The sequence below is a fragment of the Oncorhynchus clarkii genome, chromosome 10 (assembly GCF_045791955.1).
Source record: "Oncorhynchus clarkii lewisi isolate Uvic-CL-2024 chromosome 10, UVic_Ocla_1.0, whole genome shotgun sequence".
Classification (NCBI taxonomy): domain Eukaryota; kingdom Metazoa; phylum Chordata; class Actinopteri; order Salmoniformes; family Salmonidae; genus Oncorhynchus; species Oncorhynchus clarkii.
The window spans coordinates 70,731,537-70,803,625 of NC_092156.1; the positions used below are offsets into that span (position 1 = coordinate 70,731,537).

Consider the following 72,089-nt stretch of genomic DNA (forward strand, 5'->3'; position numbering starts at 1 on the left):
AGCACTGAATGGGGCCATTAAACCCACCATCAAAGAGGTGTGGCTCTCATCCATCACTGTTTTCTCTCCTTCTTTTGTTTTCTTTTGTGGTTTGTTTAATGCTCAACAAAATGCACCTGGGCTTCGTATTAACAAGGGGGAAATTCTAGGAAATACGGTGTAACGCTCAAATATGACATGTGTTGTAAAGTGTTGACAGTTATTATTTTAGGAATTACATTTCAGTAGCCATATGTCTGAGTTCGGTCTTTGCTGAGTCATGTGTTACTGGGTTTGTGGTAACAGAGAGGTCCCAATTAAAATTTTAATTGCATTTGTTGCTAATAACAGCAGGTGCGTTGGATTGACTTGGAACAAACTTTCCATTTCTAATGGCAACATTTCTACTTTTGCCAAATGTCCACCTGAAGTGAGTTTGTGTTTATACTGTGTGAAACAATATGTCCTCTGTATGAAATGAATTACTGTGGGAAGTTCATTACAATGAATTTGAATGCTTCAGCTCAGTGTTTGAGATCAACATTCTGTATGTAGTAACACTGGTAGTACACTAGTAACAACATGCTGTATGTAGTAACACTGGTATTACACTAGTAACAACATGCTGTATGTATTAACACTGGTAGTACACTAGTAACAACATGCTATATGTAGTAACACTGGTATTACACTAGTAACAACATGCTGTATATAGTAACACTGGTAGTACACTAGTAACAACATGCTGTATGTAGTAACACTGGTATTACACTAGTAACAACATGCTGTATGTAGTAACACTGGTAGTACACTAGTAACAACATGCTGTATGTATTAACACTGGTAGTACACTAGTAACAACATGCTATATGTAGTAACACTGGTATTACACTAGTAACAACATGCTGTATGTAGTAACACTGGTATTACACTCGTAACAACATGCTGTATATAGTAACACTGGTAGTACACTAGTAACAACATGCTGTATGTAGTAACACTGGTATTACACTAGTAACAACATGCTGTATGTAGTAACACTGGTATTACACTCGTAACAACATGCTGTATATAGTAACACTGGTAGTACACTAGTAACAACATGCTGTATATAGTAACACTGGTATTACACTAGTAACAACATGCTGTATATAGTAACACTGGTATTACACTCGTAACAACATGCTGTATGTAGTAACACTGGTATTACACTAGTAACAACATGCTGTATGTAGTAACACTGGTATTACACTCGTAACAACATGCTGTATATAGTAACACTGGTAGTACACTAGTAACAACATGCTGTATGTAGTAACACTGGTATTACACTCGTAACAACATGCTGTATGTAGTAACACTGGTATTACACTAGTAACAACATGCTGTATGTAGTAACACTGGTATTACACTAGTAACAACATGCTGTATGTAGTAACACTGGTATTACACTAGTAACAACATGCTGTATATAGTAACACTGGTATTACACTAGTAACAACATGCTGTATGTAGTAACACTGGTATTACACTAGTAACAACATGCTGTATGTAGTCTGTATGTAGTAACACTGGTATTACACTAGTAACAACATGCTGTATGTAGTAACACTGGTAGTACACTAGTAACAACATGCTGTATATAGTAACACTGGTATTACACTAGTAACAGCATGCTGTATGTAGTAACACTGGTATTACACTCGTAACAACATGCTGTATATAGTAACACTGGTAGTACACTAGTAACAACATGCTGTATGTAGTAACACTGGTATTACACTAGTAACAACATGCTGTATGTAGTAACACTGGTATTACACTAGTAACAACATGCTGTATGTAGTAACACTGGTATTACACTAGTAACAACATGCTGTATATAGTAACACTGGTATTACACTAGTAACAACATGCTGTATGTAGTAACACTGGTATTACACTAGTAACAACATGCTGTATGTACTAACACTGGTATTACACTAGTAACAACATGCTGCATTGTATGAGTCAATTGCATTTCCATTGCTTGGGAATAGAGTTGAGTGCTTTTTGCAGTTACACAAGGAATAGGAACTGCTCCCGAATCCTGTTGTGTAGGAATTAGTAATGTGTCAACACGCCACCAGAGGGCAATGTGTCCAATGTATTCAACCTGATGTCACGTACCGAGAGGTTTTTTAAGGGTCGTCCATGAAACTCAACCACGCAGGAAAAATGTGTGCGTGTGTGTTCCTTAATAGCGTATTACATCTCCATTACAGTTTTCAAATCCAATATCCAGCCTCATATCCACCGTCATCTAATAGTCTGTTCCTGTAGTTTCATAAGCAGCCCAGAACCACTAATACACAACCACCAGGACCTTCTCTCCGTGTCCAAAGGAGAGTATAATGACAGGGTGTCCTAATGTCTTACTGTATCTCTAGGACCTTCTCTCCGTGTCCAAAGGAGAGTATAATGACAGGGTGTCCTAATGTCTTACTGTATCTCTAGGACCTTCTCTCCGTGTCCAAAGGAGAGTATAATGACAGGGTGTCCTAATGTCTTATACTGTATCTCTAGGACCTTCTCTCCGTGTCCAAAGGAGAGTATAATGACAGGGTGTCCTAATGTCTTATACTGTATCTCTAGGACCTTCTCTCCGTGTCCATAGGAGAGTATAATGACAGGGTGTCCTAATGTCTTATACTGTATCTCTAGGACCTTCTCTCCATGTCCAAAGGAGAGTATAATGACAGGGTGTCCTAATGTCTTATACTGTATCTCTAGGACCTTCTCTCCGTGTCCAAAGGAGAGTATAATGACAGGGTGTCCTAATGTCTTATACTGTATCTCTAGGACCTTCTCTCCGTGTCCAAAGGAGAATATAATGACAGGGTGTCCTAATGTCTTATACTGTATCTCTAGGACCTTCTCTCCGTGTCCAAAGGAGAGTATAATGACAGGGTGTCCTAATGTCTTATACTGTATCTCTAGGACCTTCTCTCCGTGTCCAAAGGAGAGTATAATGACAGGGTGTCCTAATGTCTTATACTGTATCTCTAGGACCTTCTCTCCGTGTCCAAAGGAGAGTATAATGACAGGGTGTCCTAATGTCTTATACTGTATCTCTAGGACCTTCTCTCCATGTCCAAAGGAGAGTATAATGACAGGGTGTCCTAATGTCTTATACTGTATCTCTAGGACCTTCTCTCCGTGTCCAAAGGAGAGTATAATGACAGGGTGTCCTAATGTCTTATACTGTATCTCTAGGACCTTCTCTCTGTGTCCAAAGGAGAGTATAATGACAGGGTGTCCTAATGTCTTATATTGTATCTCTAGGACCTTCTCTCCGTGTCCAAAGGAGAGTATAATGACAGGGTGTCGTAATGTCTTATACTGTATCTCTAGGACCTTCTCTCCGTGTCCAAAGGAGAGTATAATGACAGGGTGTCCTAATTTCTTATACTGTATCTCTAGGACCTTCTCTCCGTGTCCAAAGGAGAGTATAATGACAGGGTGTCCTAATGTCTTATACTGTATCTCTAGGACCTTCTCTCCGTGTCCAAAGGAGAGTATAATGACAGGGTGTCCTAATGTCTTATACTGTATCTCTAGGACCTTCTCTCCGTGTCCAAAGGAGAGTATAATGGTTTAACTATTCACTTCTTCATTGCAACATTGAAGAAGTTTAGCATCCATTTACCCTCACATAGAGGAGAGAGCTTACCTCCTCGTCTCGCTCTCTCTATCTACACTGAACAAAAATATAAAACGCAACATGTAAAGTGTTGGTCCCATGTTTCATGAGATTATATAAAATATCGCAGAAATGTTCCATATGCACAAAAAAAGCGTATTTATCTCAAGTGATGTGCATATATATGTTTAAATCCCTGTTAGTGAGCATGACTCCCTTGCCAAGACAACTCATCCACCTGACATGTGTGGTATATCAAGAAGCTGACTAAACAGCATGATCATGACAAAGGTGCACCTTGTGCTGGGAAAAATACAATAAAAGGCGATTCTAAAATGTGCAGTTTTGTCCCACAACACAATGCCACAGATGTCTCAAGTTTTGAGGGAGTGTGCAATTGGCATGCTGACTGCATGAATGTCCATGAGAGCTATTGCCAGAGAATTGAATTTCAATTTCTCTACCATAAGCTGTTTTAGAGAATTTGTCAGTACGTCCAACCGGCCTCACAACCACAGACCACATGTAACCACACCCCCAGGACCTCCACATCCGGCTTCTTCACCTGCGGGATCATCTGAGACCAGCCACTCGGACAGCTGATGAAACTGTGGGTTTGCACAACCAAATCATTTCTGCACAAAACAAACTGTCAGAAACGTCTCAGGGAAGCTCATCTGCGTTTCTGTCATCCTCACCAGGGTCTTCACCTGACTGCAGTTCGGCGTTGTAACCGACTTCAGTTGGCAAATGCTCACCTTCGTTGGCCACTGGCACGCTGTGTGCTCTTCACGGATGAATCCCGGTTTCAACTGTACCTGACAGATGTCAGACAGCGTGTATGGTATCGTGTGGGCAAGCGGTTTTCTGATGTCAACGTTGTGAACAGTGCCCAATGGTTGCAGTGGGGTTATGGTATGGACAAGCTTAAGCTATGGACAATGAACATAATTGCATCTCATTGATGGTCATTTGAAAGCACAGAGATACTGTGACGAGATCCAGAGGCCCATTGTAGTGCCATACATCCACTGCCATCACCTCATGTTTCAGCATGATAATGCATGGCCCCATGTCGCAAGGATCTGTACACAAAACTGAAAATGGCCCTGTTCTTCCATGGCTTGCATACTCACCCATTGAGCATGTTTGGGATGCTCTTGATCGACGTGTACGACAGTGTATTCCAGTTCCCTCCAAAATATCCAGCAACTTCGCACAGCCGCTGAAGAGGAGTGGGATAACATTCCACGGGCCACAATCAACAGCCTGATCAACTCTATGTGAAGGAGATGTGTCGTGCTGCATGAGATAAATGGTGGTTACACCTGATACTGAATGGTTTGCTGATCCACGCCCCTACCTTTTCTTAAAGGTATCTGTGACCAACAAACGCATATCTGTATTCCCAGTCATCTGAAATCCGTAGATTAGGGCCTAATTTTTTTATTTCAATTGACTGATTTCCTTACATGAATTGTAACTCAGAAAAACCTTTCAAATTGTTGTGTGTTGCTTTTATATTCTTGTTCAGTATATTTCTCTCTCTGTTTCCCTTCCCCCCTTCTCCCCCCCCCCCTCCCTCTCTCTCCCCCTATCCTATCCCTCCTGTAGAATCATGGGAATTGTGTGCTCTGCCCGCGGCGCTCCGGTAGGAGGCGTGTGGTAATGATCTGCTCCTCGCTTGCCAGCATCGCCCCTCACAATTAATTCCCGCTTCTCCTCGCACATCTCTCGGCGCTCTCCAAAGAGGGGAAAGGGAGGCCCTCTCATTAGAGAACTGTGACATGTGGCAGTGTGCGTGAGCAGCAAGCAAGTCTCTCCTCCATTTTGCCCATGTTTGTTTTATGGGCTGCCGACATGTCTGCTTCAGAGATGCTTCATCCATCCATGATTTTTAGGGGAGAACTGTGTGTGCATATGTGTATGTACTATGACAGGGTGGTGTGTGTGTGTGTGTGTGTGTGTGTGTGTTTGTGTGTGTGTGTATCATCAACTCTCCCCAATGCAGATGGACTGACTGACACCTCAGAGCCAGAGGTGCAGTTTCCACCCAGCTGGCCTAGTTGAGATGTTTCTACTTAGCTTGTGTTTTTGAACTTTTTGATGCGTGGAGATGATTACTTATTCACTGTTGATAGCTAGCTACCTGTTTGATGTTGTTCTTTACTGCTAGCCCCAGGCCAAAACCCCCAATACACACACCCACTGGTGTTTTTACAATTAGACTAGGCTTCTACACTTTTGCTACAAACTCCATCCAACAATTAGTGCAAAAACAAAATGATAAGAAATTGTTCTCTTTTAAATAATTTTGACGCTGTCCTCTCTAGTTCTACATGGGATTCTCCATCAACCACAAACCACGAGGAAATGATGTTTGGCTGTGCTCTGGTGTGTAGGCCTACCTGCATTCACTTCCTAAGTAAAAAATGGGACAATATCACAAAGTCTCCAACCTCAAACTCCCAGATGCATCTGAATCCAAATAAAACGGAAGCTGACAACGTGCAGAGATACACTGCATCTCAGAGAACACTGCTGCTCAGACATGCTATGGAGGTTACAGCGGTGGCAGTAAACTGCGTCTCACGAAGTCCACTCGTTGTAGGAGCGGTGCTTTTAGACTGTTTTCCTCTATTACATCGATTTTCTTTTCTCTCACCATTGTGCTCGGTACCGTTTTATACTGAGTCTGCCATTGTCGACTTTGTCTGTCCGAGTCTTCAATGCCGGGATCCAGTCAGATAAATAGAAGCTAGTTATGGTTGAACGTTCTGACGGAGAGGAATCAAAAGTTGTGTTCATGTTGCTTGATGTTGATGTAAGATGATGATTCATTGTATTTGTGTGTGTGTGTGTGTGTGTGTGTGTGTGTGTGTGTGTCTATGTGTGTGTGTGTGTGTGTGTGTGTGTGTGCGTGTGTGTTTGGGCGTGCAGGTATGCACGTGTCTGTGAAAGTGTGTGTGTTCGTGTGCTACATTTTTCAACTGATCCAGAATGTTTGTGGCTCAGCTCCTGCAGCCCGTAGAGCACTCATGACGTTTTATGTGTACATTTCCAACCTTCTCTTTGAACCTCTTCCTGATCTAGCTGGCAGGCTTTTTATGATGATCTGTTTTCTCCATTTTATGGAGGACACCGTTGACCCTCCGTCTAGTGGGGGACAGCATGATGGAATATTGCTAGCCTGTCTATGACATAAAAGGAGGCACAGACACAGATGTACGTCAAATGTGTTGACAGTACTGTCTTTTTACCTAAGATCAGGTTCAAAACATTGCCAGGTTTTGGACAGAATGAGATGACCTGCTCTTTTCAATGAACATTTATTTCCCTTTACAGATAGGCCAGTGTTTAGGTAGTGCCTTTCCTGTCTTAAACTACCTATAGCAGAACTTCAGGTTAAATCATCAGATATTACACTACACCACAGCTTCTCCATCACTCCACATCTCTGACAGAGCACAGAAAGACGGTTCTGTACGGATGTGAAACATAACATAGTGGTGGATAGACAGAAAATACCTTCTAAGAGCAAAAGCACTGTGTGTAAAGACTTCCTGCGAGCAGAAGGTGTGTAAAATATACACGTTTGAAGCTTTGTCCTCCTGAGCAACATTCTGAGTGTGACTGGTTGGCTTAGCGTCGCGTCTCCAATGTCTTTGTATTTGCCAAGGCTGCTTTCTCACCTGCTTCCTCAGATGAGCACGACACCTCAGTGTTTGCTGATATTGGCACGGAGGCAAAGCGAGAGCACTCTCCCATTCTCCTGTGGTGTGTTCACTAGGAACCAAACAGAACCAAATGGAACGAAACGGGGAGGGACCTAGAAGAATTTGTCAAATAGAAACTCTCATTTCCATTGTAAAATGTTTCTGACTAATGATTGCGCCCCTGTTCTATTGCAAACGGGAACACTTTGGCCGTTACACGTGGCAGTCACTTATTTAATGGTGCGTGCTAGCCGGGATCCTTGGGAGGTCCCTACCCCATTGAAGTTGAAATGTAAAATGGTACGGTTATGTTTAGGGTAAGGGTTTAGGGTAAGGAGGTCCCAAGGAACCCAGATAGCACTGATCCTTGTTTAATGAAGTCAGACGTTGTTGTTTGAGAGAGCGTCTTGGTTTGAGGTGGATGTCTATACAACGCCAAATGCCAACAGCTGGCACATGTAAGAAAATGATTAGGTAAAATGATAACTCAACTCCAAGAATGATGACATTTTAATACACTGATGTTAGTAAAGGAGACAGGTAAACTGTTGCGTAATACTAGTTTAGTGATAATTACGACATCTCTTGTGAATGTTAAATCATGGTCAGGTTGTATACTGGTTGTAAAAGGATGTTTTTAGATTCATATTTCACTGATTGTATGACCAGATAACAACTAAAATATGACTTTCAACGCTGGCTTTATGACATCATCAAGAAATAGGAAGTCTTCACCTGGTTGTAATATGGTTCACGTCTTTACAATCCCAAACCAGTTTTGAACCCGATGATGACGTCATTATGACGTCTCATGCCAAATTCTGCCCGCTGTGTAATGTGCCGTGTAGTTTCCAAACCTGGCATTGGTCTGGACTCTCTCACCCTTCTTCATACAAACACATCCAACCCTTTCTACCACAATAAGCTTCCTGTTTGTTATCTTTGGTCAGGTTAATCACCTTCTGGCGTCTAAGGAAGCTCTTCGTTGTTGCATTGTCCTATTGTTTACATCTGTGTGGCGGGTCCTGTTTTGTTCTTTGTTTACACACTAGCCCTCCAACAACGTACTTTCCAACCACTGGCTGCCTTGAGGTTAGATGGAGTCATCGTTTCCATGCAGACTACAGCTGTGTCTCAATACACAAGGATGTTGTCTTTTGAGGCTGTTAACATAGCCCTTTTAAAGTGCCATTTCCAAGGTAACTTAACATGCTGCTTATGGATTGAGACACAGCCTACGTGCCAGGAGTCATAGTTGGTCAGGTCACGGTGTCACTGTCAGCAAAGCTGCATGTTAGATAATTAAGGGTGCTGTACACACTCCAATTAAGCTGGGAAATGGTAGAGCGGTGTGTGTGTGTGTGTGTGTGTGTGCACTCACTTGTGCTTGTGTGCCCCAGTATATCAGAGAAAGATAGCCAGGGTGAATACAGGTGATCTGCATCATGTTGCCACAGATGTAGGGATAATGTGCGTGAGGTGAGACAGCACCATATATTACCTCAGAGGGGAGGGGGAAATGAGGCAGGTTTCTAAATAAACACCAGCCAAGGTCGCTGGCGTGCTGAGGAAGCGCATCACTGTCGACGCCACTGCCGTGCAGTAATCTCCTCACACTGTTTGTTCCCTTCCCTGCCTGCAGTCAATCACTCTCTCTCTCTCTCTCACATTCTCTCTTTCTCTCTCACATTCTCTCTTTCTCTCTCACATTCTCTTTCTCTCTCTCTCTATCACACTCTCTCTTTTTACTCTATACTTTCTCTGTCTCATCCCTCTTTCTCTCTCTCCCATCTCTTTCTTTTTCCCTTTTCTATCTCTCCCCCTTTCTCTCTCGCTCTACCTCTCTCTCCTCATGCTCTAGGGGGCTCAGGGGGATGCTAGTCTCCATAACAGGCAAACTGGATGAGCTCATCAGATGCACCTCCTGGATGAATAGCACTATAACGTTACTCCTCCTCCCCCTTTCCATCTCTTTTTTTCATCATTCCATTGAGAAACAGCTCCAATGATAAGACTGTGCCATTCTATTTTTATAGAATTCATTAACCAATATTAGGAATAATTTCACATGTATTGTTTAACCTGGAGTGTAATTTATGCCCATACTTTGATGATTTTGTTGAATTGCCATTTATATACTCGACAACAGATATATAGGCTCTGACAACAGATATGAGGACTTGGAGAACAAGAAAGATTATGCTCTTTCTCTCTCTCTCACAGACACACACACACACACTTCCAGCCCGCATTGCCAATCCTCCCATGTCCAACCTCCACACGCCCAGGCCGCCTGGCCCAGCCGCCCGTGTCTCACATACCATGACCTTACTCCTCCTGGATCTCATTTCCATCGACTAAACGCTGGCTACACTTAAATCTGGCATCGTCATTATTAATTACTCCTTGGAGTTCACTTAAAATCCAGAGGAGGAGGAGGGTGTGTGTGGTGGTGGTGGTGGGGGGGATTCTGGGGCACACAGCCAGGAACAAAGGCCTGCCACGTGGAGCCCATTCCTCCCACAACTATCCTAGAGACACAGCCGCCCCAGTCGAGACCCTGCTTCCTAATGCCCTGTGTGGCTTAGCGAGACAGAGGTTAGGACCACCTAGGCAGATTTCCCCAGGGGGGTGTGGACGCTGGTAAGATGAAATGATTTTCAGTCGGTGATGGTTAGGCTACGTAGACACAGATGTGATGTGTAAATGTGCAGCGGCTGATACTGATGGTTTACATGTAATAGAAGGGTTAACCAAGAAACACTCCCAAAGGACTAAGGGCTCTATTCAACCCGTAGCACTGAAGATCCGCTTTATAGTGCGATTGACAGTTAAATGGCAGCGTTCCCGCGGTCGCGGAGACTCAATTCGCTCACGGTAAACGCTGCATATGTCGGCTCAATCGGAAATGACCTTTTAATTTGACCTCTTATCTTCCGCGATACTTCGGCAATATGGATTGAATCCAGCCCTAATTAGAGGCAGAAATAAGAGCATACGAGTAATGTTGAGTTATAGCTAACCACCACATGGTTCCCTGTATCCAACGACAAGGACTGCTGTTGTTTCTAGTTGTAATTGTTCATGAGAGGGATCTCTGCGTAATGTAAGCTCATAGTAGGATGCATGACTTGGCAATATTAATGTATGTATCATCTAAAGATTATTGTGAGAATAGGTTGCATGGTTATCTGTATAGGCTAAAGGCAACGGCTACACTGCCATCAATACAATGTTGTCGGTATACTGTAGTTACAGCATTAGCCTACTACACAAATATAATCAACTCTCTACATAGACCTACAGAGGTAGGCCGTGTTGAATGAAATGCCAATTTGGCTTGTTCCTTACACTGGCGAGTGCCAACACTATAAATTAAAATGATGGCAAACCATTAGAACCCGTCTCCTTTTATAGAATAGGCCCCACTGGCATCCCACTGGCTCAGGCAGACAACTTATTCAGGAGAGCGGATCTAGGATCAGATCCACCCTGTGCATACAATCGTATTCATTATGATCTAAAAGGGAAAACTGATCTTAGATCAGCACTCCTCCTCTGAGACATTTCATTAATATGTGCCAATGTATTTGACCGTTTTTAGGTGCACTACTTGACCAAAAGTATATATATTTGTATTTGTTTTAACCTTTATTTAACTAGGCAAGTCAGTTAAGAACAAATTCAGATTTACAAGGACGGCCTACACCGGACAAACCAGGAGGACGCTGGGACAATTGTGCGCCGCTCTATGGGACTCCCAATCATAGCTGGTAGTGATACAGCCTGGAATCAAACCAGGGTGTCTGTAGTGACGTCTCAAGCACTGAGATGCAGTGCCTTAGACCGCTGCGCCACTCGGGAGCCCCAATATGGACACCTGCTCATTGAACATCTCATTCCAAAATCATGGGCATTTATATGGAGTTGGTTGCCCCTTTGCTATAACAGCCTCCACTCTTCTGGGAAGGCTTTCTGGATGTTGGAACATTGCTGCAGCAACTTGCTTCCATTCAGCCACAAGATCATTAGCGAGGTCAGGCACTGATGATGGGCAATTAGGCTTGGCTCGCAGTCAGCATTACAATTCATCCCAAAGGTGTTTGATGGTATTTGAGGTCAGGGCTCTGCAGGCTAGTCAAGTTCTTCCACACCAATCTCAACAAACCATTGTCATGCTGAAACAGGAAAGGGCCTTCCCCAAACTCTTGCCACAAAGTTGGAAGCACATAATCGTCTAGAATGCCATTGTATGCTTTGGCGTTAAGATTTTCCTTCACTGGAACCAAGGGGCCTTAGCCAAACCATGAAAAACAGCCGAGACCATTATTCCTCCTCCACCAAACTTTACAGTTGGCACTATGCATTAGGGCAGGTGGCGTTCAACTGGCATCCGCCAAACCCAGATCCAATGGTGGCGAGCTTTACACCACTCCAGCTGACGCTTGGCATGGCACATGGTGATCTTAGGCTTGCGTGTGGCTCCTCAGCCATGGAAACCCACCTCATGGAGCTCCCGATGAACAGTTATTGTGCTGATGTTGCTTCCAGAGGCCTAATGGAACTCGGGGTGTTGATTGTTGCAACCGAGGACAGATGATATTTATGAGCTATGCACTTCAGCACTTGGCGGTCCCGTTCTCTGAGCTTGTGTGGCCTACCACTTTGCGGCTGAGCAGTTGACACGCTTAGATGTTTTCACTTCACAATAATAGCACTTACAGTTGACCGGGCAGCTCCAGCAGGGCCGAAATGTGAAGAACTGGTGTGGCTGAAATAGCTGAATCCACTAATTTGAAGGGGTGTCCACAAACATTTGTATATATAGTGTATAAATGTGAAGGGTAGTCCTTCACAATGGAATAAATTTACATTTTTAGAGTATTTAAACTTGGTTTTACTTTTTAAACTATAGAATTATGAAGCATATGTGTATACAATTATGTAATTTACCCATTCAATCATTCTCCATAATCAGTGCTTACTATTGCCACAATCTCTGGGAACTCCGGAGAAAAAAATTGCTCTGACTGGGGAAAATCGATTTGAATGGTCATCCAACTCGGAATTCCAGCACCGGAACTCGAGCCTCTTTTTAGAGCTCCGACTTTCCTACCTGAAGATCACTGACGTCATTATTTGACCTCGTATTTTTCGAGTTCCCAGTTGTTGTGAATGTGGCAGATAGCTCCAGACGTTCTGTTAATTGCTCCGCTCATTGTCTTGGCTGATTTGTGGGAGTGGCTAATTGCCGCACAGGTGCCTGTCATTTGTAATCAGGGGTGTGTGTTGCTGTCTGTTTGGGAGAGCCATTGTTTTAGCCGCAAGCAATTTTTACTTTAAAGTTTACCGTTTTAAAATAGCTACTTATTGAAGTTTATTTTCAAGACATTTTAAAGTTGACAAGTGATCTGACAGCTTTGTCACTAATTATAACTAAAGGTAGATTTCGGTCAAATTGGGATCAACTTATATTTGGGCAAATAGCCCAGATCTATTGAAATCGCATTGTGTTGGCACTTTTCATGCATAGTCTATTCATGAAATTAATTATCTTGAGTTTGAGGGATGTTTAATAATTTCAGGCTAGCCTACACCACCAACTGCACATCTATAGGCCTAATTTGTGTTGGTTGAATGATTGGCTCGGTAATTGATTGGCGCCATAATTTCATTATTCATTACATTACCATATTTCACGTGCATTAGCGAGAAATTATATTCCATAATATTGTGAATGGAGTGCATCTCACATGGGCACATAGAATAAATGTGCCGTGCACCCATGTGTTTCTACGCGGGAGCCATGCATTTGTGGCTATCGGGAAGGATTTATAGCCTAATCGTGATGAATCCCCGTGGTGGCACGCGCAGGTCTTCGTAATTATGGCAGTCGTTCTAACCGAGAGGGGAGAGAGAAAAAACCCACCCTGATAGGAGGCATTTTATCTTCATCACTGGACCGCTCAATTCCAATTAATTTGACAAGATTTCCCTCACGCGAAGCGCAAATCCCTATTAAAAGACGCATACTGTAAATGACAACCCTCTAAACGCTTCGCGTGTCCGAATGAAATGGAAGAGGAGAGAAAGGGAACGACAAAAGGTTAAGACGCAGCTTCCCGGAGTTATTTCCCGGCAGAGCGCCCTAAGCCACAGTCATTGGCCCTAAGCCAGCCCCCTCCCGAGTGCTCCTAGTGTTTCTATAGTAATTTCTAACCAATGATCAGTAGGTGTCCACATCCTAGCTTCCTCACCTCAGCACCAATCAGCCACACACAGCGACAGGAGACAGCACGGAGCTAACACTAGGCAGCCACACACAATACACCTCGGACCAAGCAGAGGAAACACCTACAACGCACCGTTATTTCCCCCCTACAGCGCCGTGGTTTTATAATAATAAACTGTTTTTTTTCTTCTAAAAAGCTTGATAAGCTATCGCTTTAAGTTTGCTATTTTTTGTACTTTTTTTCTCAAGCCAGGAAAATAAGTCTGTAAACATGCTCCTTTTGTTTTGAGCGCTCTTTTTCAGTGTGGCTGTGCTCTTCCCACATCCTCGCGTTATTTTTTATCTCCATCGCGCCTTGCGGTAATGTGCCGCTCTGTGTTGGCAGCAGACTGCTAGGCGTCTGGAATCTCTTCTCGCCAGGAACCTGGTAGGTGATGCTCTTCCATTTTACCCAGTACAGGCAGCGTCATATGATATTTTGCATGCTTTTCTGAGACTGCTGCCCCCCCTCCCCCGATTTACGTCGGCTAAAGCTGGCGGTAAAGTGATCCAGGCGCTGTCGGATTGATTGTAACGGTTTATTTGTACTGTCCAGAGCCTTCTATGGATTGTTTCTGCATGACCTTTGGTCTCCGAGTGTCTCCGACAGACCAGACTAGCGATAATTAATGGAAGCCACAGCAGTCACACAAGGGCTCGTCAGTCGTCATCGGACGTACACTACTGTGGTCCTCTCTCTGTCTCCCTCTCTCGCCCTCCCTCTCTTTCTCTAAGTATCGAACATTTCTGTCTTTCCAAAGTTTGTTTACAGGCGGAGAATCGATAGCCGTGACTTGATTGCCTTTGGGCTGCCTATTTTGCTCCTGGGGTGAATTGATTAAGTAATAATGACTGCGAGCAGGGCCGATCATTGAGGCATGGACGGTTTTGTTTACTGGTGGCGGTGGGGTGCTTTTGGGATGGCACACCATGGCATGTTTTTTGTTTCCACCTACTATCTATCTTATCTATCTATCTATATCTATATTATGCATTTGTATGGATATTTGCTTCATATGATCAGGTAGGCTGTCATTGTGTTCAAACCGTTACTATAACATTTGTTTAATATTGTGATTTTAGAAAAACTATCTATTTTAGCTTTGTCCTCAAGTTGAATATTAATAAAACAAAAACGGTTAATCCATTATTTGGCATGGATTTCATAATTCAGGAATTTCATTTTGTGGTAGAGGAGATGTATGCACAATTACTGCTTGCTGGGCAGTTGTTCTCTCTCTGTGCTTCCACTGTTCCTGTGTGGATATTTATCATTCATTTTGAGAGCTAGCTGTTGGGTTGTACCATGGAAGAGACTCAAAATGCTTCAGTGTTTACCCGCAATGGATTGGCTTTGGCAATTAAACAAAGAATGAAAGAGCCTGCAAAAGTTAATGGTGGGAGGGAGATAGAGAGAAGTGTCTAATGGGGCTTTTATCAGTGGAAACCAATTCCAGACAGACTGGGGGGGAGAGAGAGAGGGAGGGAGGGAAGAGAGGAAATGGACTCTCCCCCCTAAGGCACTTGACACTACGGTTGTCTGTGGAGGTCTGTCTGTGGCTTCACGGGTTGGATTGAAATTCACCAGTGGTGGTCTCTCTCCGCTGTCATTGTAATAGAACCCGGGACCCATGAATGAATAGCAGGTGCTATTAAGAGGCCGAACGGGAGTGGGTTTACATGGAAGAGACCTTATGGCTTTAGAAGAGCATCAGTGATGGTGAAGATAATGTAAAATGTTGTCCCTCGTGAGGTGTTCAATGTGCACAGTGTTTTGGAGACTGTAGAGCATCAGGATAATGTCAGGGATTTTGTGTTGACGTTCCAGAGTAGTTAGTTTCAGTGAGCATGGATGATACTTTTTGGTTGAATATTGTGCTTATATTGTTAAAGTGACTGGTGTCGTTTATATCCCATCCATATGTATTTGTTTATCCTCTGCCAGAATATACCATAAATACATAATTGATAAGACTTATTTCAATATATCCAGGAATCCTTTGACAACCATATTAAGAAAAATCTCTTGATATTCTCTCTGACACGAAGCTAGTGCTGTCTTCTCCAGCAAGCTAATTCCTGTATCCCGTTATGACATGTTGGTGTGTCACAGCTATTATATTATTGTCACCAGATAAGGATCTGCTCCAATAGCTTGAGATGCGTTTCATTATAAAATAGTCCCAAAGAAGAAAATGAATGACATGCCAGCTGATTCGTCAAACGCCTTTTATCAGCTTTTTATCTCATGGAAAAACTTGGAGAGAAAATGGAAATTGATTAGGCTGAGGATGTTGTTTTCCTGTTGTGTCTGTAATTGTTTGTTCTTTGTGTTCTAGTGCTGGAGGAGACAGAAGCAGGATGGTAACATATTGTTGGTGGTAACCAGCAGCTTCTAGTTTGACGAAGGCCACCGTTGACGGCGACCCCGGACTCTTCCCCAGTGAACCCTGCTCAACCGCCCCCCAGCCATGTCTAATATAAACAATGCTCTCTGCATTGAGAACGGACAGAACGCAGACGTGTCTCTCTTACAAAAGGATAACCTTCAGAACCTGCAGAACCTGCAGAACTTGCAGAACCTCCAGGATGGTGGATTAAGCCAACTTTTGGATTATAACGCCGAGATGGAACGGTACCGCTCTTTCGCAAACTTTTACAAAACCAACGGCGCGTTCGGCCAGACGGCCAAGATCGCCCGCATCACGACCCCCATTTTCCCCAGTGCCCGGATAGGCATGTCCCCGTGGAACTGCGATAACGCCATGCTCTGGGGGAGGAAATCGGCCACAATAAACCCTAATAGGACCAGCATGCACAGGAATGACTCCCAGAGGCCGGGGAAGCATGGCGTGCCGCCAGAAACGCTACAGCAAATGGCAAATAATAATTTCCTCTCTACCTTATCCCCCGAACACTGCAGACCTTTAGCGGGAGAATGCATGAACAAGCTGAAATGCGGCGCCGGCGAAGCAGAGATAATGAATCTCCAGGAACGTGTCGGAACTTTTTCCGCCATTCCGGCTTTAGGGGGCATCTCATTACCTCCCGGGGTCATCGTCATGACAGCCCTTCACTCCCCCGCAGCCTCGGCAGCCGTTACAGACAGTGCGTTTCAAATTGCCAATCTGGCAGACTGCCCACAGAATAATTCCTCGGCGTCCGGCGGGAACCCGGCGAAGAAGAAAAGGAAGCGGTGCGGGGTGTGCGCGCCCTGCCGGCGGCTAATCAACTGCGGCGTGTGCAGCAGTTGTCGGAACCGTAAGACGGGCCACCAGATCTGCAAGTTCAGGAAATGTGAGGAGCTGAAAAAGAAACCCGGCTCGTCGCTGGAGGTGAGAAAATAGAACCAGGAAACCAGGGGGGGGGGGGGGGGGCATTCACTCCCTCCCCCTTTTCCTTTCTTTTGTTATTATCCTTCTCTCCCCTCCTTCATCGTCCTCTCTCCCTCCCCGCACTCCAAAGTATTAACCTTTTCATCCAGTCACGTTTTCTAAGCCCTTGAAAATAGTTTCCATGCCCACCCATGCCTGAACATCCCCCCGGCTTCTCCAATCTGCCTACCCGCCTAGCCTAATTGGCAGTAATTAGGGGTGTTTGTGCGGAGCGCAAGCTGAGCTTGGCTCAGACACCCCGTAATTGCTGCCAGTCAGGCTGGGGCTGGAACGCATCCGAACAACCCCGGGCTTGGCTCGACTCCAAGCCAGAGCTGGGAAATGGTTTTCAGCAGAGAGAGCGAGAGAGGGGGTGAGAGAGTCATCCCTCTCTGCACCCCGGTCATTTTAACCAATTATGGAGACCGTCTCTGGACGGTGAAGATCGATTACCCACAAAGCACCAGGGCCGACCACCGTGAGAGTGATGGCAGGGCCCGCTGATGGCGTCCGTCTCATAACACTCCCCTAGTTTAATACGGAGGGAGGGGTGTAATGAAATAAAATCCCCCCCAGACACATTCTGTTCGCCTGATCCTATAGGAATTGATTGAGGATAGCGGGTTTTTGAGGTGAAATCATTTTCTATTGTATTTGAGGCCATTATGACCGAATGTGGATCAATATTTTAGGGGTGATACTTTGCACATACTTGAATACAGTAATGATGGGCCCTAGAAAACAATTGTGATGCAAAGACGTCTGGAAGGTTTTTGGGTGATGCACTTACAGTAATGGGATAGTGCTGGAAAAACTAGTATGGGTGTGTTTTTGGTTTTTAGACCAAGGAAGGAAAGAGAGAAAATGGATAAACAGAATTGACAGCTAGCGAGAGCATTTAGTTTCAGTGCCCTCTACATTCAGAGGGCAGGGCTGTTTTTTTTAAATGGCTGATTTTAATTGATTTATTTGGCGCCTGACATTTTGTTTATAAAGGACTGTGGTGGAATACAGATAGTTGTAAGATTGTGTTCATGGTAATGACTTCCTCTGACACAACACAGGTTTGTATTGTGGTACACCACCACAACACACTATGGCGCGGTAGGCCAGCACGGGCCAGCGATTGGTTCAATAGTTAAGTGGCAGGTAGAGCCGAGTTTTTAAAAAGGGGTCCTAATATAATATCACTTGGTCTAATGTTGAATAACTTACTGTACAGTACGTCTCTTTTCAGCGTTTAATAGTCCTCGTCTACTTTTTTTCCCTCGTACATTTTTCAGAACTTGGTTATGAATGTGTTGAACGCTCGTTGTTCCTTTGGAGATACAGACATACACTGAGTGTACGAAACATTAGGAACACCTGCTCTTTCCATGACGTAGGCTGACCTGGTGAGTCCAGGTGACAAGCTATGATCCCTTATTGATGTCACTTGTTAAATCCACTTCAATCAGTGTAGATGAAAGGGAGGAGACAGGTTTAAGAAAGCATGTTGTTCCTTGTTAGGCTGTTTTCTTATTGCTTCCCTTGATATTTCTTGCCTACCTTATAGAAAACAATGGAAACATTGATTCATAACTCCTAAATAATGCACAGGATCTGAGTGAATATGCAGATGGATGCATGTTGTTTACCTTTATTTAACTAGGCAAGTCAGTTAAGAACAAATTCTTATTTTCACTGACGGCCTAGGAACAGTGGGTTAACTGCCTGTTCAGGGGCAGAATGGCATTTTGAACCTTGTCAGCTCGGTGATTTGCAACCTTTCGGTTACTAGTCCAACACTCTAACCACTAGGCTACCCTGCCGCCCCACTAGGCTACCCTGCCGCCCCACTAGGCTACCCTGCCGCCCCACTAGGCTACCCTGCCGCCCCACTAGGCTACCCTGCCGCCCCACTAGGCTACCCTGCCGCCCCTTGTTGTGGAACTAGTGAAGTAATGACCCAGGACATCTTTTTATTATTTATTCATCATACCGCCAATTTGTTCCGGATTTTGTTTGGTTCCAACAGACTGTGTATAAGAAAGTGAGATTGTTGGCTGGTTCCATGCTTCAGACTGAATGTTATGATGGAATTAGTAATGATACTGTCCTGAACTGTCTTCTAGGTCCGTCTGAAGGGTTGTGAGTTAATGGTTTCTGTGGTAACGGTACACTATGCAGGTTTAGTTCGTTTACCTCAAATTTTGGATTCAGTTTAGACTGTATGGTACACGCATATACTACCCTGTGTATTTATTTGGACAGAGAAGCTAAACATTTGCCTCTACACTCCAGTATTTTGGATTTGAGATCAAATATTTTATGAAGGGATAGTACAAAATGTCACCTTTTATTTGCGGGTATTTTCATGCACGTCTGTTTAACCATTTAGAAATGAAAGCACTTTATGTATCTCGTCCCTCATTTGAAGGTGTCACGTTTGGAAGAATTTATAGTGCATTCACTTTAGTCAAGTTAATGATTTGGTCCCATATTTCTAGCGTGCGATGACTACATCAGGTTTGCCTTCAGTGTTGACTGTATGGTGTATGTGGTAAAATATTGATCACTTTGCTGCCTCCATTAAACCACACAATCCTTGTTACCCGTGTTACAGGTAGGTCCGTGTTTTCCTAGACTGGTCCCTGATCTGTTGACAAAGACCTTAGGCGTTGGCTATACAGCCTGGGACCAGGTTAGTGTTATTGATACTTGGCTTGTTTACCAGTACATCAACATCAGCTTTATGCCATATAACTCCTTTAATCACAAGAGACAAATTCCCTCTGCACCTCCCTCTGAAACCTGCTTGTTGTGGGTTTTAAAGTCCTACTCCAGTCTCCTTTTCACCTCATTTAACACCCAGTTCACTTAACAAAAGGCAGATCTCAGTAGGTGGTCCTGGGGGGGGGGGGCTTTCCTTTTTTGTTCTCTATTGTTCCTCAAGCAAGGGGGGTCTGATGACATCACAGTCACTATCAGACCAACTCTTTGAATGCCCTACTCCTTGGAAGTTTGAAGTTGTCTAAAATACACTATTTTGTGCAGCAATTTCTTTTGGTATCCTTTAGCATGTGTGTTTACAGGATGTCGTTAAATGCTGGAGGTTGCAGGTGTCTAATAGAGGCTCATTTGATGTTGACTCCACATCCCAGGTCCTAACAGGTGTTCTGAAACGAGGTGTTCAGGAAGACGCCCTTTCATGCCTGATGGATGGTTTGGCTGGGTTCGGGGAAAAACATCCATTTGCCAACTAAGACCGTTGGAATTACCATGGAAGGAAGTGAGGGTGTGAAAAACAAAAACAAATCCAAACTTGCTTTTAAAAGAGAGATAGGTACTTGAATTGTGAGTTCTGTCATTCAGATTATGGGGTTCCTCTTCTACCGGTAACGGTAATGATTATTTTTGTCTCGGTACCTGTAATTATAGAATCATGTTGTGCCGAGGAGGCTGTGTGTGTGTGTGTGTGTGTGTGTGTGTTGGGGTTCAAAGGCATTGTAGAAGGTGTGAAGTTAGTTACATACCCACTTGGGCTGGATGTTTTTATTTATTTTTTTATTTATTTATTTATTTTTTTGAATTTACCCCTTTTTCTCCCCAATTTCGTAGTATCCAATTGTTGTAGTAGCTACTATCTTGTCTCATCGCTACAACTCCCGTACGGGCTCGGGAGAGACGAAGGTTGAAAGTCATGCGTCCTCGGATACACAACCAACCAAGCCGCTGCTTCTTTAACACAGCGCATATCCAACCCGGAAGCCAGCCGCACCAATGCGCCGGAGGAAACACCGTGCACCTGGCCACCTTGGCTAGCGTACACTGCGCCTAGCCCGCCACAGGAGTCGCTGGTGCGCGATGAGACAAGGACACCCCTACCGACCAAGCCCTCCCTAACCCGGGCGACGCTAGGCCTGCAGTACAGCGCCCTTAACCACTGCGCCACCCGGGAGGCCCGGCTGGATGTATTTTTGATATGTTCAGATTCACTCCTTTTTCACCACATCTCAGTGCTGTAAACAATCCTGCATGGTTCCATGTTGAGACGCAAACGTGGTGAAAATAAGCACTCCAACGAGTTTGTATAGACTTCAGGACAGGTGCACGCAGGCACACACAGTCATGCTGTCGCACGCACGCGGTCGCACGCACGCAGTCACGGGGTTGCACGCCCGCATGCAGTCGCACACACACAGTCACACAGTCGCACACACGCAGTCGCACGCACACAGTCTCTCGCACGCAGGCACACTCACACAGTGTCACTCACACAGTCACACTCACAGTCCCCCACTCCACACACACACACACGTAAACATTAGCAGCTTGTACCTCTCACCTAGGAAGGGAGGAAGAGACTATAAGCTAGCGGCAGAAGCCAGTTAGATTTGGTTGTCAGTGTTTTCCACATGGGAATCACCCTGAACTAATTATATCTTAAGTAGCGCTGGATAAATGCAAATCAGAATTTTACTCACACCCCTGAAATCGGAGAGCCAATTTAATCTAATACCCCCTTTAATTTAGCGCACTAATGCAGGACCCTGGAGGATAGCCCTGTGTCACCGCTGTGCTGTTCTGTTCTGCAGCAGACTGTCTGCCTCTCTCGCTCTCTCAATCTGTCATTCCCTCATTCTCTCTTTGTCTCCATATCTCTTTCCCACTCTCTTACTCCCTCCCTCCCTCCCTCTCTCAATCAATCAATCAATCAATCAAATGTATCTATAAAGCCCTTTTTACATCAGCCGATGTCAAAGTGCTATACAGATACCCAGCAAGCAATGCAATCTCTCATTCTCTCTCACCCCTTCCATTTGTCTCTCTCTCTCTCTTTCTCTCTCTCCATCCCTTTCATCTCTGTCTCACTCTCCATGCTTTCCATCTCTCTCTCTCTCTCTCTCTGTGTCTCTCTCTGTCTGACCCCATAATGGATTAGTGTGGCGTAGAGGAGGCATCTCACCCAACCTAACATTTCCCCAGCAGCTAACTCTGCCTGGTGTGGCTCCAGGGTTCTAGGTGCAGTCGGTGTTCGTGTGTCTGAGAGAACCTATACTCCTCTTTATTTCAACAGGGAGTCCCATTGAGACCAAAGTCTCCTCCGCAAGGGGGCCCTGCGTCCTACAGTTAAACACAATGTCATTGTAGCCCTGGTACGGTAGGCCAGGTCTCACCAGGGCTGTGACTCAGACAGTTTCTGAGTATATCCCAAATGCTTATGTCCTGCTTCCGAAGGCACCTTCCAACTGAAGTGTTTACTGAACCCACATGTTATTTCTCATCTCTACTCTTCTTTTACTTCAGTCTTACCACTTAGTGTGTGGAGCGCTATCACACTGTTACACTGTAGTTGATTTTAGGGAAGGACTCAGTTTCCAGGACTAATGTGTATCCATTTCTCTACCAGCCCCATTCAGAGGTTGTGTTCATAAACAGTTTAAAAGTGTGAGAGAGATGCAGCTTAAATGCACCATGAATTATTGAAAGATCGCTAGGGGCTGTCAGAGGGAATGAGATACTCCGTTTCCCTCACGTGGTAAAGCTACTATTGCTCATTGAGCGATCTTCACAAATTCATACGAATAACGATGCGCGAGTTAAGACGACGACAACCTGTGATTGTGGATGGTTGGCTTGTTTGTTTTTAAAGATGGCTGCTGTGTTGTGCGCTGAGAAGTAAGGCATTGTGCAGGACTCTTTTCCCCCCTGAGTGTGTTGGTGTATCATAGTGCTTTGTGATGTCACAGACCAGAGAAATGTTCAGCAGCACCTTTTTCTATTCAATACAGGGGGAGGCCCTAAGACTCCCCATTCAGATTGTAGTACTTGGTACAGATCTATAGCGTATCCTTTTCAGTCAAACAAATTCGGGGGCCGACGGTCTGCTACATTTTCCTTTATTCCCAGTCTCTCTGCTAGTTCTTCACTTTACTTGACAAATGGGTGCTCTATTGTACAATCTAACCTCCTTACCATCTGGCCAATAAATAAATATTATCCCATTTAGAATGATTCAATACATCTGAGATTTGTACACAAGATGTTATAAGGCTCACGTTTACTGCAAGATGTCAACAGCAAGAGTATGTCTTCCTAGCCTGCTTGAGAGACAAGGGGACAATTCCTCAGACATTTCAAGTAATATTTTATTGATTGAGTTTCTGAGGCTTCCAATGTATCCTTGTATCTTGTAAACAGAGCCACTGTTCACCGTGACACTATATACTAAAAGGAGATGATTAGCTAGCCTTGGAAAGGTGTTTACAAGCTATCTTTGATACCATGGGTTGTCTTAACATGCAGGAGAGAGAGAGAAATGGAGCACAATCCCATTGAACAGAAAACCGCTTCTCAATTAGCAAATCTGAAAGGCCACCGCCATGGCATCGGCCCCAGGAAAAACAGAGTGCCACGGAAAATGGCGTGCATGCAGCGCTCTCTCTCGTCCTCCTCTCTCTTTGTGGCGTGTTGTGAAATACATGAAATGGCCAGATGAAACGCGGCGGTTAGCAGCGGCACAACATCCTCTGGCATAAAAAAAACAACATTTTTTTATTGTGATAAGGCACCCTAAAATGGTGGGAGGCAGGACCTTGAAGAAAATCGAGCCAGGGATCCATCTCAAGCCCCTTAATGAGAGAGAGGCCGCGCCAAATAATCACCGGACGCGTCGGCGGGACTGCGCCCCGAGTCTAATTTGTTTTAGGTGTGCTCAGAATAGATAAGGACCAATCTGTGGCCTTTTCTTCCCTCTCCCTCTCCCCCAACCTTTGCCTCCCTGGAGATAACGCAGAGTCCCCCCCCCTCCCAGCCAATCTCTTCAGGCAGAGAGTAGCGAGGTAGAGTGGAGGGTGGCGAGAATTAAATAAAATAACCCTGAGGGACAGACGGCCTTTTAGATCGGCGGATCTTCTGTCTTGTTGGATTTATTTGAGTTTTAAAACCACTGATTTAATTTGACGGAGGTCTGAGTGAGGGAATAAAAGACGAGGGGGGGGGATGAGACCCTCACGCCTCCTCACACGCGCGTGGTCTCAACCTGAAGGGCAACCTTAAGCTTCTGTCAAGACAATAGGATTTTGCCAACCGTGCTGCCACGCAGACCGCTTAATTATACATACCTAGCCTCTCTTCTCCTTCCTGCTGCATTCCTGCATGCTACCCTCTACCCTGGGCTACTCATGAGAAGCCAGGGTCTCTCGGTCTTTGTTCCCTTCTTGTCTTTTTAACATTTTATTATTTTATTAAGATTTGCCTTGCAGCAGCGGTGGCTCTGTCAGCTTTCATTTGCAACACCGCTAGGCTATACTCCCAGTCCTGCCAGCAGCTAGCACAAAAGCTCTTAAAGAATTGATAGTTTTGCCACTGCCACCAATTAAGTCTGGGGTGTAATCGGAGGTGCCCTTACAGCCCGCGGCCCGTCTCCTCCCTCTGCCCCCGTTTTGATTTAACATCCCACGGCTCGGTGGAGAGAGGGAACTCGTTGTCATTGGCCTGAATAATAGGAGAGGTGGGATGAGGGAGCGGGGGAAGAAGGTGGGATGAGGGAGCGCAACGGAGCGTGGCGGGGTGGACAGCGTGAAAGTGCAGGTGCTGAGGACGTTAATGTGTGGCACCTTTAAATTTTAAACAGATGGTAAATTATGGATGGTCGGCTCTGGCAGAGAACTTAAAGGTATCTCGTCATTACTGGGAACCCGTGTGAAGGGAGAAGAGCGGATGTTAGTAAGTGCAACGAGGCCACTGCGTCAACAATGGCAGTTTAGGTCTTAGCACATTTACAGAAGGATATTCATCTAATTGTAATATAGTGTTTCTCAGCTATCATTTAGAATATGGTAGGTGCAATGATGAGGTGTCTATTGTTTTCAGGAAGAATCAGGAGAAAACAACCTGTTTGTCTGGGTCTGAAATGGCTTCCTATTCTCAATGTAGTGCACTATAATTGACCCCTATTCCTTGTTTACCAGTAGGGCACTATATACTGTAGAGGATAGGGGTCATTTCAAACACAGCCATTGACAAAACCCTTTCCAATATCCCTCTGCCTCTCTTTCTCTCATCCAAGGGAATTGACAAGGAAGTGAGTTTCTGACATCTATTTGTGGTGGATATAGAGATCGGTCAGTGCGGTTAAAGCGTCTCAATTTCTGCAAGTCAGATCCACGCCTATCACCACCACCTCCCTTTACTCCGGGTCTGCTTTCAGATATGAATATTTCATGCCAAGCATCTGATACCGTGTGCAGCGAGACATTTTAAGGCTTTTTGTTGTTGTTGTTGTTGTGATTGAACCCCTCGGGGTTAGAGAATGTCACTAGAGGAGTGAAGTCAATCGCTGCCCCCCGAGCAAAGAGGATAGAATGGATGGTGCCTCTGTTGATGACATCAGGAAGCGTATTTTCCATTCACAAACCAGGAAGGACGTTGTCCATTGAAATATAGAGCCGTTGTCACTTTTGCTGTTTACGTTCAATGACAAATGTATTGTATAGCTATGGTTGTAGAACTAGAATCCACCATAGAACTATAGAATGTTGTTTATATTCTAAAAGGAAGTAGTTTTTGTCACCATAGAACTATATCATTCATTATTCTATGGTTGTCACACTGAGAGAGATAGTTGGAGTAGTTCCACTGTGAAGAGCAGTGGGAGGATCTGGAAAGGAGCTGGTTTATTTTGACGCGGTGTGACCACTTTCTGTGTCTGATCAGTGTGGAGCTGGATGACCGAGCAGGGGGTCGTCTGTTTAGATTAGTTCAGTTTTAAACGCTTTGCCTTCAGCGTATCACGTTGCACCGTTGGCTGGCTGTTTTCTGGCTACGCTGTGACTGGGTGTCGGTTTTCTGTTTTAGTAGTTTGTCTATCTTGGTGTCAATCAAATCTGTGTACGTTTGAACCTCTTCTCCTATAGCATGACGTTAGTGTGTCACCTTGTTTTGTTGGCTGGTTACACTGTGAATGTGTTGGCTAATTACACTGTGAATGTGTTGGCTGGTTACACTGTGAATGTGTTGGTTGGTTACACTGTGAAAGTGTTGGTTGGTTACACTGTGAATGTGTTGGTTACACTGTGAATGTGTTGGCTGGTTACACTGTGAATGTGTTGGCTGGTTACACTGTGAATGTGTTGGCTGGTTACACTGTGAATGTGTTGGTTGGTTACACTGTGAATGTGTTGGTTGGTTACACTGTGAATGTGTTGGCTGGTTACACTGTGAATGTGTTGGTTGGTTACACTGAATGTGTTGGCTGGTTACACTGTGAATGTGTTGGCTGGTTACACTGGGAATGTGTTGGCTGGTTACACTGTGAATGTGTTGGCTGGTTACACTGTGAATGTGTTGGTTGGTTACACTGTGAATGTGTTGGCTGGTTACACTGTGAATGTGTTGGCTGGTTACACTGTGAATGTGTTGGCTGGTTACACTGTGAATGTGTTGGCTGGTTACACTGTGAATGTGTTGGCTGGTTACACTGTGAATGTGTTGGCTGGTTACACTGTGAATGTGTTGGCTGGTTACACTGTGAATGTGTATCTATATTAGAGGTCGACCGATTATGATTTTTCAACGCCGATACCGATTATTAGAGGACCAAAAAAAAGCCAATGCCGATTGAATTAAAAAAAATCTTATTTTAATTTTATTTGTAATAATGACAATTACAACAATACTGAATGACCACTTATTTTACCTTAATATAATACATCAATAAAATAAATGTAGCCTCAAATAAATAATGAAACATGTTCAATTTGGTTTAAATAATGTGTTGGAGAAGTGTTGGAGAAGAAAGTAAAAGTGCAATATGTGCTATGTAAGAGAGCTAACGTTTAAGTTCCTTGCTCAGAACATGAGAACACATGAAAGCGGGTGGTTCCTTTTAACACGAGTCTTCAATATTCCCAGATAAGTTTTAGGTTGGAGTTATTATAGGAATTATAGGACTATTTCTCTCTATACCATTTGTATTTCATTAACCTTTGACTATTGGATGTTCTTATAGGCACTTTAGTATTGCCAGTGTAACAGTATAGCTTCCGTCCCTCTCCTCGCCCCTACCTGGGCTCGAACCAGGAACACATCGACAACAGCCACCCTCGAAGCATCGTTACCCATCGCTCCACAAAAGCCGCGGCCCTTGCAGAGCAAGGTGAACAACTACTCCAAGTCTCAGAGCAAGTGACGTCACCGATTGAAATGCTATTAGCGTGCACCCCGCTAACTAGCTAGCCATTTCACATCGGTTACACCAGCCTAATCTCAGGAGTTGATAGGCTTGAAGTCATAAACAGCTCAATGCTTGAAGCACAGCGAAGAGCTACTGTCAAACGCACTAAAGTGCTGTTTGAATGAATGGTTACAAGCCTGCTGCTGCCTACCATCGCTCAGTCAGACTGCTCTATCAAATATCAAATCATAGACTTAATTATAACATAATAACACACAGTAATACGAGCCTTTGGTCATTAATATGGTCGAATCCGGAAACTATAATTTAGAAAACAAAACATTTATTCTTTCAGTGAAATACGGAACCGTTCCCTATTTTATCTAACGGATGGCATCCCTAAGTCTAAATATTGCTGTTACATTGTACAGCCTTCAATGTTATGTCATAATTATGTACAATTCTGGCAAATTAATTACGGTCTTTGTTAGGAAGAAATGGACTTCACACAGTTCGCAACGAGCCAGGCAGCCCAAACTGCTGCATACACACTGACTGCTTGCACAGAATGCAAGAGAAGTGACACAATCTCCCTAATTATAAGAAATTAAATGTTAGCAGGCAATATTAACTAAATATGCAGGTTTAAAAATATATACTTGTGTATTGATTTTAAAGAAAGGCATTGATGTTTATGGTTAGGTTTGGTGCAACGACAGTGTTAAATCACCACCCGTTTGACGAAGTAGGCTGTGATTCGATAAGAAATTAACATGCAGCGCATCAACTATATGCAACGCAGGACACGCTAGATTAACTAGTAATATCATCAATCATGTGTAGTTAACTAGTGATTATGTTAAGATTGATTGTTTTTTGTAAGATAAGTTTAATGCTAGCTAGCAACTTACCTTGGGTTCTTGCTGCCCTCGCGTAACAGGTAGTCAGCCTGCCATGCAGTCTCCTCGTGGAGTGAAATGTAAGGCAGGTGGTTAGAGCGTTGGACTAGTAACCGGAAGGTTGCAAAAACATATCCCCGAGCTGACGAGGTAAAAATCTGTCATTCTGCCCCTGAACAAGGCAGTTAACCCACTGTTCCTAGGCCGTCATTGAAAATAAGAATGTTTTCTTAACTGACTTGCCTAGTTAAATAAAGATTAAATAAAGGTGTATTTTTTTTATTTTTTTTACAGATTTCCGATTGTTATGAAAACTTGAAAATCGGACTTAATTAATCGGCCATTCCGATTAAACCGGTCGACCTCTAATCTATATAGTTCAATGTTTTTTAATATTTTTAGTCTCTAGTCTCAACTCTGGACCTCGAAGCCAGTTCCACTAAGTTTTTGTTCATTGTTCCTCTCTAATCAGGGACTGATTTAGACCTGGGACGCCAGGTGGGTGCAATTAATTATCAGGTAGAACAGAGAACCTGCAGGTTCAGGATCTCGTAGGGTCAGAATTGAGTAACCCTGGTCTATACTGTAATCTACTGTCTAAATGTCTTCTGGTTTCAGTCTTAAATTTGATCATGTATCAATACTATTACTATACTATTAAATAATGAAACATACTGAATAATTGTGTGTTAATTAGCCATGGGCTATACTAATAGTGACTTAGCGTGGGAAAGAGGGATATCTAGTCGGTTGTCCAACTGCATGTATTCAACTAAAATATGTCTTCCGCATTTAACCCAACCCCTCTGAATCAGAGAGGTGCAGGGGGCTGCCATAATCAACATCCACGTCTTTGGCCCCCGGGAATGTGTTAATGCTTGTTAGGTCAAATGTTGTTGCCGCTTTTGAATGGTCATAGTGTCTGCTAACTAGTGGTAATAGTTCATTGACAGGTAATGGATATCAAATTTTTTGGCTTTTTTTAATTGTCTAATTTTAATTGGTTAATTTTCCCTGAATATTACTCATCTCTGTGTGGTGCTACAGTACCTGTACAGTATAATTCACATCTCAACTACAGTGAAGAGGCTATTCTGCAGTCCTTTATTGATGACTGTCTGCCCATAGCCTTCATCAGGGTTTTCACAACTAAAACTGTACTGTTTGTGATGCGGTATACTTTATAATATGTAGATTTCTCCATAAATATCCCTGCCTCCTAATTTAGCCCCCCCCCCCCCCCCCTAGTACAGACCTGTATGTTGGCGCCAGTCCTCCTCTTCTGGATGCTGTCGAGAATCTGTGGAGAGCTGCTCTCACTCAACACACACACACACACACACACACACTCGCTCAGCTCTCCTACTTTGCATTTTGATTTAACATTTCAGAGGAGCTGGCAATATGTTGCCTCCCTTAGGCCCTCTTTCCACCAGCCACACATGGCTTCTTCTGGTCGCCACGCCAACAGGCGCTCACTGACACCGCTTGTTCAAAGGGCTGGAAGTTTCCTATACTCCAGACCCCTCAGGTACCCTGCGCCTGCACGCCTTGACGTGTGTCCCGTAGTTTGGTTTTCGGTTTCCTTCCCATCTAACCTCCCCCTGTTTGCTTTCTCTCTCTCTGCCTGTCTGTTTTTCCCATTTTAGAACGCCACTGACCTCACCCTCTCTCTCTGTCTTCCTTTTGTTTTCTGGAAACCTCTGTCGCTCCAAAGTACCCCAGATAGGGTTTTCTCCCAGTGGAGTGTTGGCTAGCTCTCTGCGGAAAGGCTTGGCCGGACTGCTAGTTTCACAAGTGGAATTAGGTGAGGCTAATTTAAATGGAGTCCTGTAGGGTACAAAGTATTAGAAATGTTTTGGTCTGTGAAACAAACATATTGAGTTTCTTATTGGAGAATTCCAGACTAGCACCTCCCCACTTCCAAATGTTTTCTCCCTACTGAACACAGCCAGATCTTATCTGCTGTGGAGCTGCAGACGTAAAGATCTGACTGACCCAGGGGCCAACCCCCCCCCCCCCCCCAGCCCCTCTGTAGTAGGTCAGCCCCCTCTGACTCTATGTGTTGGGATTTACCAGCCGTGATAAATGGGGGTGGTTGTCTGAGCAGCGTTCGAGAGCAACAAGGACTTTTTTAATTTGAACCTAAATATCTTTGTAATATATCACAGACGGTGAGAGCCTTTTTTAAACAGTGGGAGCAGTTTGATCCGTTCGTTCTTTGTCAGAGAGGCTGAATAGCGAGTACTTTTTATACTGAATTAGTTTCTTTACAGGGCTCAAAATAATACATTCTTCAGACTAAAAAAGGAATCAAATATGTACAAATCCTGCTTTCAAAGGTTTCTGTCCCTTCGTTGTACTGGATTTTGATGACGAGTTGTGTTTCTAGGTTGATACAGCTCAATACATTGGTCATCAATGTTGGACTGTGGATGTTTAATTTTACACTAGGCTATTTTCATTCGAAATAATACCTATTTTGATATTACGGACGTTAACACACATTATGGCAGTGAAGTGTGACTGACTATAGCATTGACAATAGAGCGATACTGTGAAATATATAGCACAAACAATAGGACTACCTTTCCATGTTTAGACCAGGTTTTACTCTTACTGGGTCACTTGATAGAAATAGAATCCCTAGAATGGTAAAAACCCCTTTAGACCTTGTCAATTTGACTGGGAATGTCTGTTCTTGTCATTCTAACGTAATGGTTCCACCTCCATCCCATTGCCAGCCCAATGCTAAACTGGATAAAACTGTACATTTCCACTCCACTCGTCCCCCAAGATGAAATTAGTCCCAATGGCTATCTCAGTGTAAATCTGCTACTATAGAGACGCCGTAAAGTACAGCTCCTATAGGAATACTGTAGTGTAATTACGTTCCCCCACATTAGCATACGGTGGCCCAGGAGAGTCAAACTGAGCAGGGCCTCCGGCGGCACTTTGCCATATGGTTGTCTGGGTCTCTCAGGGCGATATTTGGCAAGGCTCTCGCAGAAGGTCAAATATCAAGTCGGAGGACTGCGCCAGTATTGCATCTATGCTAATTGCCCTCCTCCTCTCTCTCTCTCTCTCTCTCTCTCTCTCTCCCCCGCTCTGTCTCTCCCCTTCCATTTCCCATACTCTCTTCCTTCTCACAATCTCTTTTTATCTGTTCTCTCGCTCTCTCTCAATCCCTCTCCTGTGACCCCCCCCCTCCCCCGAGCACCAGCTCTCTTAAGAATGCCAACATACACCCCCGCCCCTCCACTCCGTATCGAGCAGTCAGCAAAAACCTCCCAAATTCCTCATTACTCACGAAACATCCGCAACACACTTAGCTTGATTTGCTCCGAGGATGCATGATCAGTTGGAGCGTGGGACGTGCGCGCTCGCCCGGTGCACGCCAGGGCACATTTAACCCACTGTTACACTATTAGAGAAGTGACTTGGGTAACTTAGGTTCTCTGTCTGCTCGTATTAGTGCAGTGTTGCGGATTGAGACGAGGTTTGATTGGTTGGTTGATGTCTTTTTGAGGTGGTGTCTGTCGTGCGTTCTCATTGGAAGACAGATGGTGTGGAAGAAAGATCTGGCTCAGGTGAAAGTAACAGCTTTATTCCAACGTTTTGCTTCCTGTACATGCTGCTTTGGGAAAGGCCTATTCAAGGGCCAATGGAATAGTTTGACACTTTGCATTCCTGTCATTTATTATTATGTTATTTAATATGTCTCGCTTTGCATTGAAAAACCATGTAATCGTCTTTATCAGCTGCTTAATAAGAGGCTAAAGTCATTTCAATGACATTTATGAGACACTTCTCTCATAAAGCTTGTTAAAGGTGTCCTATAGCGGTTTGGTTATAGCACTTACAGGATCATTATAGAAGTACAACGTTACTTAACAGTGTGTGTGTTCACCACCTGTACTGTCTGCAGCCATTTTAAGACCTGGCTGGAGGATTTACATCTCAACTGCTTCAAGTTCAAGCGCTTTTAATTGTTTAAATATTCATGACCTGTTAATATTTATTTACCATTTTATGAGTTTTTTTTTTTTGTTGAAATAAAGATCTTAAAAGGCTTTTGTTACTGGGGTGATATATCTATCTGACTGATCTTTACAGTTGTATTGCTACACTTAGTCATCATGGGTGTTGAGGAAATGTGGGGGTTGATATCCTGATGGCTCTCTGTACTGATAGGCCTAGGACTCATGGCTACTGAAAAGAGAAGGGTTCATCTATAGGATTGGCCCGACTTTTTCATTCCCATAGCTGGGCTGCACTCGACAAGGCTTTTACTGCCCTTATGCCCTTACTAGTAGATGGGTTAGCAGAAACATGCAACTCTTAGAATTAAGACTGTTATTTAAGCAATAAGGCCCAAGGGGGTGTGGTATATGGCCAATTTACCACGGCTAAGGACTGTTCTTATGCACGACGCAACGCTGAGTGCCTGGATACAGACCTTAGCCGTGGTATATTGGTCATGCACCAACAAACCCCCAAGGTGACTTATTGCTATAATAAACTGGTCACTAACATAATTAGAGCAGTAAAAATAAATGTTTTGTCATACCCGTGATATACCATGGCTGTCAGCCAATCAGCAATCAGGGCTCGAACTGCCCAGTTTATAATATAGGATTAGTCATTGTGGTTTTGTTAAATTACATGTTAGAGCATTATTTTGGTATGATTCATAGATTTATGAGTAAAAGCCTAACTGTGTTTGATAAACATGCCAGAATGAATATTGCTGCTGCACTGTGACTATTGCTGCTGCACAGCCGTTCTGGCTAAAACTAGTTCATCTGTTGCACTGTGACTATTGCTGCTGCACAGCTGTTCTGGCTAAAACTAGTTCATCTGTTGCACTGTGAACGTGTGTATCTAGTGTAGTGGAGCAAACGAGCTCGGCCACAAACCATACTGCTAATCCACGAGGAAGAGTGATGCATCTGATACTGGAGAGGATTTCATCTCAGCGCAAATGGTTTATTCCCTTTGCTACGTCTCAGCTCCCAGCCCCCCCCCCCTCCCCATTTAACTTATCTCCAGCAGTGCTAACAGACCACCCCCCCCCCTCCCCATTTAACTTATCTCCAGCAGTGCTAACAGACCCCCCCCCCCCTCCCCATTTAACTTATCTCCAGCAGTGCTAACAGACCACCCCCCCCCCTCCCCATTTAACTTATCTCCAGCAGTGCTAACAGACCACCCCCCCCCCTCCCCATTTAACTTATCTCCAGCAGTGCTAACAGACCCCCCCCCCCTCCCCATTTAACTTATCTCCAGCAGTGCTAACAGACCACCCCCCCCCTCCCCATTTAACTTATCTCCAGCAGTGCTAACAGACCACCCCCCCCCTCCCCATTTAACTTATCTCCAGCAGTGCTAACAGACCACCCCCCCCCTCCCCATTTAACTTATCTCCAGCAGTGCTAACAGACCACCCCCCCCCTCCCCATTTAACTTATCTCCAGCAGTGCTAACAGACCCCCCCCCCCCTCCCCATTTAACTTATCTCCAGCAGTGCTAACAGACCACCCCCCCCCCTCCCCATTTAACTTATCTCCAGCAGTGCTAACAGACCACCCCCCCCCCCTCCCCATTTAACTTATCTCCAGCAGTGCTAACAGACCCCCCCCCCCTCCCCATTTAACTTATCTCCAGCAGTGCTAACAGACCACCCCCCCCCTCCCCATTTAACTTATCTCCAGCAGTGCTAACAGACCACCCCCCCCCCTCCCCATTTAACTTATCTCCAGCAGTGCTAACAGACCACCCCCCCCCCTCCCCATTTAACTTATCTCCAGCAGTGCTAACAGACCACCCCCCCCCCCTCCCCATTTAACTTATCTCCAGCAGTGCTAACAGACCACCCCCCCCCCCCTCCCCATTTAACTTATCTCCAGCAGTGCTAACAGACCACCCCCCCCCCCTCCCCATTTAACTTATCTCCAGCAGTGCTAACAGACCACCCCCCCTCCCCATTTAACTTATCTCCAGCAGTGCTAACAGACCACCCCCCCCTCCCCATTTAACTTATCTCCAGCAGTGCTAACAGACCACCCCCCCCCTCCCCATTTAACTTATCTCCAGCAGTGCTAACAGACCACCCCCCCCTCCCCATTTAACTTATCTCCAGCAGTGCTAACAGACCCCCCCCCCCCTCCCCATTTAACTTATCTCCAGCAGTGCTAACAGACCACCCCCCCCCTCCCCATTTAACTTATCTCCAGCAGTGCTAACAGACCACCCCCCCCCTCCCCATTTAACTTATCTCCAGCAGTGCTAACAGACCACCCCCCCCCCTCCCCATTTAACTTATCTCCAGCAGTGCTAACAGACCACCCCAACATTTTTTGATGGTTATCGTTGCGTAGGTAATATTCTCTCTGGTTGAAGATAGATGTAGAAGGGGGGTGTTTGCGTTATGGCTGACGTTTGATGCAGGGAAGGCGGCCGAGGTTGTGTGTGTGTGTGTGTGTGTGTTGGGAGTGGAGCAATGGCGTGTAGGTGAGTGGTCTGTCCGTGATGGCGGTCTTGGATGGATGAGGAGTAGGATTATAAGCAGGCGTTGGGTGGCTGGAATATTGGCTAGAAGCATCGATGAGATCTCAAGCACGCACGTAAACACACACACACACCTCTCAGAGTGCAGGTGGTGATGGATTGCCGTACCTTCCAGGTGTGAGTCTCTGCAACGCCCCAATATTCCCTCAGAAGGACGTGACAGGCAGTATATAACCCATCAGTTAAGGCTGACTGCATCGCTGCTGAAACTTCTTCCAGGCAGGGAGAACTGGGCTGTGTCCCAAATGCACCTTATTCCCTACTTGGTGCGTTACTTTTGACTGGAGGCCAATTGGCCCTGTTCAAAAGCGATGTACTGTATAGAGAATAGGTTGCCATTTGGAACACAGCCGTGGAGAGCGGCCCAGAATCTGTGACTGGCTCTCTCTCCTACCTAGGCTACACTTTGGTTGGTTCTGACAGCTTGAGTTTCTTTTCCCCCACATCCTTCCTCTTTACCTTTGTCTGCCTCCACTTAAGAGCGTAAAGAAATTCATCAAGGTGATTTTTTTCTTCTCCTCTTAACCGTTTAATTTCAAGATGTTCCGACATGATGAAGGGGCCTATCTAGACAGTAGCAGCCTGCTTTGCCTTGACGTGGCGTTGCTGGGCTTTGTGGCAGCGGGAACTTTGGGGCGGAAAAAAATAACCAAATTGTTTGACCTTCGCTTGTACTTGAGTTTCAGTTTGGGTTGCAGTTGTTACGGCGTGTGGAATGTGTTTTTAATTACAGTTGAGAGGCAGCGCGTTGGGAGAGACTGCAAGCCTAGTGTCAACGAGCGGGTGCGGGGGTGTTTGTGTCCTCACGTGTGTATCTATAGCTTTGTGTGTGTTGTATTTTATTAGCAGAACACCAGGGCTGTCAGGATTGACTCCTCCAAAGGATTGCAGCAGTTGTTGGAAGGTGGCCTGGTTCCCAGTCAGTCTAGCCGTTAATAAATAATGGCTGTGTCAGGGTAACGTATGGATGGGGGCGGTGTGTTATAATGAGGCGTTCTGGAGCAGAGCACATCAGGCAGTCGAGAAGAACACCACTCTCCCCAGACTGCTATTCACTTCAGTTCAGCCTCCCCTGGTGAGAGTGTGGAGGGGAAGGAGGTCTGCCCAGTGACAATGAACTATGTGTGTCTCCTGAGAAGCTTCTGTCTCTGTCTGTCTCTGTGTGTGTGTGTCTGTCTCTGTGTGTGTGTGTCTGTCTCTGTGTCTCTGTGTGTCTGTCTGTCTCTCTCTGTCTGTCTGTCTCTCTCCCTCTGCTCTGATTTTTCAGACGCTTCACACATTTTTCCCAGACTCTTTTTTTTCATCCCTAGCGCAGTTTCTTTTTCTTTGAGCGAGAGGGAGGGAGAGAAAGTAGTAAAGTTCCTTGAATATTCTGTTCAGTCAGAAGCATAAAGAGAGAGTGTGTGGCCGAGCAGGGAGTTAGTACTGCTCAGAAATGGTCTGGCGTAATTACGGCTGAATTAAGTTTCATGACCGTAGCGGTGGGGAAGAGTGTGTGTGTGTGTGTGTGTGTTTGGGGAAGGGAAGGGGAGATTGTAAGAGAAGGTTAGTGCCAGACATGTCTCAAGGGAACCAGGGCACATTTGCAATCACCCCAAGTTCAAAAGGGTAATTTATTCACAGTCTGTGGTTAAAGTAGGGCTGCTCTGAATGCCAGTGGGACTCTTCCTCCTGGAAGCAGCCGTCGCTGCTGAGCCGTGTAGAGAGAGCGGGAGGGCGGGAGAGACGGAAGAGACAGTATTTTCATTTTCTCTCTCCTTTTTTCCCCCTCTGTTCGTCTCTCCTAGATGTTGTTGTTTCAAGCCCGGCCCTGGGTGGCGTCTTTTAGCCCACGCCGGCGAGCATATTTCACTTTTACGCTCATTCACATTGACGTGCGGGCGTTGATTGAATTTGAGGTGCTGCGGCGTGGCCCATTATCGTCCTCATCGTCTTGAGTGGTTTATCTCTGGACCCTACCAATGCTACACTCTGCTCTGTGTGACGCCTGCCTGCCGGGGGTGTGTGTGTGTGTGTGTGTGTGTGTGTGTGCGCATTAGACTGTGAATGTGAGAAAGAGAAAGGGAGGAGGGATGTGTTTGGGTGCTATCTGGTGTGTGTTATCACAACAGCCCTGACAGACTATCAGATCAGGGGGGTTGATTATGAGTCAGCAGCCCTCTCCTCCTCATCCCACCTTTCTCCTCCCCCTCTACCTCTCACCCCCCCCCCCCTCTACCTCTCACCCCCCTCCTCCCCTTTTCAACTCTCATCCCTTTTTCAACCCTCCTCCTCTCACCCCTCCTCCCCTCCTCCTCCATCAGGACACGCCAGACTCCCACCATTAACTACACTGCCATGGTCAATCAGCATCAGCTGTCGTCAGGACCTCACTGTATCCTTCTAGGAGAGGAGGCCAGACTAGTGCACATCTATTTTTTTTGGTCACATACATATATTTAGCTAATTTTATTGCAGGTTTAGTGAAATGCTTGTGTTCCTAGCTCCAACAGTGCAATAATATCTAACAATACACATATTAAAAAGTAAAATAATGGAATTTAGAAATAAATAAATATTAGGAAGAGTCCGGAGTATACATATATTTATACCACAGCATTGCTGAATACTTGTTTCTGATTGTCTAGAAGGGTATTCTAGTATGGACATTAAAACCAGATAACAGGACACCTTGAAATCAAGATGCAATATGCGCTTACACATTCAGACCATACTCGCTACAAAGTCACAGAAAGCTAAACCAACAACTACACAAAACCACATTGTAAACGCAGGTCCAACGAGGAAAAAAGTTAGCTAGTATTGATTTGTTTTTAGAGACACATTTTTTTGGAGCATCTGATGTCCTAACGTGGTGAGTGATGAACATTAATTCACTTGTCCGGTCCTCTCCGCCACTAAAACTGTCAAATCCTCCCACATGTTTCTATTTTCACCAGCTGTTTTCAGCAACTGATCTTTTTGAATTTGATTGTCATATTGGCAAGTTTGCTACCAACAAATATTTAGCTAGCTTTTACCGTAGTCTTTGATATCCAATACGGTCTCCTCGTAATTAACAGAGTTGACGAGTGTTCTGACGAGAAGGCAAGCTTTTCTAGCTCTACCAGGCAAAATCAGGCATTATCAGCTTATTGTTATGGATGTATCCAAATGAATGTCAATAGAAAACAGCTACTTTGCTGTTATTCTGGCTGCAGATGTCGTGACTGTGTAGCTGGTTAGCAGCAAGCAGGAGATAAGAACGTTGCCACGGAGCATGGCAGCGGAACAAAGAAAGAACGACTTGGTCGCGGGTATTGTACAGGGTATTGTACAGGGTAATGTACTGGGCAGAGGCCGGCTAGTGTTGACAATTTAACAGTCTGATGGCCTTGAGATGAAAGCTGTTTTTTCCAGTCTCTTTGTCCCAGCTTTAATGAACCTGTATTGACCTTGCCTTCTGGATGGTAGCGGGGTAAACAGGCCGTGACTCGGGTGGCGGAGTTCCTTGATGATCATCTTGGCCTTCCTGTGACACACCGAGTGCTGTAGATGTCCTGGAGGGCAGGCAGTGTGCCCCCGGTGATGCGTTGGGCTGACAACGCCGCTCTCTGTAGAGCCCTGTGGTTGCGGACGGTGCAGTTGCTCTACCACGTGGTGATACAGCCCGACAGAGTGCTCTCAGTGGTGCATCTGTAAAAGTTTGAGGGTCTTAGGTGCCAAGCCAAATTTCTTTAGCCTCGTGAAGTCCATGATCAGCTCCTTCGCTTTGTTGAGGGGGAGGCCCTCACCTCCTCCCTGTAGGCTGTCTCTTTGTTGTTGTTAGTAGTCAGGCCTACCACTGTTGTATCCTCTGCAAACTTGATGATTGAGTTGGAGACATGCATGGCCACGCAGTCATGTGTAAACCAGGAGTACAGGAGGGGGCTGAGCACGCACCCTGGGGGTCCCCTGTGTTGAGGATCAGTGGAGTTGTTGTTTACCTTCACCACCTGGGGACGGCCTGTCAGGAAGTCCAGGACCCAGTTGCAGAGGGCGGGGTTCAGACCCAGGGCCCAAAATGCAATGATGAGCTTGGATGGTACTATGGTGTTGAAGGTTGAGCTGTAGTCAATGAACAGCATTCTTCCATAGGTATTCCTCTTGTCCAGATGGGATAGGGCAGTGTGCAGTGCGGTGGTGATTGCGTCATCCATGGATCTATTGGTGCGGTATGCAAATTGCAGTGGGTCTAGGGTGTCAGGTAAGGTCGAGGTGATATGATCCTTAACTAGTCTCTCAAAGCACTTCAGGATGACAGAAGTGAGTGCTACGGGGCAATAGTCATTTAGTTCAGTTACCTTTGCTTTCCTGGGTACAGGAACAATGGTGGACATCCTTGAAGCAAGTGGGAACAACCGACTGGGATAGGGAGATATTGAATATGTTCGTGAACACTCCAGCCAGCTGGTCTGCGCATGCTCTGAGGACGCGGCTAGGGATGCCGTTTGGGACGGCAGCCTTGCGAGGGTTAACACGCTTACACGTCTTACTCACATCAGCCATTGAGATGGAGAGCTCACAATCCTCAGGAGTGGCCGTGACCCGCGTCGGTGGCACTGTTTTCCTTGAAGCGGGTGAAGGTGTTTAGCTTGTCTGGGAGCAAGACGTCGGTGGCACTGTTTTCCTTGAAGCGGGTGAAGGTGTTTAGTCTGTCTGGGAGCAAGACATCGGTGGCACTGTTTTCCTTGAAGCGGGTGAAGGTGTTTAGCTTGTCTGGGAGCAAGACGTCGGTGGCACTGTTTTCCTTGAAGCGGGTGAAGGTGTTTAGTCTGTCTGGGAGCAAGACATCGGTGGCACTGTTTTCCTTGAAGCGGGTGAAGGTGTTTAGCTTGTCTGGGAGCAAGACGTCGGTGTCTGCGACGTGGCTGGTTTTCCCTTTCTAATCCGTGATTGTCTGGAGTCCCTGCCACATACGTCTTGTGTCTGTGCCGTTGAATTGCGACTTCACTTTGTCTCTTTGTCTCACTTCGACTTCACTTTTCCTGTCGTTTTGCTTGTCTGATTTGCCTTATGGAGGGCATAACTGGACTGTTTGTACTTGGCCATCGTCCCAGTCACCTTGACGTGGTTAAATGTGGTGGTTCACGCTTTCAGCTTTGCACGAATCTGTCCACGGTTTCTGGTTAGGGTAGGTTTTAATAGTCACAATGGGAACAACATCCCCTAGACACTTCCTTGTGAACTCAATGTTATTCTGGGGCAACCCGGAACACATCCCAGTCCGTGTGAACTCTGACTTCCTGTCTCCCTCATGTCCCTTTTTAAAGATATTTACCTGAACTCTGTGGCTCTGCTTTAAATGTCAGGGCCTTTCCAGTTTGGGGGTTTGGAGTCATTTGTATTTTTCAGGGGAGTTGTGAATCTCTTCACTCGGTTAAAGTCCAACCCAGTAGTGGCTCACGTTGTGTTCCTTACCTGTGTGTTATTGTAGCTGGGTAGTTATGCTCCTCTGGCGGCCTCAGAGTTCCAGTGGTGTTGACGTGAGGCTGAGCCGCTGCGTTACCCTGGCTTGATATGAGGTGAAACCTCAGTGTTACGCCGGGGACAGGGGAGCAACACTATCAGCCCTCCTCACCCTCCTTTTCCCTTTCTCTCTACTCTGCTCTCTCTCTGCTCTCACACGCTGTGTCATTCTGTTTTGTTTCTCCATCTCTTTCTCTCCCTCCCTCATCTTATTTTTCTTCTCCATTTATCTACTCCCCCCCCCCCCCCTCTCTCTCTGCCTCCTTTCTCTCTGGCGGTGGGTTGATGGAGTGATTTCGATGGGATGCTGCGGAGGCAGGCAGGGGAGCGAGGAGACGTGGAGCTGTGCTAATTGAGCTGCCTTTGTGCCTGGTCACTGCAGTGAGCCAAGGCAAGGGACCTGGGAGAACGAGGGAATCTGAGAACACACACACATACTCTGTCTCAGACACACAATGCAAGCAGCACTCAAGAGTCCCCACCGCCAAATAGATCGATAGCGCAGGACTTAACAAAACGGAGACATGGCGAGCGCCCACATCAGGGTCATTATTGTGGAGAGTGGAGCATCTCACTTCCATCCAGGGACTGATCAATGACCGAATGTATGGATCAACATAAACATCATCCCCTTACCCTCCTTTCTCTCACTGCCTCAGTCTTCTACCTAACAAACTGTCATGTTTCTGGACTAGCGAAGCTTATACCTTTTTGCACACTCAAAGCAAACTGTGTCGGCTCCATTATTTATTTTAGCAGTGTCCTTTAAAAAAAAAAAATGTAGCATGGTTCAAGCGACTTTGGTGGATGTGTAACCCGGCTAGCTCAGTACAGCATGGTTTGGCATGGCTCTGTCATGTCAAATGCCCTCTGGTAAAGTATCATGTTTTAGGAGTGTGGTGGTGGAGTGAGCTTCAGCACAGGGTTCCATGTTGCTTATTGTTTTTTCTTGCTCTTAGAATGTAGATCCTGGTTATTGGACTAACACATTGCGGCACTCCCATCTATTTCTTTCACATTCTTATTTTGGGGTTTAATTTCAAGGATCTGCTCCTGGTGGAGGTTCTTTCCCATGGCTGGGCCGCTTCTTAATTACGTGTGAACATGGAAATGCGTCTCGTACTGCGGATTACTTTTAGGCTCCTCTCCCACTCCTCTCTCTCTCTCTTTCTCTCTCTCTCTCTCTCTCTCTCTCTCACTCACACGCTAGCTGTCTGCTTCAGCTCTGTAGCTCTCTCTCTCTCTCTCTCTCTTCCTCTCTCTCTCTCTCTCTCTCGCTCACACGCTAGCAGTCTGCTTCAGCTCTGTAGCTCTCTCTGTTGCCAAGAATCTCTGTCTCCCTTTCTCCACGTTTCACTCCAAATTTCACACACATTTTCACTCTTTCAGTTTGTATTAGCCGACATAATTCTGACACTCGCCTTCATTCATAGATAGTTTGAGACGTTTGTGGGAACCATGTGTTCGGAACCTTCACAGCCTTGCTATATTCTCTTTCAGTATGTTACTTCAGTATTTGTTAAGGCATGACACGTTATGATGTTGGCTAACTCTCTGTTACCTGCGTCTGGACCGGGTTCCATTCTCCTGGATTCTGCTGTGTCCCATCTTTCATTCCCACCTCTATTCCAACCAGAGGAGAAGCTTTGAGGACATTCAGTCATTTCCATGTTGTGATCTCCAGTATTTCATTTCGCCTTTTTGTATCGCCAACAGGCGACAGTAGCGTTAGCCTGCCAGTACAGGTGGGAAGTAGATGTGGGGGAATAGGTTCCTGTAAGTGTGGGGTTATCCTGCGTTTTAGCCCACTTGAAATAATGGTAAACAGAGCACTCAACCAAAGAGCAGAGGAAAAAACATCTAAAAAAAGTGTGTTAATTGAATAAATGAATCCATGGTTGTGTTGAACCTTACTAATTGAATAATGTTGCCATAAGATGTACTTTAAATGCTTTCCTGGTTGGCTGACGGTTACACTGAGGGGGAGGTAGTCTGTAAACTCCATTAACTGGGCCTGTAAATTAACCTACATTACTAAAGTGGTAAAGTGGCATTTTTTCAATTAGCCAGCTAAATACTGTAGGAATTTGTAGGAATGAAACATGTCTTTTCTAATTGTACAACTGCTTACTTTCTCTGTATACTGTAGGAATTCATACTGTAGGAAAGTGGTGTCTCGCGATTTAATGTATGAATGCTTCCCGTCTAATTAGTTGAGACATTACTGTGCTTGTGTGGGTTTTGTGAAGTGGAAAGGGGCAGGTGACATAACGGACCAGAGAGGTTATGATGAAGCCATTGTGCGTCGTAACCCATTCTGATTGCCTCGGTTGCTCTAGTATTAGTGTTTACACGACGTCAACCCTTCTGTTGCTGTGGCCTAACGTACTGTATTAGTGAGCTTCTCTCAGAATATATTAGAAGCTGTTCTACGATGTAGGCGATCCGGGGGGGGGGGGGGGGGGGGGGGGGGTGTTGTAATTCCATATTTGGATGAGTAGGCCTGTATTCAGTGATGTTAGTGTTTGGCCGTATTGATAGAATTGTAGCCTCCCTCCCTCTGCGTCACTGGTTCACTGACTGACTCGCTGGTACATCAATTAGTTGGTTGTTGTTACACAAGTGCTTAGCAGTATGCTTGGCCGCTAACCCATCACCTGGTTCACTAACACAGTGCTGGATCTCTACCCATGTTCCCTCTTGAGGTCCGATCTGTGTGACTTTCTAGTGAAACACCTGTTTTGTGGTGGGAAAATGTGCATTTGCATCCTTGTTTATTGTTGCAATATGTTGTATTGTTTCAACATAATGTTTCAATATAATGTTGCATTGTTGCAATATAAAGTTGTGTACCTGGTATATCTCACATGGCAGTTTTGTTGACAAAATACAGAAGGAAAGTTGAATAAATTGTATGTTGCTGGATCTTTTGTTATATGCACCAACGGGTGATTGAATGAATACATAATTTGCGTACCAATATTTAAGCTCATCCCACGTAGGATTATATGACATACTGTATCATAGCACCAGAATTGGCTAGCTACTTGTTGTTAATGCAGCCCACATCTTGGTTATATCAGAGTACCTAGCCCTAAGACACTCATCCACCTCCTCTGTGAAGAGTCAGTGATTATACTCATATTGAAATATCACATTTCCCCTCCTCTCTCTTCCACTCCTCTCTGCTCAGAGTAAAGTGATTTTTTGTTTCAATCAGACACCACCATTTCCATCGAGCTGGAGGGGAAAAAACACACAAAAAACAGCTAATTGGTTATGGGGATTTCCGGGGACTCTTTTTTTATGTTGTGAATTAAAAATGGTAGTTGGTTTCCAAAAAGGAAGTGGCTGTCACTCCAGTGTAGTGGGGCTGGCGCGGCCCCAAATTGAAATGACGCGCTGGTTCCCCCTCACTGCGGCTGGAGCTTCCCGTAATTAAACGCCTCATTGTTGCATCATGGGAATTTTGTGGTGAATATTTCATCATGGTGTAGTGATTATTTGGGTGTGGGTGTTTTTTAGGGAGGTGGGTGGTAGGTACTGGAGGTGTCTTTAACCTTGGGACGCTCTTAGAGGAAATTAGACGTGGGGATAACTAAGGTATGTCTGGGTTGAAGAAGTGAGTGGTTTGACTGCTCAGCTGTTGTGGTCTTTCTACAAACAAAGTATTCTTTGTGAGAGAAAATAAAGATTCTAAGGTGAAATCCGGGCCACCTCAGACAACATACAGTAGGCCTCCTGGTGTCCCAGTGGCCTTGTATACTGTACTCACATTTTTTCCCCTTGGTTTTAAAATGCTCAAAAGAAGAAAGATACACTTTTCCTTTCGCCTTGGTAACTGTTGCTAACCGTTTGCCTTTGCTCTTTTCGTTTCTCCTACAGAGGACACCAGTCAACAATGGCGAGGCATTCCGGTGGTTCTTTTAGAGCGCCCGACCTTAGTGACATCAACACGCGGTCAGAGGTCCAGTTAGAACTCTGATGACATCACTGCAGGAAGCACTGGGGGTTCAGAGAACCCAAACAACCTCCCAGTTTTTAAACCAGGAGGCAGAAACTCTAAAAAGATGAAACAATAAACATTATGGTGTTGGTTTAACTCTGTAATTTCCTTTCCTGTGTAATTATTGTACCTTTTGACAGTATCATAATGTCTATTTTCGGTGTATATGAATGTGTTTCAGTGTTGTTTGGCTGTAAAGTTTACAGTCAATCTTATGTAAAGGACTCAATGGACAATCATCACCGATACGTCAACAACAAAGATGGCCGCTGCTGGGATTGATCATGTGATCGTCACACACAACCGTGGAGCAATAATCTTTAAAGTTGATTATTCTGCTTGTGTTTTCCCTTTATTTCCATTTTCAAATGATTATATCGAAGCTGAATTATTTTTTATAAAATGTGTCATTTTTGTTTAATGCTTGCATTCCCTGTTTGTGTGTGCGTGCCTCTGACTGAGGGAAACTACAAGGTCCTCCTTGGTAAATGTCATGTATCATATAAGTGACGCACCATGCCAGAGAGAACGGCATTATTATTTAGATGCTTTCATTTGGGGTTTCTTTCAGTTTTTGTCCAGCACGTTACCGAAACAGGGCACATTGTCTTGTGTAGCGAGTTGTACTTTATTGGAAAACAAAAAGGAGCATCGTTGTGTTAGTTACTGCACAAAGGGGTGGTTACGAGCCAGACTGTTTCTCTTCGGTTTTGATACGCTTCAAAGATGGTGTTATGATTGGCTATTTCATGTAACTGTCTTGCCACCTCCTGAACATCTTCTGGTTTTTGTTTGAAATACAAAGGTCATCTTATAGGTAACACTATACTTAAATCCTGCAGGTATAATGCCTCATTACTTATATCCTGCAGGTATAATGCCTCATTACTTATATCCTGCAGGCATAATGCTTCATTACTTGTTTATAAGCAGGTATGTTTAATTGCTTGTTTATAAGCAGGTATAATGCTTCATTACTTGTTTATAAGCAGGTATAATGCTTCATTACTTGTTATTAGCAGGTATAATGCTTAATTGCTTGTTTATAAGCAGGTATAATGCTTCATTACTTGTTTATAAGCAGGTATAATGCTTTATTGCTTGTTTATAAGCAGGTATAATGCTTTATTGCTTGTTTATAAGCAGGTATAATGCTTCATTACTTGTTTATAAGCAGGTATAATGCTTTATTGCTTGTTTATAAGCAGGTATAATGCTTCATTACTTGTTTATAAGCAGGTATAATGCTTTATTGCTTGTTTATAAGCAGGTATAATGCTTTATTGCTTGTTTATAAGCAGGTATAATGCTTCATTACTTGTTTATAAGCAGGTATAATGCTTCATTACTTGTTTATAAGCAGGTATAATGCTTCATTACTTGTTATTGGCAGGTATAATGCTTCATTACTTGTTATAAGCATGTAATGTCCGTTAGAATGTCTTATGAGGTTTATGATATAGACTTGCAGACTAAGTAAAGTGTTACTGGTTATTACCCCCACGCTGTCTAAAAGGGACTTATTAATAATACTAGTAAAGGAATTCTGAGGTTAAATTAACATTATTCAAATGGGATATTAAGTCAACAGTACAGTTTACATATCTGACAACAGTTATATACATTGTTCACTGTGAGTATCTGTCTGACTACAGTTATTCTGGAAGTACGGGACTTTCCATACCTTTCTCCTGCAGAGACCACAATAACAACAAATGTCTGTTGAGCTGAAGCCAGAAGTGAACACATTCCAAAAACGACAACAAATTATTCAATAAATGACTCATCGTCTTCAAAACCCTATTGTTGCATGTGTAAATGTGTTTTGGTTTTAAAGATGAACAAGAATTTGTATATTGTTGTTGTGATGCTTTTATGTGTTAAAATAAAAAAAAAGGACTAAAAACAAATATTTTGAATGTCAACGAATAACGCAACATTTTTATCCTCACATTGTACAATTAAATATTGGATTATGATTCACCTGCAATGTTTTTCCTCTCTCATTTGCTGCTGCTGCGAAGCATCACTCAAACAACAACGAGGAGAGGATATATAAACGGCATTGGTTGCATCCCTAGTCACGTCTCCCCCGGAATACTAAAATGTCGCATGGTGGAAGAGAGTCATTCCCAGAGGCAGCAGGCTTTAAAGAACTAGTGAAATCCCATGTGGTTTGTCACACTGGTAGAAGGAGGAGGGGAGGGGGCGCCTGAGATGGCTTGTGCAGCCCGAATGATTTCCAGGTCTGGGGGGGGGGGGTTGGCGAGAGTAGTGAGGGGGACAGTGGAGGAGGGGATAGAGGGGTGCATTCGGGTTTGCTGTGAATTACTGGGGTCGCTGAGGAGACGGTGGAAGATGAAATCATCCGGGACCGACTTTTTCCTCCTCGGTAACGAAACCCACGCAGCCGTAACCTGCGTCTTGAGCTGCTGGCGGCAAAAGGCCTGAGAGAGGAGAGCTACATTGGAAATCGTTCTGCGTGCATTCCGCGGCAGATGCGTCTGTGTGGCAAATCCCCGCCACCGCCGGTGATGGGAAGGTGATAAATAACGTGCATCGGGAGCGCCGGCCGCTGAGATTAAACCATATCAGAGATTGGCTTCCTCTAATCCCCCTCTTCTCCTCCTCCCTCTCCTCTCCTGGATCAGTCTGGAAACTGGGATTTAAAGTCCTCAGGCCCCTGTGGTACCGTTTTCCCCCTCCTGCACTGAGAGTGTGGGGGGAAGGGGGGGGGGGGGGGGGGGTCAAGTAAACGGGATGAAGATGTATGAGCTGAGTATTCTCCCATGAAATGTGTGCAGCGCTCATCTCGATGGAGATGGGAATGGAGCTAGGGATGGGGACTTGGTGAGACAGGCTGTGCCAGGAGGACTCTATACAGCAGGGGTGGGCAATCATTTTGGCTCGAGGGCCACATGGGGATTTAAAAAATCAGCAGAGGGCCACACATTTTTTCCAGACCGGTTTGTTTGTCAAAAGCAATTTGTGGGCCAGAAAAAGTGCAGGTGTTTAAAAATATGTAGTTTGATTATCATTTCTAAATACTTTCTATTTGGTTTTAGAATGTTCAAAATAATTTCCAGCCCCCCTTCATAGGATTTCATTAGGGTGGTTGGGTCATAGAATGGAAACTCTAACGTCCGTTTTCCCGGATCAAAATGAAACCTAGACCTAGGGCCCCAAAACATGTCCTTAACCGGGTGAGCATCCCTCCCTCCCCTGCATTCAGAAATTATATTCTCCATTGAGTAGGCAATTTAGTCCAAACTATAAACTTAATTTGTGTCTCGGAAACCAGCCCTAAACAACAAACCTACACTGTACACTGTTATAATTAGTGAGTTGCCCATAGGAATATAGAATGGGCTTCTCCATTTAAATCCATGATGGCATAATGAGTGGACGTTGCAAGCCCTTTCTATGGATTCTATTTCTATGGTGATGCCCTTTTATCTTCCAGGGGGAATACATCCAGGAGATTAGATGCTTACCCCCAACCATGCCCTTCACTGAGATTTGGAGTCCTTGTGGTCCTCCTGGTAATCCCTTTAGGGATTTCTGACTGCAGGGGAGGGATGCTCACACCGTTAAGGAGTTATCCCTGGCACACAGGACTAGCACAGGGAAAACGCACAGTCACTTTCTTGGAATGAATGAATACTGGAACGCTGCTCAGGGAATGGGAATGTTGTTGATGGGAAATATGGAGTTTCCAGTTGGGCGGAAGTGATGCGTCTGTATCCTGACGGTGCAGGTTTTTTCCTCCTTTAAACCTGCAATATGTCACTTTTTGGGTCACTTTTTGGGTGACCTGACCAAATTCACATAGAAATTCACATAGAAATTGAAAGCATGTATAAGAAGCAGTAGAGCTGTTCTATATGCGTTATTTCTATGCTTCCGGTTCTTAAGTTATATTTTTGCATCTTTTCCTTTGTGTTTTGTACACCAGCCACAAACAGCTGGAAATGCTATATTGTTGGTTATAGAAAATATATTTAACAGCAGTTAGATGGTACAATGATTCTCTACACTATACTTACTTTTTTTTTTTTTTACATAAACTGAAATTAGGCAAACTATTACAATTTTAGCAACCAGAAATTGGCGTAGTGATTAATGCATAGTGCATCTTTAACTGCCACCTCATCTAAAATAATGTTTTAGTTTAAGGGCCAGGTGTTTTTCCTCATCACGTGATCTGACCAGACATGTGTTTATCACTACAGGCTGTGGTTTAGGGCCAGGAGTTTTTCCTGATCAGGTCATGTGGTCATTCTAATGTACTGTATGTACACGGATGGGCCTAGCTAGCTATTCATTTCAAAGTATACAGCTGCTGTGTTTTCTATCCGTTTTATGTTCATCCTAATGTGTATTCTAAATGGTCTCTTTCTCCATCAAACCTACACCCTCACATCCAACTCCGTCTGTGAGGCAATAGTTCATGTATACACAGTGCACACACACGTGCGCGCGCCTTCCCCAGTGCACGACATAACACTTGGCCACTCTGGGTGAGTCACACCACACAGGAGAGGAAAGCGAGACAGAGAGAAAAAGAGAGGGAAGCTTGATGTGTCACTCTCCCACCCACCCACCCTCTCTCTCTCTCCCACCCACCCTCTCTCCCACCCTCCCTCTCTCTCTCTCCCACCCCCTCTCTCTCTCTCTCCCACCCCCTCTCTCTCTCTCTCCCACCCACCCACCCTCTCTCTCCCACCCCCTCTCTCTCTCTCTCCCACCCACCCACCCTCTCTCTCTCTCCCACCCCCCTCTCTCTCTCCCACCCTCTCTCTCTCTCTCTCTCTCTCTCTCTCTCTCTCTCTCTCTCTCTCTCTCTCTCTCTCTTTCATTATTTATTTAACTGTCTGCAGTTATTCCGTCGCACGCATATTGATGCGGAGAAAGCAGGGTGTGAGTGCGTGTCAGAATCATTCCCTGACGAGGGAGACAAGGTGGAAGTAATCAGCGGAGCGCTGATGCTATATGACAGGCCTAGAGCCGCCGGTACACATTTAAGAGCAGGTAGGAGGAGAGGAGGAGGGAGAGAGAGAAAGAGAAAACACATCTGCCCTCTGAAAGGAGTTTGTAGTTTAGTCTTCAGGGTGAGAAGTGTTTTCAAGGAACTTCAAAACGTTTTTTTGGGGGAGGAAAAAAATCACCTGGGCTCATATTGTCTGAGGTTATGAAGTCTCCTCAAGACAAGACTCAGCTACCCGTATGCAGGTGTAACAGGAAAGACCTTAGAAGGTCAAGCCTTTATGTACCAGGTAGGACTTTCGAAGGCCAGTTCATTTCCTGCTTACCATAGTGATTGAAATAAGGCACTTGGAGAGACCTACCCATTTGCCTGAATCTTTGAGCATTTGATTGTAGGCCTCAAAACTCTTGAATGTTTTACAGCCCACACACATAAATGCATTAACATTTTCAATGATTTGTAGCTGTGTTGCTGTACAAGACATAGGTGGAGAGAGTTTGGCCGAAACTGACAAAGGGATTCTACAGTGTTGGTGACTACTATGTTCAATCAGTACCGATATCCAGATGTTTGCGGGGGGAGACCATTCAGTTCTCTTTCCAAGCTGTGTGATTGATTGATTGAATTAATATTCAGTTCACTATTTGCTGCTCACAATAAACATGATTTTATCAATTCAATTAATCTGATGTGTACTCATGCAGCGTCAGAAGAAATGTTGTTGTGTTTTAACCTCTGAAGGCTCCCATTCTGTTTTGATTTTAATAGACTCTTTAGAAGCTGAGTGAATCTCAAAAGTCTTGCCTCAATTCCTTGCATTCTCTCTCCTCTCCTTATAACACATTGGAGAAAATTAGGGAGGAAGCGCAGACCTTCTCCAATGTGTTTTGAGAAGGATGCAGAGAATCATATTTTCACCCCCTTCCTGAAGAATGTGCAGGCACCTCCTTGGCTTGCTCTCTGCTCATTGGCTCTCCCTGTTCCTCTCCTGCTCTCTGAGGCAGGTAGATTGATTAGTTATCCTGCAGCCTCCTGAGTGAGCGTACTGAACCCTGCTGTCTCTCGCTCCCGCCCGCGCACACACACACACACACATACACACCATCTGCTCATCCCTCTGACAGACTCCAGTTTCCAGGGTAATTGATGAATGGGGAAAGTTAATATGTTTAGGGTACGTCCCCCACCATTCCACACACACACACACACACACACACACACACACACACACACACACACACACACACACACACACACACACACACACACACACACCACAGGGGGATCAGGCCAGCCTGATTGATTGATCGGGGTGGTGAGCCTCCTGACGTCCACTGACATTTCTCCACATCATTTAAACCCTCCTTTCCCCCCGGTGGCAGGCCCCAGACTGACCACTGAGGTATTAGCCAATCAAAGTCACTCACTGGAGGTGTATTTCAGGGCGGCAGCACTGAGGCTCGCTATGCAGACGGAGGCTGTGTTCTAATGTCCACTGTTTAGAATGCATCTCTGATATATGGTTTCATGCTCATTTTGTATGTTAGTGTGGCCTGTGGACATTGGAATAGAGACCGGGACTGGACATCATGGAAGACAGGAAAGGAGCCTCAGTTAGTAAAGGAACTGCCTGTAGTTAGTAAAGGAACTGCTCATACAGCAGTCATATTGTATCTTATAGACAAGACAAAGTGTTGCCTTGCTTGAGGTTGGACATAGTTTTGATGTTCTGCTTTTAACCACTCAAATCTAATCTGACGTAATAGGAAGGCAGGTGTTAAGTAGATCAGTGTTCCATCTGTGTGTTCTAAAACAATATCATTTCAGACCATTGTGTTGCTTCCAATCTGTTTTAAGCCTTCTAGGGTAATCAAATTGACTTGTGTCAAAAGGACACAGAATGATGTCATCGGGCAACGCTACCAAGGCTCAGAGCTAATGGAGTGATTGGCAGAGTGACAAGTCGCATATCTACACTCATCAAATTAGAAAAATTCCCAGAGTAACTTATTCAGTTATTTACAGCAATCTTTTTCAAACGTGGCGATAAAGTTGTTTTAGATGTGGATCCGACTCATTTAAAATAATGAAATCGGCTACCGCATAACTCCCACACACCTCAAACCTCTATGTTTATATGAATGTGTTGACTTGTTGTGGCATGACACAGCTGTGCTTGTGGGGAGACCGTACGCTAGTGTGTGACAGTAGCCTATACTGATAATCTCGCCAGCTGGATCAAATGTAAATTCCCAGTCATCACATTTTTCATTTCCAGAAGCCCATATGCATCATCCTTCATAGAGCGTTGTCACTGTGACTGATCTACCAAGATATACGTCAATCCATCTATATCCACCCATGCATCCATTCATCCACTCGTTTATCATCCATCCATCTATCCGTCCGTCTATATTAGACAACCCTTCTTGGATATTCATAACATTATCAATGTCAGTTAAGGCATGGCCTAGCAGCCATTTTTGACTGGATAGAATAAGTTATTAGAAAACAATACATTGGATTCAATACATTGGAATTTGAATAACATAATTGTCCACATGTGAAAATGTGCCTTTGGCTTCACAACATGGTTGAGATAAAAACGATGATCAGGAGCAACATAGCCAAAACACTGGTCTCCCTCTTAGAAACATGGTGGTGGGATATAGTAATGGGGGTGGGGGGCGGGGGTTGATGTGCCACGTCCCATTGAGGTCACGGAATGGCAGATGCATTTACCAAAGCAAACCGCCAGGAGAAGCTCAGTACTTCACCTGTCTCTGTAGATTAGGCCATCACCTCGTCCGCCCAGCCCATCATATTTAGAGCCACCACTCACGATTCAAAATTCATAAAACCACCAGAAACTAGGGTGGTATGAAATGTTAAAGTGCTGAAGATGGCATGTTTTAGTACACTTACAGGAAGCATGGGGTCGCTCCATGTGAAAACATTACTTTTGACGACTTTAAGGATTTTCCCAATGTCCATAAAAGTGTCGCTGATATTAAATGAAACTGACATTTAAGTACCTCAGTAGCTGGGTTTCCATCTGATTGGCGACAAATGTTCATGTGAATATTCTAGAATCTGCGTGAAGAAAATATGCGCATTTTCTACACAGACGTGTTGCGGTTTAAAATCAGTGTGCGATTGTAACGGCTTTCTTCTATCTCCTCTTCTGATGAAGAGGTAGAACAAGGATCGGACCAAAATGCAGCGTGTAGATTGCGATCCATGTTTTAATGAACAAATGTAAAACACGAATCAATACAAATACTACAAAATAAAGAACGTAATGAACGTAACGAAAACCTAAACAGCCTATCTGGTGAAAACACATAGACAGGAACAATCACCCACACCCACACAGTGAAACCCAGGCTACCTAAATATGGTTCCCAATCAGAGACAATGACGAACACCTGCCTCTGACTGAGAACCATATCAGGCTGAACATAGAAATAGACAAACAAGACATGAAACATAGAATACCCACTCAGATCACACCCTGACCAATCAAAACATAGAAAATACAAAGTAAACTATGGTCAGGGCGTGACAGTACCCCCCCCCCAAGGTGCGGACTCCGGCCGCAAAACCTGAACCTATAGGGGAGGGTCTGGGTGGGCATCTGTCCGCGGTGGCGGCTCTGGCGCTGGACGTGGACCCCACTCCATGACAGTTTTAATCCCCCTCCTAAACGTCCCTAAATAGGTTACCCACCACAATGATAACATGGGACAGAGGGACAGCTCGGGACAGAGGTAACTCGGGACAGATAGGTAGCTCAGCACTGAGAGGAAGCTCAGCACTGAGAAGAAGCTCAGCACTGAGAAGAAGCCCAGGCAGGTAGTAGAAACTACCAGAACCTGGCTGGCTGGCGGTTTCAGCAGATCCTGGTCGACTAGCAGATCTGGGAGAATCTGGTCGACTGGCGGATCTGGGAGAATCTGGTCGACTGGCGGATCTGGGAGAATCTGGTCGACTGGCGGATCTGGGAGAATCTGGTCGACTGGCGGATCTGGGAGAATCTGGTCGACTGGCGGATCTGGGAGAATCTGGTCGACTGGCGGATCTGGGAGAATCTGGTCGACTGGCGGATCTGGGAGAATCTGGTCGACTGGCGGATCTGGGAGAATCTGGTCGACTGGCGGATCTGGGAGAATCTGGTCGACTGGCGGATCTGGGAGAATCTGGTCGACTGGCAGATCTGGAAGAATCTGGACGACTGGCAGATCTGGAAGAGTCTGGTCGACTGGCAGATCTGGAAGAGTCTGGACGACTGGCAGATCTGGAAGAGTCTGGACGACTGGCAGATCTGGAAGAGTCTGGACGACTGGCAGATCTGGAAGAGTCTGGACGACTGGCAGATCTGGAAGAGTCTGGACGACTGGCAGATCTGGAAGAGTCTGGACGACTGGCAGATCTGGAAGAGTCTGGACGACTGGCAGATCTGGAAGAGTCTGGTCGACTGGCAGATCTGGAAGAGTCTGGACGACTGGCAGATCTGGAAGAGTCTGGACGACTGGCAGATCTGGAAGAGTCTGGACGACTGGCAGATCTGGAAGAGTCTGGACGACTGGCAGATCTGGAAGAGTCTGGACGACTGGCAGATCTGGAAGAGTCTGGACGACTGGCAGATCTGGAAGAGTCTGGACGACTGGCAGATCTGGAAGAGTCTGGACGACTGGCAGATCTGGAAGAGTCTGGACGACTGGCAGATCTGGAAGAGTCTGGACGACTGGCAGATCTGGAAGAGTCTGGACGACTGGCAGATCTGGAAGAGTCTGGTCGACTGGCAGCTCTGTCTGCTCCATGCTGACTGGCTGCTCCATGCTGACTGGCAGCTCTGGCTGCTCCATGCTGACTGGCTGCTCCATGCTGACTGGCAGCTCTGGCTGCTCCATGCTGACTGGCTGCTCTGGCTGCTCCATGCTGACTGGCTGCTCTGGCTGCTCCATGCTGACTGGCTGCTCCATGCTGACTGGCTGCTCCATGCTGACTGGCGGCCCTGGCTGCTCCATGCTGACTGGCGGCCCTGGCTGCTCCATGCTGACTGGCGGCCCTGGCTGCTCCATGCTGACTGGCGGCCCTGGCTGCTCCATGCTAACTGGCAGCTCTGGCGGCTCCTTGCAGACTGGCAGCTCTGGCGGCTCCTTGCAGACTGGCAGCTTTGGCGGCATCCTGCAGACAGGCAGCTCTGGCGGCTCCTTGCAGACTGGCAGCTCCATGCAGACTGGCAGCTCTATGCAGACTGGCAGCTCCTTGCAGACTGGCAGCTCCTTGCTAACTGGCAGCTCTAAACTAACTGGCAGCTCTAAGCTAACTGGCAGCTCTAAGCTAACTGGCAGTTCTGAACAGGCGGGAGACTCCGGCAGCGCTGTAGAGGCGGAAAGCTCTGACAGCGCTAAACAGGCGGGAGACTCCGACAGCGCTGGAGAGGAGGAGGGCTCCGACAGCGCTGGATAGGCGAGGCGCACTGTAGGCCTGATGCGTGGTACTGGCACTGGTGGTACTGGGCCAAGGACACGCACAGGAAGCCTGGTGCGGGGAGCTGCTACCGGAGGGCTGGGGTGTGGAGGTGGTACTGGAAAAACCGGACCGTGCAGGCGCACTGGAGCTCTTGAGCACCGAGCCTGCCCAACCTTACCTGGTTGAATGCTCAAGGTCGCCCTGCCAGTGCGGCGAGGTGGAATAGCCCGCACTGGGCTATGCAGGCGAACCGGAGACACCGAGCGCAAGGCTGGTGCCATGTAAGCCGGCCCAAGGAGACGCACTGGGGACCAGCTGCGTAGAGCCGGCTTCATGGCATTAGGCTCGACGCTCAATCTAGCCCGGCAGACACGCGGAGCTGGAATATACCGCACCGGGCTATGCACCCGCACTGGAGACACCGTGCGCACCACTGCATAACACGGTGCCTGTCCGGTCTCTCTAGCCCCCCGGTAAGCACAGGGAGTTTGCGCAGGTCTCCTACCTGGCGTAGCCATACTCCCTGTTAGCCCCCCCCCAAGAAATTTTTGGGGCTGCCTCTCGGGCTTCCTTCCGCGCCGCCGTGCCTGCTTCGCCAACTCCATTCTCTGATAACCTTCCGCGCACTGCTCCATCGAATCCCAGGCGGGCTCCGGCACTCTCCCTGGGTCGGCCGCCCACCTGTCGATCTCCTCCCAAGTCGTATACTCCATACTGTACTCCTCTTTGGGCTGCTCCTGTTGTTTCTTCTCCCGCTGCACCTTTGGGCGGCTACACTCCCCTGGTTTAGCCCAGGGTCCTCTCCCGTCGAGGATTTCCTCCCATGTCCAGAAATCCTTATTGCGCATCTCCTCGCGCTGCTCCTGCCTGTTGACACGCTGCTTGGTCCTTTTGTGGTGGGTGATTCTGTAACGGCTTTCTTCTATCTCCTCTTCTGATGAAGAGGTAGAACAAGGATCGGACCAAAATGCAGCGTGTAGATTGCGATCCATGTTTTAATGAACAAATGTAAAACACGAATCAATACAAATACTACGAAATAAAGAACGTAACGAAAACCTAAACAGCCTATCTGGTGAAAACACATAGACAGGAACAATCACCCACACCCACACAGTGAAACCCAGGCTACCTAAATATGGTTCCCAATCAGAGACAATGACGAACACCTGCCTCTGACTGAGAACCATATCAGGCTGAACATAGAAATAGACAAACAAGACATGAAACATAGAATACCCACTCAGATCACACCCTGACCAATCAAAACATAGAAAATACAAAGTAAACTATGGTCAGGGCGTGACAGCGATGAGATGTAGTGCACACAAAATGTGTTTTATCGCTTCAGTTTTCATGTACCGAGTAATAATCTAAAGTTAAATATGTTTCCATCACATCACTTTCAACTCTACTTTTGTCACAGAAACTGTTGCATAGCAAATGTGCCTACTCTGGTCACCAACAGCTGGCAGATACAGTACAGGTAGGCTGTGCTGAAAGGCTGGTCTACATTTTTATTTATTTTACTAGGCAAGTCAGTTAAGAACAAATTCTTATTTTCAACGATGGCCTAGGAACAGTGGAACAACTGCCTGTTCAGGGGCAGAACGACAGATTTGTACCTTGTCAGCTCAGGGATTTGAACGTGCAACCTTCCAGTTACTAGTCCAACGCTCTAACCACTAGGCTACCCTGCCGCCCCATGATGAGATTATTATGGATAAGTCATAGCATCTATCAAGCATCTATCATCACGTTATCAGAATCAGACAATCAATATTTATTGGAAAGGAGCATCAAGATCATCACTGTGCACTTTCACCACCCTATGAAGTTCATCATAAATGATCTCATCTGTAGACTAATAAACTACATGGTTTCCCTAGGAGAAGACCACACACCACATCATCGGGTGACTCCAAGTTTACTTCCATACGATGGCTCTCATATCAATATTTGGGCATAAAGGCATTTCCACCACCACTTCTCACATAATTAATTTTACCGACACTAAAAGATCCCACCATGTCGAACTAACAAATGATCTGTCGGCGTTTATACAATTGTACCGGAACTTCCTGTTTCCATCACAGCCGTCATGATTTTCTTTTAATACGGTATGACTTTACTCGCATAAAACTGTGGATGGAAACGTGGTTAATAGTGAAAGAAACCAGGCATTTCTAGGCCTTATATCAAACACAGTGGTTAGGCACATAGACCAAGGCTCAGGAGTTACAGTAGAGACTATACCCTAGGTAGAGAGCCACCCCTATAGAGGAGCACAGTGGGTCTCTCGCTCTCCTCACCAGCATGATTAATAACCCTGGTGCCCTGTAATCGCTCCATCATCTATCTATGTAAATGCCCCCAGACCCACCGTGCCTCTTTGACTGATGGCAGCTCCACTGGGCTGTGTGTGTGTGTGTGTGTGTGTGTGTGTGTGTGTGTGTGTGGGAAAGACTCATCTGACCCAGATACCCTCTTCTGGAAAAGGATATCGGCATCCCATTAAAATGTGATTGGAGGTGGAAGGCTGCTGAATTCCTGATATGTGGGAAGGAGAGGGGGAGAAGAGGGGAGGAAGGGAAGTGGAGGGGGAGAAGAGGGGAGGAAGAGTAGGGGAGAAGAGAGGGGGGAGGGAAGTGGAGGGGGGAGAAGAGGGGGAGAGGGGAGGAAGAGTAGGGGAGAAGAGGAGGGGGGAGGGAAGTGGAGGGGGAGAAGAGGAGGGGGGAGGGAAGTGGAGGGGGAGAAGAGGGGGAGAGGGGGAGGAGAGTGGAGGAAGAGGATGGAAGTGGAGGGGGAAAAGAGGGGGAGGGGGAGAAGATGGGAGAAGGGGAGAGGGGAGGAAGAGTAGGGGAGAAGAGGAGGGGGGAGGGAAGTGGAGGGGGAGAAGAGGGGGAGGGGGAGAGGGGGAGAAGAGGGGAGGGGAGGAAGAGTAGGGGAGAAGAGGAGGGGGAGGGGAGGGAAGGAAGAGAAGAAGAGGGAGAGGGGGGGATAATAAGGAGGTGGGGCGAACAGAAGTAAAGAGTGATGATCCAGAAGAGATGCTTTACGCCGGTGAACCGTAGGCTCCCCAGGGGCATGAGGGCAAGAAAAAGAGTGAGAAAGAAAAGGGGGAATAAAAAAAGGGGGGGGGGGTGTAAAGGTCACAGAGTCTCATTGTCTTAACGTGATAATTGGCTGGATGACAGCATATTAGAAGAAGCAAAATAACACGGAGAAGGAAGGAACATCCCAACGTTGGATCAAATATAACGCCAATAATATTTAGTAGATGTCCTTATTTATAGTGACTCAGTTAATGCATTTAGGCCGGTATTTCATCCCATATCCCCCTTTTCAGCTATGCACCTTTTACAGGCAATGTTCGTGGAGACCACATTCATGGTAAACACTGCATATGTCGGCTCAATCTGAAATTACCTGTAAATGTCAAGCGCACTAATTCCCGGATCAAATAGAATTGGCCTTATTCCACATTCAGTTGAGGCATCTTGAGGGGTGTGTGGATAGGGAAGTGCCTCTCACACCCTCCTTAGCCACTGTTTGGGAGAAGTGGGATGTAGCCACTATTTGGGAGAATTGGGACGTAGCCAGGGGTGTGGTTTTCTGGTGAATGAATCATCTTATTGACTGCAGATGTGGAGCCCTGACACCTGGCTGCAATCAAGGGTTGCCAACACAAGAGTGGAACTGCTAGTAAAAGCTCTAGTGGGTGCTATTGCTGTGAGCTACGTTTAGTAGACTCCTGGCACAGCAGCCACAAACAGCTTTACAGGGGTTAGGGGTTAGTATAATGGATGTCACGGTGCTTAGCGGGTACCACTTCCTCCTGATTTTGCTCACACCGAGGCTCGGAACCAGGACCTCTGCTTTACTAGCACATGTGACCACCCTCCCGAAGTGTCTTGCCAGTTGCTACATGCGAAAAGCTAGCTATTCGGCGGCGCAAGTGGGGACACTTCAGGCTGGGGACACTTCAGGTTGGGGACACTTCAGGCTGGGGCTTCACACATCCCCATGTGCTACATTAGCTCCCCTGCATACGAGAAGACTGTGTGGGGTAAGAGGCAACTCCCCTGTATAGGAGAAGACTGTGTGGGGTAAGAGGCAGCTCCCCATGCATAGGAAAAGACTGTGTGGGGTAAGAGTGAGCGCCCCTGCATAGAAGAAGACTGTGTAGGGTAAGAGGCAACTCCCCTGTATAGGAGAAGACTGCGTGGGGTAAGAGTGAGCTCCCCATGCATAGAAGAAGACTGTGTAGGGTAAGAGGCAACTCCCCATGCATGGGAGAAGACTGCGTGGGCTAAGAGGCAGCTCCCCTGCATAGGAGAAGACTGCGTGGGCTAAGAGGCAACTCCATTGCATAGGAGAAGACTGCGTGGGCTAAGAGGCAGCTCCCCTGCATAGGAGAAGACTGCGTGGGCTAAGAGGCAGCTCCATTGCATAGGAGAAGACTGCGTGGGCTAAGAGGCAACTCCATTGCATAGGAGAAGACTGCGTGGGCTAAGAGGCAGCTCCATTGCATAGGAGAAGACTGTGTAGGGTAAGAGGCAACTCCCCATGCATAGGAGAAGACTGCGTGGGCTAAGAGGCAGCTCCATTGCATAGGAGAAGACTGCGTGGGCTAAGAGGCAGCTCCATTGCATAGGAGAAGACTGTGTAGGGTAAGAGGCAACTCCCCATGCATAGGAGAAGACTGCGTGGGCTAAGAGGCAGCTCCATTGCATAGGAGAAGACTGTGTAGGGTAAGAGGCAACTCCCCTGCATAGGAGAAGACTGCGTGGGCTAAGAGGCAGCTCCATTGCATAGGAGAAGACTGTGTAGGGTAAGAGGCAACTCCCCATGCATAGGAGAAGACTGCGTGGGCTAAGAGGCAGCTCCATTGCATAGGAGAAGACAGCGTGGGCTAAGAGGCAACTCCATTGCATAGGAGAAGACTGCGTGGGCTAAGAGGCAGCTCCCCTGCATAGGAGAAGACAGCGTGGGCTAAGAGGCAGCTCCATTGCATAGGAGAAGACTGCGTGGGCTAAGAGGCAACTCCATTGCATAGGAGAAGACAGCGTGGGCTAAGAGGCAGCTCCATTGCATAGGAGAAGACTGCGTGGGCTAAGAGGCAACTCCATTGCATAGGAGAAGACTGCGTGGGCTAAGAGGCAACTCCATTGCATAGGAGAAGACTGCGTGGGCTAAGAGGCAGCTCCATTGCATAGGAGAAGACTGCGTGGGCTAAGAGGCAGCTCCCCTGCATAGGAGAAGACTGCGTGGGCTAAGAGGCAGCTCTCCTAGTTTCCCCCAAAGTTGTCATTCCGAGATGCATTTTCCCGTTTGAGTTACTCCTTGTTTCAAAAAACGAATAAAGCACAACGCCTCTCCTCCATGTGACCGACTTGTTGTGTGTACATACGGACATGTATGTGGAACTGATCGATGCACACAAACACTTCATGTTTTTAAATATGTGAATTGTAAAGTATTTTGTCTGTAATATCTTTTCTTTACGTGTCCGACCCCAGTAAGACGAGCGGTCGTCATTGGCGTCGGCTAAAGGGGATCCTAATAAATCACATTTAAATAGTTTATTAAAGTAAAATGTTTCTTGCTTAAACCCCTGTCTCTCATGCTGTTGGACTACCACACACACATGTGACAAGCCCCTGCACCTGCGGGCATGCCACACAGTAAGACTTGTGCTGTCACAGGAGGTGTCTACCCTAAGATCAGTGGTGGAAAAAGTACCCAATGTTTCATACTACCACACACATGTGACAAGCCCCTGCACCTGCGGGCATGCCACACAGTAAGCCTTGTGCTGTCACAGGAGGTGTCTACCCTAAGATCAGTGGTGGAAAAAGTACCCAATGTTTCATACTACCACACACATGTGACAAGCCCCTGCACCTGCGGGCATGCCACACAGTAAGCCTTGTGCTGTCACAGGAGGTGTCTACCCTAAGATCAGTGGTGGAAAAAGTACCCAATGTTTCATACTACCACACACATGTGACAAGCCCCTGCACCTGCTGGCATGCCACACAGTAAGCCTTGTGCTGTCACAGGAGGTGTCTACCCTAAGATCAGTGGTGGAAAAAGTACCCAATGTTTCATACTACCACACACATGTGACAAGCCCCTCCACCTGCGGGCATGCCACACAGTAAGACTTGTGCTGTCACAGGAGGTGTCTACCCTAAGATCAGTGGTGGAAAAAGTACCCAATGTTTCATACTACCACACATATGTGACAAGCCCCTGCACCTGCGGGCATGCCACACAGTAAGACTTGTGCTGTCACAGGAGGTGTCTACCCTAAGATCAGTGGTGGAAAAAGTACCCAATGTTTCATACTAGTGTAAAAATACCTTAAAAGAGAATTACTCCAGTGAAAGTCACTCCGTAAAATACTACTTGAGTAAAAGTCTAAAAGTATTTTGTTTTAAATGTACTTAAGTATCAAAAGTATAAATCATTTAAAATGTCTTATATTAAGCAAACCAGATGACACGATTTTCTTGTTTTTTAAATTTACGGATAGCCAGGGGCACAGTTCAATAATCAGACATAATTTACAAATGAGGGATGACCAGGGATGTTCCCTTGATAAGTGTGTGAATTAGACAATTTTCCTCTCCTGCTAAGCATTCAAAATGTAACGAGTACTTTTAGGTGTCAGGGTAAATGTAAGGAGTAAAAACAGTAAAGTACAGATACATGAAAAAACAACTTAAGTAGTAGTTAAAAGTATTTTTACTTGAGTACTTCACACCACTGCCTAAGATGGATGCCATGGTAAAGACTACACGGCCCATAACCACCTGCTCTAAAGGTCACCTGGCCTGAGTGGCCTCATTATGGTTTAAATTAACAGCATCTGCGCTGCATTGGTGGTTTTCCACACGGAGAGCAGCTGAAGACTATCCAAGTTCCATGGAACTTTGTTTAAACAAAGGACTTTGGTTCCCTTTGATGTCCTGTTTGGCTCAGTTGTTAGATCATTGTGCTCGCAACACCACAGTTCCCATGGGAGACCAATACGAAAATGTATGCACTCACTACTGTAAGTTTCTCTGGATAAGAGCATCTGGTAAATGACAAATGGGAATGTAGTAATGCTGGGTATACACCACACCAAAAAATCTAGGATCTTAACTTGCTAACATTTCCTCGTCCCAAATCTATCATTCAGTCAATCTTCAACCCCGGGACGTGGATGCTTACATTACACCGTGACACCCTAGTTGATCCTGCCCTGCGTTTTAATTGGTTGGCTTCTGAAAAAAATGCCAACAGCAAGCTGCTTTATTGGTGTGCACATTATTATGTGCAGAAATATGGACCCAGAGGTGCAGAAATATGGACCCTGAGGTGCAGAAATATGGACCCAGAGGAGCAGAAATATGGACCCAGAGGTGCAGAAATATGGACCCAGAGGTGCAGAAATATGGACCCAGAGGTGCAGAAATATGGACCCAGAAGTGCAGAAATATGGACCCAGAGGTGCAGAAATATGGACCCCAGAGGTGCAGAAATATGGACCCAGAGGTGCAGAAATATGGACCCAGAGGTGCAGAAATATGGACCCAGGGGTGCAGAAATATGGACCCAGAAGTGCAGAAATATGGACCCAGAGGTGCAGAAATATGGACCCAGAGGTGCAGAAATATGGACCCAGAGGTACAGAAATATGGACCCCAGAGGTGCAGAAATATGGACCCAGAGGTGCAGAAATATGGACCCAGAGGTGCAGAAATATGGACCCAGGGGTGCAGAAATATGGACCCAGAAGTGCAGAAATATGGACCCAGAGGTGCAGAAATATGGACCCAGAGGTGCAGAAATATGGACCCAGAGGTGCAGAAATATGGACCCAGAAGTGCAGAAATATGGACCCAGAGGTGCAGAAATATGGACCCAGAGGTGCAGAAATATGGACCCAGAGGTGCAGAAATATGGACCCAGAGGTACAGAAATATGGACCCAGAGGTGCAGAATATGGACCCACAAATGGCTGGTAGACGTGGACAATATGCAGTTTCTATTCTACAGAGGAAGTTGGAGGTAATATGAAACTTGTATTATTGAAAATGCAGCCACGTTCACTCCACAGCTCCACCAATTTGTCTCCCATCACGTCGGTCCGCACTGTGAGTGTTGCTGTTTCTTTGCCATAAATGTTTTGGTATCACACCTGAGTGCTTATTGGCTATTGGTGGTAGTCCTTGCCCAATCACGTTGTAACACTGCTCACTACAAGATGTATGACCAAAATGTCTGTCAGAAAATGATCAGGACATCCGCCAGGGGTCTGGAGAACGGAACAGCCATCATCGGTGCGTTCTTGACCCGCTCAAACTACATCAGTCCTGACATAGTGATCCTAGCCCAAGTTCATAGGATTTCATCCGATCATGAACATTTGTCAGGGATGGCAAAAACGTGGCGAGTTCTTGGTGAAATCGTGTAGCCAAAAAGATCATCAAGGACATCAACCACCTGAGCCACTGCCTGTTCACCCCGTTATCATCCAGAAGGCAAGGTCAGTCAGTATTGGTGCATCAAAGCTGGGACCGAGAGACTGAAAAACAGCTTTTATCTCAAGGCCATCAGACTGTTAAACAGCCATCACTAGCACATTAGAGGCTGCTGCCTATAGGCATAGACTAGAAATCCCTGGCCACTTTAAGGAATGGAACACTAGTCACTTTAATAATGTCTACATATCTGGCATTACTCATTTCATGTGTATATACTGTTTTATATACTATTCTACGGTATCTCATTCACTTAATGTCTACATATCTTGCATTACTCATTTCATGTGTGTATACTGTTTTCTATACTATTCTACTGTATCTTAGTCTGTTCAGCTCTGACATTGCTTGTCCATATGTATATAGTCTTAATTCCTTCCTACTTAGATTTGTGTGTATTGGGTATATGCTGTGTAATTAGATATTACTGCACTGTCGGAGCTAGAAGCACCCGCAATCACGGAAATGGTGTAGGTTGCTTCTAAAATGGTGTATAAATCACGTCTATGTGACCAATAATTAAAAATATATGCCCTGATAGAGTTAAAACAAAAGACCTACAGTTTGACTTTGCATTTGTAAGTTTGTCATTAAAACCCTTTATTTTGCATTTGCCCCCCCCCCCCCGCTATTGTCTTTTTATTATCTACGAATAGCCACTAACTATCTACATATACATATTATCTCAATTACCTCAACTCATCTGTACCCCCGCACATTGACTCTGTACCTGTACCCCCTGTATAAAGCCTCCCTATTGTTATTTTACTGCTGCTCTAATTATTTGTTACTTTTTTATCATTTTTTACGTAACTTTTTTTTAACTTAACACGTATTTTTCTTAAAACTGCATTGTTGTTTAAGGGCTTGTAAGTAAAGCATTTCACAAGTAAGGTCTACACTTATTGTATTCGGCACGTGACAAATGATTTTGCCTGAACCCTGCCGTCTGAGTCTATGTATTGTAGTCTCTGCCTACTCGTGGTCCGTGTGTCTGTGTGTGTTCATCGTTCGGCTAGGCCACAGCTTATATGTGGCTCTTAAAATCAAAGCCACATCCCTGATGTAGCAGGCAGCACACTGAGTCATCCATTTCTTTGGAACATCAACTCTCCTTCAGTCATTCATTTTATATTTTTGATTTGACATTTCTACGATATTGACTCTAAACAATATTTTGGGAAAGGGTCGGAATGAATACACTGAGTGAATCTCAACTGTATTTCCTTGATTCCTCACATCGTCCCATCTCGTCTCCTTCTCAAAGGACATTGGAGCAGAATATAAGGTTCCTAGCCTTGGACCTTCTCCTTCAATTTGTTTTGAGGCAAGTAGAGAGGACAAGGGATACAATTGAGATTTCTCCATTGACTAGACATCCTAGTCCAGGATGTTAGCTAATATTCTGCAGCCCCACTACAGTGGAAGGATGGTTTGGGTGTTGAAGGTGAGAATTGCTTTCTAGGGAAAGGCAACAGAAATAGACCTTATTTGAGAAACCTGTGACCAGTGCTTGGCCCACTGTGCCAGCAGTGGACCAAGCACGACTACCACAGTAGTTGTTTCACATATTTAAAGCTGTTCAGTCAGAAAGTTAATAGATTACAAATGTAATTAGTTTAGAATGTTTGGTCAGGTTGAAAAACAAATTGCAATTGGGATTCAAACTCGCAACCCCCATCTATCTCCAACCTACCACCCATAAGGCTTTTTTTGTTTGCTTGACTCATCTGTAAAGTCCACCCACTGACATGTAATCTCTGCCCACTGAACATTTATCTAACCAATCACATTAGTTCTGCCCTTAGACACGGAACTTCCCTCAGAACAAGACTGAGGCCGCGATTCAATCCAAGGTGCTTTTATAAGGCACATTGTAAGCGGTCTGTGCTCAGCTGCTCTATAATGCACATTGGACTGCATCCCGGCCTGAATGAGACATTAGGAAAACACATACTATCACAGATGAATAGAGCTCCACAGTGGAGGTGTCATAATACCAACAAAAAAAACAGCTGTCAAACAGGGAAATGGTTCCAATAATTTTTCCCCTAGGCTGTGTTTTGTGTAGGCTTACGTAGGCTGTGTTTTGTGTAGGCTTACGTAGGCTGTGTTTTGTGTAGGCTTACGTAGGCTGTGTTTTGTGTAGGCTTACGTAGGCTGTGTTTTGTGTAGGCTTACGTAGGCTGTGTTTTGATAACCGTGTAATTCTCTCTCGGACAAGGGGACTTTTTGTCAATATATTCAGCTCTATTTACGCTCAGATTCGGAAATGCTAATTAGCAACACAATAGACAGCATGCAAAACCATAAATTCCTGCAAGTTCCAGCACGTCATCTCTAGCTGATACCTTTGCTAACAGTATTGTGTCAATTTAAAATATGCACAAGACAGGTCACATTTGTCCACTTAAAAAAATGTAGCCTATTTATTAATTACTACATTCAGCTAACATTAGAAGGCTATTCCAGAGATTCTTACCTTTGCCTCAATTCAGCAGTCTCATCCAGATCACCATGGTATTTGTAGTTCTTTATCATAGGAACATTAGCAGCTAATTAGCATTTCATTTTTGGTGGTTATTTACAGGCTTATATACTGATAAGAGTCACCTTGTCCAAAAGAGATTTACATGGTAAGGGTAAGCCTACACAAAACACAGCCCTTATTTTAAAGTGTTTCTAAAATCCCCTATGGAAAAAATGTATGTTGGCAAAACGATTGGAACCATTTCCCTGTTTGACCGGTAGTTTTATGGTTATTATGTCTCATACTGCGGTACTCTAAAATTATCCACACTACCACTGATGAATAACTACACACGCTTCCACTGATGAATATCTACACGTGCTTCCACTGATGAATAACTACACGTGCTTCCACTGATGAATAACTACACACACTACCACTGATGAATAACTACACACACTACCACTGATGAATAACTACACACACTACCACTGATGCATAACTACACACACTACCACTGATTAATAACTACATACACTACCACTGATGAATAACTACACACACTACCACTGATGAATAACTACACACACTACCACTGATGAATAACTACACACACTACCACTGATTAATAACAACATACACTACCACTGATGAATAACTACACATGCTACCACTGATGAATAACTACACACACTACCACTGATGAATAACTACACACACTACCACTGATGAATAACTACACACACTACCACTGATGCATAACTACACACACTACCACTGATGAATAACTACACACACTACCACTGATGAATAACTACACACACTACCACTGATGAATAACTACACACGCTACCACTGATGAATAACTACACATGCTACCACTGATGAATAACTACACATGCTACCACTGATGAATAACTACACACACTACCACTGATGAATAACTACACATGCTACCACACTACCACTGGACTATATAACACCATTATCTGTTGTTGACACATCACTACTGTATCTAGTTCAACATACAACCAGTCTATGTGAACCTGCAGATGGAATCTACATGCAATATGCTGCTACAGTATGAAAGTTGCACAACATGTAGTGTTTTGAGATGTTATAAACTTGGTAGTGATAATACAGTTACAGCTATCACAAAGAGCATACAGATTGCTGTAGCAAATCTTATTTTTTATCTAAACACCATTATTAGCATCATTATAAAAATGTCTTCCCAAATGTAAGGTTGCTCCTAAATCTATTTAAGCTAGTGTGAAAAACAAAATCTACACCGGATTGGGCCACATGGACCATGAACACCGAGAGAGACAAGGATGGAAAGCTTGATCAAGCAAAGGTACAAAGTTACCATCTCTATCGTGGCTGTAGTTTCCTTCTGGCTCCCACACCTTTACTGAGTGGGTTCAATTAAAGGCTACACTGCTAATAAATCAGGAACATCACCTTTCAAATCACATTTTATCAGTCACATGCTATGAATACAACAGGTGTAGACCTTACAGTGAAATGCTTACTTACGAGCCACTAACCAACAATGCAGTTTCAAACAATACAGATAAGAACGAGAGATAAAAGTAACAAGTAATTAAAGAGCAGCAATGAAATAACAACAGTGAGACTGTATACAGGAGGGTACCGATACAGAGTCAATGTTTTATATTTTATTTATTGAATATTCTAAACATCCAATATACTTGCAGTGAAGCCGCTCAACAACTACATCATACCAGTCATCCAACAGATTCCCATTCAGAGCGACACACAGAAGCATCCAGGGTCAATGCCCTGCTCAAGGGCACCTTGACCGATCTACCACCAGGCCAAAAAGCGTGAACCCAATCCCTCCAAGATCCCCCCACAGTTCCCCAATAGCTGTCCCTCAACCATTTGAGACCCCTCCCACAGTCCCCCCCAGGAAGAAAAATAAAGAATACAATTAATTCCATTCCCCCAAGAACCCCCCCAATGCACCAACAACCAAGACAATGAACTAAAGAGAAAAAAGGAAGACAGGAGAAAACAGAAAACAACAATGCAACAAAAATTATAAAACAAAATAATACATTTAAAACAAAGGACATCAAGGACAACTAAAATCATAACATGCCAACTGTATATGTTTGTGTGCATGTCTGGCACTATTACATGTGTGTGTGTTCTTGTATGTGTTTATTTGAATGAGTGTGTGTGTATATGCATGTGTACAAACACCTGCACGGCATCAGCCTCAGACAAACCGGCATTTGTTGTAAAATCACTGCCACTTAGGGTCATTCAAATGTACTTTTTATTATGTTTTATTTAGACTTTAAAAACAAACTTTTATCTCAGAATGATGGTCAATCTCCCACACAGCAACTCCACTCCAACTATATAATTATTATTATTTGCCAGCTATCAGTATGATAGCTGGCAAATGAATTAGCTAACTAACATTAGCTTGCCTAGCTGGAACTTCTGAAGAAGGACACATTTATTTTTAAACAATTTCCAAAAGCTAACCAAACAAAAACATAATTACTTTTACGATGTGTGTTTGTGCCGTCGTGTGCAATAGTAGCATAATTTCTACAATTTTTACATTCATTTTTACTTATGTTGACTTATCTATATTGACGTTTTGGCAGACTTTTCTTAGCGGATGTACAATCATCACGAATTTAATTATGGGGCGTTTCAGGCCCCGAAGTGAACATAATTGTACACTCGCAAACTTAATCAAAAATAAGGGTTTATGGGCTTACGTTGCGAACTTCCCTTGTTTGGCTAATCGTTTGGACCGACGTCCAAGATGGTGACTGGGATTCCCACAAAGGCATAAGGCGAGGGTAAGTGGACGAGGGTGTGTCTTTTATGAGTTTGAAACGCAGCTAATGTACCGATGCTCATTTCAAAGAAACATGATCACGTGATCAATGATGTGAAGCTTCATCTGATTATTTGGTTTTTCAAACAGTGGGTTGAAAAATGTGAGATCCCACTGCTTTCACAGTGCTTCTGGAGCTTTCTTGGATTCCAAGTTGCTTTCAAGTTGCTTCAAACACTGACGAATGTACCTAGGATTTTTTCATGTAGCATTATTTATGAATATTGTGGAAATCAAATATTCAATCGTTTCTTTTTATTGTTAACCATCCGATATCCCTAATGTGCATTGTGTTGACTTCTTTATCTTGGCTGTATGTCCATGGGACGATCTCAATTAGGTACTCCTCAGGTCCTCGTCTCCTTTTCAAAACCCATTGGTGGAGAAGGTCAGAAGGGCGGGACCTCTGGCTTTCTCATCAAATAGGTTTTAAGAAGAAGACGAGGAGAGAGGATGCGAGAAGTATGCAATTTGAGGTCTTCCCCATCTCTGGTTGTGTGGATATTACACCTGTATCGAATCTTCCTGATTGTAGAGCCACGCACTCAATCAGCAATGCCTGTAGTAGTTTTATTGGTTTCTTGCAGTCATAGACTGAATTATACACAAATGTACAATCATAACAACAATCATAAATCATTATCAAATAGTAAAATCCTAAACCAGCAAAACACTTTAAATATAATATGATGTTAATTAAAATATGCAATATATACAAAACCACAATACAAGGTTTGGAGTGGCAGCTTTAGAAAATATATCTTTAGAGTTGAGAGAAAGGTATTTGTACAGCCTCTGGGCTATATGGCGTGTGCATTGATCCGTTTGGGAAGTATGGAATGTGAGGGTTCTGATAGTGGCCTGTGCGTGTCAAGGGAGTGTTCAGTTTGTATCTGTTGTTGTTGCCCGTCCAGTAATCTCCTGTATGCTTGGGGGGAACCAGTCTGCAAACTGGGAGTTCTGCAGGGATTTAGCTGTTTCTCCTTTTGTTTCAGTTCAACATGTATCTCTAATCATTGTACGTTAGTCACTTCTGTGAAAAGCTTAAAGAAGGCAATTTCTCCACTAATTCTTCAAAAAAAAATCTAACATTTGAACAACAAGCACTTACTCATGTTTCACGCCCTTGAATAAAAGGTACGTCCTTGATGAACTCTATTTGATGCGAATGAGAAGACTCTCCATTTGGAATTCTCTTTAAAAGGGCAGCTGTCTGCTTTGAATCACAATCAATTACTCCCTTGTGAGTTTTCCATTGTAGTATATGTACGATAATGATCCAAATAGATTCTGCTATGTTATTGTCGAGGAACTAAGAAACCTTGACCCAAATCTCGCTTTACAGCCACAGTCCTGAGTCTGTTTAGTAAGCAGTCCAACGGCAGCCCGGCCACTTGGTTCATATCATTAATTGAGATAACCATTGCAGGAAATCATCACGATATACCAGATTGTGCCTTTAACGCCAAGGGGTAGACTTGATCCCATTGGCTAATTATCACTGTAACTCAATCTTGTAATTGATAATTATGGTGGACAGACTGTCAGATAATTACAATGCAACTGAAATGAAAACAGACATGTATTGATTACATGCCAAAGTCTATTTAGCACCCCCATTCTATTAGATAGCTGTTGATGCTACAACACGACTAGGCTTATAGTTTTGACAATAACATGGTGGAACACAAGTTACTTCCTGGAGGAAGATTTTTGACTGAAAACCTATACTAGGAACAAATGGGCCCTGTCCAGAAACAGTAGCTTATATAGAATTCCCCTAGGCACTTCCTGGTGGTCTGAAATCATTCGATAGGTATGGTAATAGCAGAAACGGAAACGGACATGAGACATGATCCCACTACCTCATTTTTTCTAGTTCATATACAGTAAATTAACTAAGCAGGCCAGACCCACCTGCTAATGCATTGGTGACTATAGGAGAGCCATTTAAGCAGACCGGAACTGACCATTGTTTCAATGGTAAACGGCCTCAGTGGGACATCTTCATTTATCCACCCTCTTTGGTAATAGTTCCATCTTGTCTTCTGATAGGCTGGGTGAAGATTTTGCCATATTCTTTCCATTTATCTAATTATTTTAGATCTAGTGACTAGGTGAGTATAGGGTCTAGCTATTGTTTCTGGACAGGGCCATGGCTACCCGGAGACAGCTTCATTACAGTGTACCACAAGGGCAGGAAGATCACGACTTCCTGTTTCCTCTTAGAGAAAGATCCACTCAATGCTACCATGTTGATTAGGGAGCTCAATCTCTAGCCCTCCCATTAGGTAAATGTTGATAGAAATTCTAGAATTTTCTCAAAGCGAGATTTTCTCTCCAAAAACAGAAAATGTCAGTAACATCAGCTGACAGCTGAATAGATGGTGATAATTGCCCTACACGTGAGTAAAGCAAACGACATTGAATCACGTGGTCTCGTCAAGTTGTCGTTGTGTGTTTACAAGCAGGGCGGGGGGGGGGGGGGGGGGGCAATTACCAAGCCAGCCAGAAGTTCATCTTGGGGAGAGCGAGAAAACAACACAACAGAAACACAGTTTCACAACCCTTTCCTTTCCTCCATCCATTTACTGGGTGTCTCTGTACTCTGTACAAAATGAGAGACTGTACCCTCTCTCATTTTGTTCCCTCGCTCCCCTCGCTTGTTCTCCACAGAGCTTTTTCAGAGAGCCGCCTGCCCGTCCCTCGCTGCCTCCTGAACCGCTTCAGAGGAAGCCATGTTGTTAATAATTAACGCCATGGCTGGAGGCACGGCGAGGCTAAACTTCCTTTAACAAGTGGCGTAGGGGTCTCCCTGGCAGGCTTTGTTTGCCTGGCTCTCTCTCCCCTTCTCTTCTCTCTCTCTTCTTTTCCTGTCACTTTCTGCTCTCTCTCTCTCTCTCTCTCTCTCTCTCGCTCTCTCTTCCTGTCACTTTCTGCTCTTTTTTTGCTCTCTCTCTCTCTCTCTCTCTCTCTCTCTCTTCCCAGCAGCCAACCCGCAGACTTGTGCAGTTCACACACGTCCGTAGCCAGGGTGAAAACCTCCCATCGAAATTGCCACTGAAAAATAAATCACATTCCTAATGCTCAGCCGCAATCCGTTAATTATGAGCGTGGCCACGGCACGAAAAGGAATTTTCTCCCACCCCTCCAAATTGGGTTAAGTATTTAAGGCTTTATTCTTTCACATTGCGAGGGGAAATTTGGGCCAATAGGTGACTGTATGGCTTTATGTAATAGAGATCTCTGAATGGGCTGCTTAATGTGAATTATCTCACTGGTAAATAAAATAATTTAAAGATCCCACACAGTCATCCTGTTTCCCAAGTAAAAATTGCCTTTGAATGACCAAAACATCACCCATAATATATGTACCCTGTTAAAATGCTCAGAATTGAAAAAATCTCTAACTATCAGAAAGCCTAAAAGAACAGGCTGAGTGGGCGGGGAGCTTAAATTCATGAGCTCGCCTTGACTGGCAGCTCTTTGAAACTCCCTTGTGGTGGTTGCCAGGTAACAAGGTAAACAATGGGCCACATGTCATTGATGACCAGGTAAACAATGGGCCACAAGTAATTTCGAGCCGA

General features: G+C 45.0%; 1 protein-coding gene across 2 annotated transcripts; it reads left to right on the forward strand.

Annotated features, from left to right (window-relative positions):
* The first annotated feature begins 13,647 nt into the window (after positions 1–13,647).
* LOC139419724 (CXXC finger 4) lies at positions 13,648–46,133 on the forward strand. 2 transcript variants are annotated; one of them, XM_071169712.1, is made up of 4 exons: positions 13,648–14,040; positions 15,988–16,983; positions 19,628–19,705; positions 44,023–46,133. In XM_071169712.1, exons 2-4 carry the CDS (start codon positions 16,120–16,122, stop codon positions 44,065–44,067), a joined length of 987 nt encoding a protein of 328 aa, XP_071025813.1. In that variant the 5' UTR covers positions 13,648–14,040; positions 15,988–16,119; the 3' UTR covers positions 44,068–46,133. The 2 variants fall into 2 exon arrangements, with proteins under 2 accessions (XP_071025813.1, XP_071025814.1); XM_071169713.1 differs by lacking the exons at positions 13,648–14,040; positions 19,628–19,705.
* Positions 46,134–72,089: the final 25,956 nt, after the last annotated feature.

Coding starts and splice junctions, on each gene's coding strand:
- LOC139419724 (XM_071169712.1), top strand. CDS start 16,120: ATGTCTAATATAAACAATGCTCTCTGCATTGAGAACGGACAGAACGCA. Junction 16,984..19,627: donor AACCCGGCTCGTCGCTGGAG/GTGAGAAAATAG, acceptor CCCGTGTTACAG/GTAGGTCCGTGTTTTCCTAG. Junction 19,706..44,022: donor GCTATACAGCCTGGGACCAG/GTTAGTGTTATT, acceptor TTTCTCCTACAG/AGGACACCAGTCAACAATGG.